Source organism: Camellia sinensis, chromosome 11 (genome assembly GCF_055761805.1).
Source record: "Camellia sinensis isolate YWXY chromosome 11, ASM5576180v1, whole genome shotgun sequence".
NCBI lineage: Eukaryota > Viridiplantae > Streptophyta > Magnoliopsida > Ericales > Theaceae > Camellia > Camellia sinensis.
The window spans coordinates 151,253,258-151,325,346 of NC_138971.1; positions in this window are offsets into that span (position 1 = coordinate 151,253,258).

Genomic DNA, 72,089 nt, shown 5'->3' on the forward strand with positions numbered 1-72,089 from the left:
CTTAGCTCATGTATCTTTATTTAAATTATATAATAAATATATTATTTATATGAATAATATATAATTATATATAAAAAATATTAAAAAAATTTATCGAGCCGAGTTCGAGTCTAATTTCTTATCGAGCCGAAGGCCAAACTCGAGCTTAATAAATAAACTCAATAAATAAACTAGCTAAGCTCGAAATCAGTAAAATTTCACTCAGCTCTATTCGTTTGTAATTCTAATTATGAGTTGTGACTGATAACGATTGATGATAGAAGGAGCTCTTGTCGTGGGAGCATAATTTGATGCATTGCGCATTCATGCATAAATATCAACATCAACAACACTTGCTGAAGAAAGATGCATAAGTTGTGAGACGAGTCATAAATTTTGAACACCTCCAGTTTAACTCCTATTGGGTTTTTTTCTTGGTTAAATTGATATTTATAATTTATAAGTAATTATAAGTGCCTAAAATTTTGGATCTAAAAAATATTTTCTCGGGGACGTAGTCATAAAAAAATGCATTATTTGACTCTGCGTACTCGTGCTGCTGCTTTTATATTTTTTTAAATGGCTTTTGGATTAGGTGTTTAGTTTTTTTACTGTCTTTTAGGGGTTATTTAGGATGATCTAAATAAGTATATTTTTTGTCTTTTTATAAAAAAATATATAAAAAAATAGAGAGGTGATATGATAAAAAAAAGATAAAAAAATAAAAAAATGAATTATTTTTAAGTTGCCAAACTTAACCTTAGTTTGATTTCGATACACAAAAACCACAACCATAGAAAAGTAGAAAGTCGATTTGAGTTCGAAAAAAAACCAAAAAAAAAAATCAATTCGTTTGTTTTAATTTTAGAATTATGGTTTGAATATAAAATTATATTTTAAGTTTTGAGTTTTTAAATCATAATTTGAAAAGAGAAAATTTATTTAATTATGAGTTTTAAAAATAGTTTTGAGATAATTTATAATTTTTTTGATTGATTGATGTATAGAGAATGAGAGAATGTGAGAGGAAAGATGAGAGAGAAAAAGTAATTGATGATTGATTAATAATAATATAAAAAGAAAAGAAAAGATGAGTTTTGAAAATAATTTTGAACTATATTTTAAAAATATGTTTGGTTAACATGTTGCATTCAAATCATGATTTAAAAATAGAGTTGAATTTTAAAAAGTAAACCAAACACTATCTAACCTTCGCTATAATTCACTTTTTTGTGGGAGGATCCAATTTATATGATTGTGGGCCCACTTTGAAAACGTTTTAATGATTTGAAATCAAATTTTTAGTTTGTAAAGTGTAGCTCGATTTTTTCGCGCCCCCTTTTCGGAAGTTTCAAATAAGCCCTACAGTTCGGACTCCTGCAGTTCTGAATCTAATCTCACAAGTGCAATGCGAAATTGATAAACACCAAAGAGTTCAAATTCATCAAATCTTTTGGAAAATCAATTTTGAATCAAATTGCCAAAAATGGATTGCTTTGCCAGATACAGAGTCACCACCTAAATATTTTTTGAAATTTTAGGAAACCCATGACTCATGCTAAAGGCCATGTGTTCGTCATCACCAAGATTGTCTCGGTTCTGGAACTTAGGTACAAGAGGGGAAGGTCATGAATATATTTGAGCACACCCGCTCGCCATCAAAGATCGGCCTCTACTAATCATGGTATGATTTTTATCAACATTATATGCTCTTGTTCCGATTATTAGGCTAACATTACTATGTGATAGACACACACACAAGTATAGACTAAATCACCAGAATTGGAACATCTCGAGTCATGTTTGATTTGAAAATTGTACCACTTGTGTAACAATTCAAAAATTTAAGTTGTCTCTTAAATTTTATACTAGTATTATGGTTGTATGTGATAATATATTATTAAATAAATAATAATAAATTCAGAATTTAATTTGGCATTGGATTATCAAATATGAGATTAATTAGGAATTATTATTTGGGGTCAAATTAACATAAATATGGAATTATAATACTACTTGGGCCAAATTAAAGTTAATGATAGTAAATAAATAAATCTAAAAGTAAGAGTAAATAAATAAATAATAATAATAATAATAATAATAATAATAATGGGTGTGGTAGTAAAATAAATAATTAATTTTCTATTAGTATACGATAGAGTGTAATTTAATTAGGGATTAATTTATTTATATAGTTATATTAGAAAATTGGGTCAAAGTATAATTATCTTAAATATTTATTAAAGATAAGTATAAATCCATGTAATTTATGATCAAATCTGGGAAGAGATTTGAGCTGCTACGTGTTGGACTCAGGAGGCTTTTACCTCTATAAATAGGGAGGAGGTGATCAACTATGTGAAAAGAAAAGGAAAAAAAAGAGAGGAGGAGAGACACGTAAGTTGCTGGTAGTAGGAACTTATAGTAGGAAGATTGTAATAGTGGAGTAAGGCTAAGGGTTAATATTAAGGTGAGTTATATTATATCTTGAGTTATCATAATATATTTTACGTATGTTTTGACTTATTATAATTTGTTTTATGCAAGTTGTATTTTATTAGTTATATTAATACAAGTTATGTTTTATAAATATTTCAGTTACGTGGATTAGTTTTTGAACTTTATTTGTTTAAAATGAAACCCATGGATATATTTATTTAAATTTTAAAGAATATTTGATTATAACCTTATAAACAATTATGTTTTGTAAGTACCACCACGGGAGTCTCACGTTTTGGGAGACTTAAATAACCATCGGCTTCTGTTTGGTCACTTTGTGGCCTTCTATTGTCATGGATCTATTGACCTCTGTTTTGTGTAGAGCAAAGTGTTGTGCGGAGATAAGTACTACACTATTGTGGGAGCCACCTCTATAATCTGTACGAGCCACCTATTGAATCTGTACCTCTGCTCTGTTTGTCACTCCTGTGACCTCTGTTCTGTTCTGTCTGGTACCATGGTTATGCTTATTTATTTACATAATCTCAATTTTGCTACTTAAATAATTATTTGTTTAGACTAAATTATCTTAAATATTTTAGTTACATAACTATCTATAGTTATTTTGTATCCCTTATACTCTTGACATAATATTTCTCATTCTGCCATGTGTTTATAGATGTTTACCAATTTTCAGAAAATAATGCAATTCAGAAATAGCTTTTGGAAAGTCGTAAACGCGGGTTGCGGAATTGACATACCCAGCAATTTTATAATATTTTTATATGTAAATATCGGTCTTTTTGGTCAATAAATTTTGTAATAAAAATAGAAATTTCGATGATTATTTTGGTACCCTCACTTAAATATTATTTCCGTTCGCGTTTATTTATTTGTTCAAGAATTGGCCGGAGGTAACTTCAGTTACTGGCTATCACGATACTTAACCCTTGGGTACGGGAAGCGGGTCGTGACAAATGGTATCAGAGCAATGGTTTATAAAATAATAAATAAATAAATCATCATTGGAGCATAGGACACACACACATTTAAGAAGTAGGATAGCGGGTAATTATTACCTGAATATTATATTTTGTTAGTCGATTTAATTATATTATAATTTTATATGATTTTAATTATATTAGTATAATTTTATATGATTATATATATATATATATATATATATTAATTTTTTTTGTGCCTAATTTGTGAAGGATATTAGATATAATTTATATTTGTTATAGTAAAAGAAGGAAAAAAAAAAAACAAAGGATGTCGAGATCAATCACCCACTAAAATTATAATATAATTAAATACATATAATTTCCAATCCAGTATTCAAAAAAAAAAAAAATTCATTTCGACTTTTTACAAGTGGGTTCAAATTATAAAGATACTAATTTTGAAACTATTTTTCATCAGTGAAAAGTTCACAGATAAAAGAAATAGGAGTTCATCTCAAACTCCTTCAACTTTTGCATGTGATTCTGTCATTTCATTTCCAATCGCTTGTTTAATTATGTTATCATTTTTTTTTTCAGAAATAAAACTAATGAAAAGTTTTTAAAGCCACTGCTTATTTCTCATTTTGGCTCAAAACAAATTTTGACAATTAGATAGTGAGTTATTTTTGGTAAATTTTTTTTGAGGTAATATTTTCTATCAAATTAATCATATAATATATTTTTATCAGAGTGCGCAGCGGTTAGTTTACACATATGACAAATTTCAAGGACGAAATTTTTAAAAGGAAGGAAGATTGTAATAACCCGAAAATTTAAGTTGTCTCTTAAATTTTATACTGGTATTATGTTTGTATGTGATAATATATTATTAAATAAATAATAATAAATATAGAATCTAATTTGGTATTGGATTATCAAATATGAGATTAATTAAGGATTATTATTTGGAGCCAAATTAACATAAATATGGAATTATAATAATAGTTGAGCCAAATTAAAGTTAAAGATAGTAAATAAATAAATATAAAAGTAAGCGTAAATAAATAATAATAATAATAATAATAATAATAATAATAATAATAATAATAATAATAATAATGTGTGTGGTAATAAAATAAATAATTAATTTTCTATTGATATACGATAGAGTGTAATTTAATTAGAGATTAATTTATTTATATAGTTATATTAGAAAACTGGGCCAAAGTGTAATTATCTTAAATATTTATTAAAGATAAGTGTAAATCTATATAATTTATGATCAAATCTGGGAAGGGATTTGAGTTGCCACGTGTTGGACTCGGGAGGCTTTTACCTTTATAGGGAGGAGGTGATCAACTATGCGGAAAGAAAAGGAAAAAAAAGAGAGGGGAGAGGCATTGGTAGTAGGAACTCATAGTAGGAAGGTTGTGATAGTGGAGTAAGGCTAAGGGTCAATATTAAGGTGAGTTATATTATACTTTGAGTTACCATAATATATTTTACGTATGTTTTGACTTACCATAATTTATTTTATACAAGTTGTATTTTATTAGTTATATTAATACAAGTTATGTTTTATAAATATTTCAGTTACGTAGATTAATTTCTGAACTTTATTTGTTTTAAATGAAACCCATGGATATGTTTGTTTAAATTTTAAAGAATATTTGACTATAACCTTATAAATAATTATGTTTTGTAAGTATCACCACCGGAGTCTCACGCCTTAGGGGACTTAAATAATTATCGGCTTTTGTTTGGTCACTTTGTGGCTCTCTATTGTCATGGATCTATTGACCTTTGTTCTGTGCGGAGATAAGTACTACACCATTGTGGGAGCCACCTCTATTATCTGTACGAGCCACCTATTGAATCCGTGCCTCTGTTTTGACTGTCACTCTTGTGACCTCTGTTCTGTTCTGTTCGGTACCGTGGTTATACTTATTTATTTACATAATCTCAGTTTTGCTACTTAAATGATTATTTGTTTAAACCTTAAATATTTTAGTTACATAACTATCCATGGTTATTTTGTGTCTCTTATACTCTTGGCATAATATTTCTCACTCTGCCATGTGCTTATATCTGTTTATCAATTTTCAGGAAACAATGCAATTCAGAAATAACTTTTAGAAAGTCTTAGACGCGGGGCTGCGGAATAGACACACACAGCATTTTTATGATACTTTTATATGTAAATATCGGCCTTTTTGATCAATAAATTTTGTAATAAAAATAGAAACTCCGATAATTATTTTGATACCCTCACTTAAATATTATTTCCGCTTGCATTTATTTATTTGTTCAAGAATTGGCCGGAGGTAACTTCAATTATTGGCCATCACGATACTTAACCCTTGGGTACGGGGAGCGGGTCGTGACAACTTGAAAAAGTGATCGCATATGAACATTACTCAAATTATTCAAATTCAAACAATAAGCTTTCATCCACAGGCATACAAGCAGTTTAGCATTTAAGCAATTAGCCTCATGTAAGCATGTGAAATATGGCAACAACCACACATGCGATATGCTAAAGCTAATAAAGGCTCACCTAGTACTCCAAGCCAAAAGAGAAATGAGTTAGAAAAATGCATGATTCTAACTATGCAGTTATGACTAATGCAACACATGCGATATGCAACTAAATAAGCTCGGCTACTAATATGGCATATGAAACAATTAAATAATATGCGGTCTAAGTATGTATTCAAAGAAGTATTGAAACTAACTAACAATGCAGTTAGAATGATGAACCGAGCCTTGGTGCATGCAATACAAATTGATGCAAACATGAGTTGTGCTAATCAAAATATGATGTCTCTAAACTAACCATTATAAGCAGTTAAATAACAGGGAGATAGACGTGGGTTGGAAGACATACACATTATTACATTGCGCTCTCACGAAGGAAAGTTCGAATAAACTAACTAATTAAAGCTAAGCTAATTAAGCTAATTATTACAAAACAAATGAGATTAACTAAACTACTTAACTAATTATTACAAATAAATATGAATTAACTAACTATTTCAGTTAACTAAATAATTACAAACGAAATTGAATAAGTAATTAACTAACTAATTAATTACAACACTTTACAAAATTAACTAGCTATAACTAATTAATTACAACAAGATTGATTTACAACTATGATAATTATAACACGAACGAAACAGTTAATTACATTTGACAAAATGCGTAAGTGAGGATGGATGAAGGTTGCATGCACAGTGCTTGAGAGCTACTCTGTCTGTCCAAGCCAACTCGGTTTCACCTTCAGGCACTGCCTCCGTTTTCCTACAAAACTGGACTACTGGCCACACACTGAGGGCTGGCCGTGCATCAATTTGGTGCAAAACTCTGTTTTTGTGTTTTGAGGTGAACCAGTGCAGACAGAGTATCATCAAGCTCTATTTGTTCCTTTTTCCCTTCTTTGTTATAGGAAAACCTAGAGAGAATGTTGAATTGGTTCCAAAGCCATCAATGAGCAAATTGATTGCTTGATGGTCTTGGATGCAATTTTGGACAAAAATCAATGAAATGCAAAGAATGAGACCACCATTCCCTCTTGTCATGGTATGAACTCAAAGAGGGAGATCATGACACGTCAAGAATCATCAAAATGTCATGAATTAGCATGTGACGACTCTTGACACAAGGAACTTGGCATAACGTTCAGCTAAGTTGGAGCAATTTTAAACCATTTTTTTTATATGGGTTGTTCCAAGTTTTAAGCCAATTTTTTGAAGCCTTGCCATTCTTTAATCCATTTGTCCATGGTGGTGTTATAGTCCTCTAAACAAGAAGTTATGTCAAACAGGAGGTTCTTCTAAAGCATGAGAGAGAGAGACCACACCGTTGGCAATGAATCTTCGAAAAGATTAAGCAATTAAGTAAGAGTCGCTCTTACATGTCTTGAACAACCTCAATCGGTTGAAATCATTCTCAAGAATGAAAGAGATGGATGGTGGATTGATTATTAAAATTAGACTTTTAAACATAGAAATAAGTAAAGAAATGCTTAGAACAACATGCAACAAGTATGTATGCCAACTTATGAGACAATAGCTAAACTAAACAAAGCATGAACCGATTTAAAAGTCTTGGACAACCCTAAAACAGCCCTTAACACATGAAAAACAGAGGCTAAAAACGTATGAAAAGAGCCTAAAAAGCCTAACAACAAAAAGATAAAACAAGGCTATGAAGCAAGAATAAGGAGAGGTGGCTAACCCCTCCACTTTTGAAACCTTAAAACATGATTTTTAGTCTTTCTAAAACTCTGAAAATCAATGTAGATATCAAAGAAAAATAGTGGAAAAGGAAGGGTTTGAGCTATAAGTAAAGGTGTAGAAAGAGCAAACTCTCTCTACCCTTTTGGTAGCCCTTCAAATCCAATCTTAAACACTTCAAATAGGCTCAAAACAACACAAAACAATAAGAATTATGTAGCAAATGAAAGAAATGAAGATAAGAGAGAAGATAACAAGCTTATATCTTTCAAGGGGTAAGCTTTTGGTTTGTGATCCAAACTTAGCCTCAACCCACTCTCAAGCTTGAATTATGCTTCTCCAAGATCAACCAAGGCTCTAAGGTAGTGCGACAAGGTTGTATATGGTGTATAGAGATGACACAAGGAAGCTAGGTTAGCTCAAAGGTTGCTTGCAATAGAAGAAGGAGGAAGGAGGAGCTCTCAAGGTGTATGTAGACTTTCTAAATTTTGTTCAACCCTCAAAACAATCACATAGCTTTGTTTTTATAGAATTTGAGCTTAAAAGGTGATAAATATCTTTAAAAATGGACAGCAGGTGGCCTCCCGTCCAAAACAGTGTTTTTGCGTCACCAAGGGCCGGCCAGCCATTCATAGCCATGGCCGGCCATCACTAATGCACGGTCGGGCTTTGATGCCCTCCCTTGTTTTTTTGGTTCAAACTCTGCTCAGGGTGGAAAAAAGTCTAAAAATGAAACTCACAGGTTCAAACAATGGAAATGTTGAAGATTTGATATTATTTTGAGAGCTTGATTGAATCTGAATCGCTGTGAACTCAAAGCACACAATTCAACTTTCATCGTCAAGTGTATCGAACCAAGCGCCTAAGTCTTGTAGGCGGTCAAAAATGGGGTGTCTACATAAAGTCGGCTGGAAAGATTATTCATACAAAAATTAATTTGATTGGATGTCAAAAAACTACTGAATAAGATCATATTTCTCTTTAAAAATAGATGTTAAGTATGATTTCAAAAGTGTTAGAATAGTAGAGAGAGAGAGAAAAAAAAAATAATACGTATTGTATTCAATGAATTAATCCTATACAATAAAAGGCATGTATATATAGACTGAGAAATAGTATCCTACAAGAAATCTAACTATGACAATACAAATATATATAGGAAATCAATACCTAATATATCTAGGAATATATACCATATATACATTAACATCTCTTTTCAAACTCAAGTAGGATAAAAATTTTGAGTGTGGAGAGAGAAACTAAAACATAGAATAAAACTAAACAATTTAAAAATAAAATAAAAGGCAAATAGATTGCAAAGTCTGAATGGAAGTGCAAGGGCGCTTGAGACAGATTAGAGACTTGAGCTAATGCCGGGAGATAGTTTATGATCGTGTTGGACCGTTGTAGGAACTGGTGGAACTAATGCCAGGACAGCTTAAAGTCGTGCCAGACCATTGTAGAAATTGCCCGGAACTAATGCTGGGATAGTTCAAGGTCATGCCGAACCGTTGTAGAAATTGGTTGTTGAACCAGCAAGTGTGGCACACACATAACTTATGACGTGGTGCTGAACGATGATGGCAATAGATGACTGAGTGCACTAGGAGCGGCTTGGATGATGCACCAGGGGGCGACTTTGGTGGTACTCCAAGGGGCAACGTGGGTTGTGCGCCAGATAGGGTGGCTTGGATTATGCGCCAGAGGAGACGACTTGGATGGTGTGCCAATGGGGTGGCGCGCCACAAGGGGTGGCTTGAGTTGTGCGCACGGGGTATAACCAAGTTTACCATGATATATGTATAATACCCCCCTCAAACTCAAATAGGTTTGAAGATAGAAACCTATTTGAGGTTGAAGCAGAGGGAAAGACAGAGTGGAGCAGAAATACAAAAGAAAAAAAAATGGATTGCGAGTATAAAAAAAAATAGAGATATTTGGGGTAGAAATAAACCAACAGATAAAAGAAGAGATCACCACGAAGTGATACTGACAAGAAAATATGACAATGGAATAGGTTGAGGTCTGGCGGGTGGCCAAGGCAAGGTTACCGCCCGCCGGTGAAGCGAAATTTCTAAGTACTTAATCTAGCTCTGATACCATGTTAGAATAGCAAAGAGAGAGAGAAAATAACATGTATTGTATTCAATAAATTAATCCTATATAATAGAAGGCCTGTATATAAAGACTGAGAAAAAGTATCCCACTAGAAACTTAACTATGAGAAAGAGTATCTTACAAAAAACTTAATTATGATAATACAAAAATATCTAGGAAATCAATACATAATATATCTAGGAATATATATCATACCATGATATATGTATAATAAAAAGTAATCTATTTTTTTTAGTACAAATATAAATCGATCATGTGATTACTATTATATGATCAGTTTAATTTTAATTAAAAAAATAATTATCTGACGAGTCTGATAAGTTCAACGATTTAATTCACCAAAATAAACTCAGAATGTGTCCACATCGAAGCAAATTGGACCATCCAATTTAAAAAGTGAACTATTGTTGAAAAAAATCATTATGCATACAGTGAACACAAAATAGAGTATTTTAGGAATAGACATACAAGACTTTAATCTTTGAAACTGTCAACACCCACTTGTGGTTGTCTTCACATTGCCTCACGTTTTTACTTCTGCTGAAAAAGAAGAAAGAAATCTCATCTAACCTTTTTTATTATATATATATATATATATTTATTTTTATCTTCTCCAACAAGGGAAACAAACACAAGTTAATGAACGATTTTGCAAAGAAAAAAAAGAAAAAGAAGAGAACCATAATAAAATAAAATTTTGATAGCATGTGTACGGGGGTGAAATATCCTCTGCTCTCTGTACTCCTTGAATTCGAGCTTTTCGTAAGGTCATTTAACCTGAAAACAAAAAGACGGTGAGCTGCCCGGCGGTGTGCTGTCGGATAAACCCTCTGATGATCAAGTCAGAACACTTCCAGAAGGAGAATGGGAATAGAGCACTTTAGAGGGAGAGAGAGTTGTCAATTCCTTTAGATTGCTTATCTCCAACGTTCCCTCATTCCTCCTTCTCTAGGCTGGACATACAGCCTCAGGGATTGTGGGCGCACTACCTCTGCTGTCCTTCCATGGGCAGGTGGATGTACTCCCCTCTACCTTCCTTACATATGTAGAGACCAAAACCTCCAAACAGTGTTTGCCGAATCGCCAAACGGTATTAACGCGTACCAGGAGTGGATTTCCCCTTCATCACATCGTTGGTCCAGGTGGCACACATAATTGGGCTAAAAGGACCGACCTATCAAATGGAAGAAACACCATAATAGCTGGGATGATCGAACTATACTGAATCAGTACATCTGAGTTGACTGGTCGTGAGACGCGCAGTTTGGTATCTCGGTCACGCCCTAGTATCTTTACACAATATCATGGTCCATATCCAATCTGAGCCGTCCGCAGCTCGGCCCAACGCATCATCACGGATTTAACTGAATAACGGGCCAAAAGGTAGCTTGGTTAAGCACCTGCTTGCCTCCGAATTCTGTAGATAATCGGCTCAGCCTAGCTCGGTCTGACATGGGGCCTGGCCCTCGCAAGGCCCAACGTCTTACCCGCGCTATCTTGGCTCGGCCCTACCACTCGGCGCAAATTTGCTTTTCAATTGCCCCTTAATCCTATCCGAGAAAAGCGTGACTGAGATTATTTGTTTTGACCGAGCTACATGATTTGGTCGATCGTTGAGGATTGCGCTAGTCGTCTTGTCATAAATCGTTCAGCCGTACTGATAAACCGTCTCTTCGATGCCACGTGGTTTCACCCCAATGGTTCCGTGCAGCCTCACAACTGTCTTCATCACGCACAAAATTCAAAAGGTTGCTGCCTCTTCGCTTCCCCCATTTTTTATTCACGCGTGGGAGGCCAAATATACCATCATTGTTCATCTTCCTTATCAAGCCAAACCCTTGCCTTCAAATTGCCAAGCTTTTGCCACCGTTAATCTTTGAGTCATTTTCAACCATCTTCGTCCTTACGAAGGCTTCAGACAAGGTCGTGGACGACTGGGTCTTCGCTTGGCATCCATGTCTGTAAGTATTCTCCATCGATGTTCTTTGAGTTCTTGTCTGGGACTGTTGGTATCTTACCAGTGCCCCTTCTTTGGGGTAGAACTGATGGGTGGGTATACATTAGGTAAAACTGGAATCAAGGAGGCAGCTAGGGCTTTCGTGCCCCTCGTTTCCCTTAGCTTCAATACATGTACTTCACCTTGTAGGATAAATAGTGTAGACCCTGGACAAGACCGAGAAAAGTCCAACTTTTAGATCCGAAAATAGGACTTAACCGAGCAAAAACTGGTTTGTGGTCCTTCATAGATAGCTGAACTGAGATAAGAAGACTGAACCGGTCAAACGCCCCAGGATCCGTTACCAAGCTAGAAACTTCCTCATAAGAGCCGTGCAATTTATGCCGTGCTAATACTTGGACTTATTTCTTAATAATGCAAAACAAACTAGGACAGACCAGGCCCACTCAGCATTACAATCGGTGAGACTCAAAGTCCGAGCAAACAATCACCAAATTTTGACCGAGATACAACCAAAATTACCCAACTAAATAAAACCGGGATAGATAGGGAATTACCAGTTCATGGGTAATTCTCCTGGGGTGCTGGCCGAGTTTCGTAGAGAGTACCATATTCCAGACGATGTCCACTTGGAGCTGGCCAAGAAAGGAGACACTCCCTGGGGCGAGCTGGACAAATGTCCCTTCACGGTGATATCCATTGTGGAAGGAGGTTTGTGCTTCCTGGTCCAACTCCTAATCTACGAGTTTTTAAGGCAGACTAGGCTGTGCCCGACCTAAGTCTCCAACAATACATACAAAATAATAAACGGTGTGGCCGCGCTGAATAGGATACTCGGTCTGAATCTCGGCCTCGTCGAGATATTTCATCAATACACACTTAACAAAAATAAAGGAGGGTTTTGCTGGTATCTCAAGGTCAGGAAAGGCCGAGAAAAACTCATCGAAGGTAACCCGGGTCTTTCTAATCGCCATATTATGCGAATCTTTTTTTTTTTTGCCTTGTGCGATTGTTAATTTCTTCGGTCTACCGAGCAAACTTGCCTTGTTTTGAAATATTTGTTGAATACAACACCAACATCTTAAGCATAAGACAATGTCAGCTCGGTGAGTGAGCAACATCAGTTTCGCCTTGGTGAGCAAGTAATAGCTTGGGTTATGACGAGCAAAATCTACATTTCACTCAACGAGCAAATACCAGCTCGGTCAATGATGAGCTAATCAGCGTCAAGATCCGAGCAAAATTGGCCCGCCTCAAGTACAACTCAGGCGGAACTGTCTGCGCGGCCGAGCAATATCAGCTCGGCCTGAGCTCCAGTTGGGCAAAATGCCAACTGTCTATACGGGCGAGCAATGTCAGCTCGGCACTAGAACAAGTTGGGCAATACACCAACTGTTCGTACTAGCGAGCGAAGTCAGCTCGGCCTCAGCTCCGGTTTGAAAAAACGCCAACCGTTTGTACGGGCTAGCAATGTCAGCTCGGCCCTAGAATAAGTTGGGTAAAACACCAACTGTTCGTACTGGCGAGCAAAGTCAGCTCGGCCTTAATGCAAGTTGGACAAAACGCCAAACTATTTGCACGGCCAAATTCAAACCGTTGTTGGCTTCTTGCCCCTGGTATTCATAGTAGCTCAATATCCTTGTAATGTCTTTGTACAGAAATGCATAGTATAAGAAAAAGGTGGGGCTATCTTTCGTTACATGTCAGTGATTTACATCAAATACCAAAAGGCCAAGGTTCAAAAAACAAAGGAATATAAAAGATTACATTTTAAAAATAAAATATATTGAGATTAGTTACATTCCACGGTCTGGAGATAGCCCTACCATCTAAGTCTTCCAGATGGTATGTCCTTTTGCTTACAAGGCCAGTTACCTTGTATGGCCCTTCCCAATTTGCTCCTAGTTTGCCTTCGCCAGGGATCACTATGTTGCCCATTACCTTCCTCAAGACCCAGCCTCCGATCTTGAATAGCCTAGGATGCACGGCCTTATTGTATTTTCTGGAGAGTTCTTGCTGGTAGGTCGCTATATAGATTAGAGCCCGTTCCCTTCTTTCTTCAGCTAGGTCAAGTTCCAGGGCCACAGCTTCATTGTTTAAGTCTGGCTGAAAACTTTCAGATCGGATGGTTGGTATGCCGATTTCCAATGGTATGACAACCTCCATGCCGTAGGCCAAGGCAAATGGAGTTTCCCCGGTCGAGCGTCTCGGCATAGTACGGTATGCCCAGAGCACACTGGGGAGTTCTTCAGCCCACTTCTCTTAGGCCATCTCCAGTCGTTTCTTCAGTCCGTCCAAGATGGTTTTGTTTGAAGCTTCTGCTTGACCATTTGACTGAGGGTAGGCCAGTGTTGAGTTGCAAAATTCAATCTTTAATTCTTCACAAAATTCGCGAAAAAGTTTTCCATCGAACTGAGTGCCATTGTCCGAAATGAGGGCCTTTGGGATACTGAAGCGAGTCATGATATTATGCCAAATGAACTTTTTTACATCTTTCTCCTTGATGGTTGCCAATGGCTTGACCTCAACCCACTTAGTGAAGTAGTCGATAGCAGCAATGAAAAACTTTCGGTTGCCCAGAGCTGTTGGAAGTGATCCCACAATGTCTAGCCCCCAAAGCGAGAATGGCCAAGGACTTGTAAGGGGCAGCAACTCTCTGGCCGGCTGGTGGATTTGGTGAGCAAATTTTTGACATTTTTCACACCTGCGAATGTATTTCTGTACGTCTGCCTGCATGCATGGCCACAAATAACCTTGAGAAATTGCTCGGTAAGCTAAAGACCTGCCCCCAATATGACTCCCGCAGATGCCTTCATTAATCTCGAAGAGGAAAGCTTTTACCTTGTTGGGGGTGGACGCACTTCAGGTATGGCCCAGTGAAAGACTTCTTGTACAAGGCGCCAGATGGAGAGAGCCAAAACCGCTCTGATTTGGCCCTGATCTTGTTGGCCTCCTTCTTTTCCGTGAGTAGAATTCCATCATTTAGGAAAACGACGATAGGGTCCATCTAGGACGGTCCTAAGTCGGCGCAGAGTACTTCGGGCACCTCTGGTTCCTCAATGCTTGGCCGGGGTAAGAATTCTATCATCAAAGGAGTGGGAAAAGTTGTTTGCAGGGATACAAGGCCGGCCAATTCATCAGCTATGTTGTTTCCTCGTGGTTAATTTGCTCCATTCTTATTGCGGTGAACTTTTTGATTTCTGCGCGTACCAGCGCCTGATATTTGGCCATCCTTTCATCCCTAGCCTCATACTCTCCAGAGACTTGATTAACCACTAGCATGGAGTCGTTGAATACCATAAGTTCCGACGCTTTCATTCTCAACGCACTTTTCAATCCGGCGAGGAGGGTGTAGACCACCCGAACTCGCTCCGTGCGCGAGGGCGTGAATTGGGTTCATAGCTTCTACAGTTCAGACTCTTGCCACAGTTCTGAATCTAATCTCGCAAAGTGCAATGTGAGACTGATAAATCACCAAAGAGTCCAAATCCGGCAATTGGTTTTGGAAAATCAATTTTAATCAAAAAGCGCCAAACATGGACTGCTCTACCAGATTTCAGAGTCGCCACCTAAATATTTTGTTTTTGAGAAATTTAGGAAACCCTGACTCGAGCCTAAGGCCACGTGTCCGTCATCACCAAAGTTACTTCGGCTCGGGAACTTGGGTACGTGAGGGAAAGGTCCTGAAATGAGCACCCTCGCTTGCCCGATCAAAGATCGGCCTCTACTAACATGATATATTGTTTTTGAAAACACATGTATTCTTGTTTGATTATTAGCTAGCTTACTATGTGATGCGCACAACACACAAGTATAGACTAAATTGCTCGATTTGGAACAAAACATCTCATGTTTGCTTTTTTCGAAAATGGTTTCAAGATGCTACTCGCAAGTAGGCTAAAGCGCGGATTTGCCACCAAATAAGGTGGGCTTAAAACGTGATGATTTGCTACTCCAAGTGGGCTTAAAACGCACATTTTGATGAATTGTTCCAATTCAAGTAATGAAGCCTTCATCCACAGGCATTCAGGCAGTTAAACACATAAGCAGATAGTCTCACGGCAAGCATGTTGTCATGGCAATCACTTACACGCATGTAAAGATGCCAAAGCATAAACACTCACAGTGTATTCCAAGCCAAAACAGAAGCTAGTTAGTAATCAATGCATGATCCTAGCTATTTCAACAATGCCTAATCCAACATATGCAAAATGCAACTAAGTAGGCTCTGCTATCTAAGATAGCATATGAATACAACACTCAATAACATGCTTTGAAACATGTATTCAAGTAAGTATTGAGATTTAATGCAGTTTGAATGATGCGAATAGCCCGGTGCATGCAAGACAAATGAATGATACAAACATGCAAAGCATAAGGTATGCTAATTGAAATATGCCCTAAACTAACCACCGAAAGCAGTTAAGTAAAAGGGAGAAAGACACAGAGTTGGAAGACATTCACACACATACGCACACTTATTATAACATTTGCCCTCTCGACGAAGGGTCCGAATAAAATGAAAGCTAACTAGCTACGCTAATTAAGCTAACTATTACAAACCAACTAATTAACTAACTATTCTAGCTAATTAATTATTACAAACCAAATTGAATAACTAGCTAATCTAAGCTAATTAGAATATTACAAAGCACTAAGCTAAATTAATTATAGCACAGGTAATTAACTACAACTAGCTAACAAAAGCGATAAATGGCCTCGCGGGTGAGAGAGATATGCATGCTCGGTTGTGTCCTCCCGGAAATCCACCGCCTTGCCTCAAGACGCCTCTGTTTGCACTCTTTTGAACCTTTGAAAATTACACTGATTTCCATATTGCTTCTTTCTGATCTCAAGAACACCTTGAGGGTTGAAATTCCTCATGTTGCTACAACAGAGCACAAACAGAGGCAAGACAGTGTATTTGTAAGGAAATGTATGCACTTCCACACTCCTTATCATATCTCAAGCTCAAAGGAGTATGGCACTTGACTCTCGAGCCAACAACCAAGCATTTTCAATGCATGGTGGCCAAAGGATCAAGCTTGCGCAAAACTCAATGAATGCACACATAAGACTCGAAAGGCCTTCACTCTATCATGCACAATCAAGGGCGTCGGCGATCGAGAAATGTGACACGTTTCATCACTATGAGTATGAATCGTCCCACATTTCTCGTGTTTGGATTAACGTCTGATCCAAACACATGCAATACAAACAACATGCTTATCTTGGCCATGGTTTACTTGATTCCTTTTGTTTACACATTTTAGATTACCAATTAGTCCCTTATTCGGTTAAGTCCAAAAGTGAGAGTCCTCTAGTTTTGAAAGAGTGAATTAGTGGGATGCAATGGCATATATTTCAGCACTGAAATGACATGCTAAAAATGCTAAATCATGCAAGACATGTTAAAGGCCAAAAACACTAAGGCCCCGTTTGTTTTGGGAGATAGAATGGAGGGGATTGATAGTGAGGAATTGTTAAATTATTTTTATATAAAATAATAAAAAAATAAAAAATTAAACATTATATTTTAAAAAAAATTCCCAATATATAAAAAATAAAAAAATTTCTAATCCCCTCACTATTTTCTAATACCATCTCTACCTCCTCCTTACCAATCCCCCTTCCAAGGGTATTAGTAATACCAAGGGATTAATAGTCCCAAGGTTATCTCTGCAAACAAACAAGGGCATTAGTAATACCTTGGTACTACTAGTCCCAATACCCTCCCTATAGCCTAAAACAAACGGGGCCTAAGGCTAGTGAAGAGCATCACACAAGAGACATGCAATATCAAGCACAAATGGTCAAACCAGCTATGGGCAGACCTAAAACATGCCAAAACAGAGGCCGAAACATGTTGAAATGATAGCCCAAAAGCTTAGACAAACATGTATGCAAGTTGGCTTACAAGCGAAGCATAAGGCCCAAACCTCAAACACAACAAAAGGGCGATAAATGCAGGAATATGGCAGAGGTATATGGTCTGAAATAACATGTCAAATGATGCTATGCCATGCAAAATGCTCAAATATAACATGCTAGAGGTCTCAAAGTGCAAGGCTAGCAAAGCCAAATACACTATACCTATGCAAAGCCAAGCATGCATGACCAAAACCACTCAAATCAGACGTAAAGCATGCTAAAACATAGCCAAAAATGTGCTGGAGTACAGCATACACATGCCAGATCAATAGGCTGGAACACCGAACACGCTAGGCTAGTGAACAAAATTGCACTACAAGTGTAAGGAGCATGCAAGAGGCAACCAAGCCAACCCAAAATAGAGTTATGACATAGAAAATAATGGCTAAAAACATGCTTGAACTAAGCAAATTCAAAGCATAAAGACATGCTACTTTGCAAGGCTACAAGTAGGATTACACTACAAGTACAAGAAGCATGCAAGAGGTGACCAAGACAGCCAAAAATAGAGTTATGGAAGGTCTAAAAAGTCACAAAAAAGAGCCTAAACAAAGCCATTAAGAAGTAGAAACACATGTTCTTTTGATGGGCCATCAACACATGCAAACAAGAGAAGAGGAGAGGGGACCACCCCCACCCATTTGGGACCTCAAAACTACCTTTCCACAACTGAAATTCCTCTAAGTTTCAGTGGTAAGAAGGCCAAAAAGAGATAGCCCCAAAAGCTTTTAAAAGATAGCAAGAAGCTAAGCAAATAAGGCACAAAAGAGTGAGAGACATCCCTAACTCAAACAAAGCCTCAAACAACCTTTTTAAACACTTTAAAACAAAGGTTTTTTGTAGTTGAAAGCAAGGCCTAAAATAGCATGCAAAGGTGACCAAATATGCAACCAAAACAAAGCTTTAAATAGGACTCACCCTTGAAGCACAGCAAAAACAGTAACTTTCTTGAGCTAAAACCAACTTTCAAAGCTCAAATATGACCTCCAAGAACCTTAGCTCAATGATGGTGGTGTTTGGCTAGGAGTCTCTTTGCAAAAGTGTGAAGAAAGCTCACTTTCAAGCACTAAAAGAGAAGAGAGAGAGAATTCTAGAGAGAGAGAGAGATGGAGAAATTGTTCCTCAAAATTCTGAACCCTTGAAAAGGGGAGAGAGCTCCCCTTATATAGAATATGCAAGCCAAAGGGAGGATGCATTCTGTGCCCAACAGCTGGCACAACTGGCACCAAAAATATCTGTAGAAAGTGAAAAATGGCCGCCGACCACTCAAGGTGGTCGACCTAGTCGACCGACCACCTCAGGTGGTCGACAGGGGAAACATCTGGTCGACAGGGCAAAAAGGGGGTCTCCCAAGAGATGAGAAGGTGGTGGCATGCTGCAGACCACTTGAGGTGGTCGACCGACCACCCACCCTAGCCAACCGACCACCTAAAGTGGCTGACAAGAGAGAAAATTGGTCGACATGGGAGAAAAGTGGTCTACACCACTGTTTCTCCCTCCAGGCAAAAGGGGGGGGGGACCAAGAGTTGGCTTAAAAGAAGCACAAAACCAAGAGAGTTCAGAGACTTAGAGGTAAGGCGCGCAGACGAAAACCTCGGGGACTCCAAACGAGCGCGAACATGCACAATCGTCGAGCACTCAAACGATGACGTCCAAGTCTTTAGGACCGTCAAAAATGGGTTGTCTACAGAGGGCTTCATATTCCACCTCATTGTTGGATGTCGGAAATCGAGTGTGATCGCGTGCTCGATGGTCACCTCATCTGGGGAAGTCAGCACGATCTTCAGCCCAGCACCATGTCTATTGGAGGCCCCATCGACGAAGAGCTTCCACATCTCGCCAATGAATAACTTCCAGCAGTCGGAGAGATTTTGGGAGCTCCTTAACTCTGAGGTACTAATTGGTTCATTCTTGTCTCTTTCTATGTCTCTGTCGAGCTTGTATTTTGGTAGGTTGTCCGGCTTCTCCATTTCTTGCTCGGCTTTCTCTTGCCCTTCTACCACTTGTTGTCCACCATTTGTTTCTGCTATTTGAGCCGCGGGCTATGCCAAATCCGTGCTAGCCAAATCGACAGGGCAAATAGGGTGTGTCCTAGGGGTAAATTCTACCACGAAGTCGGCAAGAGCTTGAGCTTTGATGGCGGTGCGTGGTTGGAACTTGATATCGTATTGCCTCAATTCCACGGCCCACTTCAAAATTCTACCAGTAAAATTTGCTTTGTCAAAGAGCACCTTAAGTGAAAATTTGGTTAGCACAGCTATTGTGTGGGCATGAAAATAGTGCGCTAGCTTTCTAGAAGCCATCATCAGGGCCAAAACCAATTTTTCTAGTGGCAGATACCTTGATTCAACCAGGAGCAGGGTCTTGCTTACGTAGAAGATGGGCAGGTACTAGATACCTTCAGCACGGATGAGGATGGCATTCACCGCGTGTTGAGAGACTGCCAAGTACAGATACAGTTCTTCACCCGGTTTTGGTGTGACCAGGATTAGAGCTGAGGAAAAGTACATTTTTAGATCCGCCAATGCACGATCGTATTCGTCATCCCAGAAGAACTTGGCTTTCAAAGTTTTGAAGAAGGGCCTACAACGATCTGAAGACCAGCTGATAAATCAGTTCAGCGCAGCTGCCATCCCGGCGAGATGTTACACGTCCTTCGTGGAGTTTGGACGCTCTAGTTCTTGTATCACCTTGATCTGGGAAGGGTCAGCTTCAATTCCTCAGTTCGTGACCAAAAAACCTAGAAATTTTTCGATGCCAACTCCGAAGGCACACTTGGAGGCATTCAAACGCAGCTTGTGATGTTTAAGTATGGCGAACATCTCTGCTAGGTCGGCGAGGTGTTGAGACTTTTCCTTGCTCTTTACCACCATATCATCGATATAAGCCTCCATAGTGCGGCCAAGAAGGGAAGCAAACATCTTGGTTACCATCCTTTGAAAAGTTACCTCGACATTTTTTAGTTCGAATGGCATGACCTTGTAGCAGTACTGGCTTCTTGGAGTGGTGAACGAAGTGATCTCTCGGTCGAGTTCGTACATGGCTATCTAGTGGTAGCCACGATATGCATCCAGGAAGCTAAACCTCTGATGGCCAGCAGTTAGATCTACCAGCTGGTCGATTCTTGGGAGGGTGAAGCTATCCTTTGGGCATGCACGGTTGACCATCTTATAATCGACGCACACCCGCCATTTACCATTCTTCTTCGGTACTACCACCGTGTTAGAGATCCATCTAGGGTACTGCACTTCTTCTATTGTCCCGCTTCTAGCAAGTTCTTGACCTCTTCCGCCACTATCTCGACATGGTGCAAGGTCGAGCGCTGCGTCCTCTAGATGACCGGCTGTGCATTCGGAAAGACATTCAACTGGTGGCAAATAAAGCTAGGGTCGACGCCAGGCATATCATAAGGCGTCCATGCAAAGGCCCTCATGTTGGAAATCAAAAAGTCAACATAATCGAGTCGCTCGGCGCGGGACAAAGATGATCCCAAAGGAAAGAACTTATTTGGATCATTCTCGTCGACGCGCACCTCTACCAAATCTTCGATTGATTTTTCCTCGGCCTTTCTTCCCACGTCTTCCAGGACTTCCTTTCCTTCCGGACCCTCTATTATTTGAACGAAGCCTTTGGTGGCTCGACTGCCATTTACCGTGACAAAACACTGTTTTGCCATCACTTGGTCTCCCCAAACCTCTTCTACCAGTTCAGTCAACGCTGGAAAGGGCAGGACTTGATGGTAGGTTAACGCTATAGCTTGCATACGTGTAACCAGCCCCTGTCCAAAATTAAGTTGTAGGTTGATGGGACCTTAAGCACCCAAAATTTCACTTGCTTCGTGACCGATCCCGCTTTGACCGACAGTATGATCTTTCCGATCGGCCATTCTGGTTGAGAGTTGAAGCCAACCAAAGGAGATGTTGCTGGAGCCAAGTCCTTGTCCTCCAACTTCATTTGTTTGAATGCGTCATAATACATAATCTCGACCGAACTCCCCTGGTCAATCAGAATTCTTTTGATGTCAAAGTCTTTGATGCGGAGGGTCACCATTAAGGCATCGTTATGAGGCACCTAAATTCTCTCCAAGTCTTTGCTTGAAAAGGTCAAGATGTCTTTTACCTCGATCTTTCCTTTCTTCACGGCGGGCTGAACGGAGAGCACCTCCCTCATGTGCTCGGCTTTCTTGATCATCCCTCTCAGCTCGCAGACCCGTGCTGGCTCGATGATGCCATGGATGACATTGATTACACCTTGTGGCACTGCATCCAGGACGGTGAGGCCATTTGGCTCGGCCTGTCCTTGGGGAGCAACTCTCATACCACCGTCTATGTACTGGTCCAGATGCCCTACCACCACCAGCTCCTTTAAATGTTGTTTGAGTGGCACACAGTCCTCCGTTCGGTGCCCCCGTTCTTCATAGAAGGTGCAGCGATACCTCGAGTTGAAGCCTCTCTATGTGTTTCCTAACTTGGCCGGCCAACGGACGCAAGGTTCTCCTCGAATTTTGCTCAGGATGTAGTAAATAGGGATTTTAAAGACAGTGGTGATGCCGGTTCACGCTTTCAACTTTCTCTTGGCATTTTCCTATTCATCACGAGCGTTAGCTTGGTCCTTTTTGCGACTTTTGTTCCTATCATCGCGGTTTGAGCCGCGATGTTGATTTTTAGCTCGGTTATTTGGGCGGTTGTCCTCCTGTCCCACCGAGTGAACCTATTCTGCCACTCTTCTGTCTGTCGCGAGCGGATTCGCTTTCTCGGTTGCGGTGGCGGATCATCCTCTACTCGGATGTGTTTGTTGATCCACTGCATCAAGGATTCCATGGCTGTGGGCTAGTGCATCGTAAGCGAATCTCACAGCCTATGTTCGACTGAGACACCCCGTTTGTATTGTGTGATCACTAGGTTGGTAGGGCAGTCGAGGATCTGATTGTAGGTTTCCCAGCACTTGGCATTGTATGCCTTCAAAGAGCCTCCAGATTCCATCTTGACGCTCAGGAGATGGTCGACCTCTTTCAGTGTTCGAGTGTTGGCTTTGAATCTGGTGACGAAGGCCTTCACTAGTTGTTGCCATCCCTTAATTCTCCCCTCCGAAAGCCTTTTTAACCATTTCAGGTCCAGTTCTCCCAAGCTTGCTGGGAATATGAGGCACATCAAGGCATCATTGCCCCGGTGGCCAGCCATTACTTGCTGGTAATGACTCATATGCATGTACGGATCCGTCTTGCCATCGTACAACGTGAACTTAGGTTGGTGGAACCCGGCAGAGAGTGACGTGCTCTCAATTTCTTGGGACAGCGGGGTAGCGATAAGCCTCGCTAGCTCTCTGTCCAGCGGCGCTGGCGCCATCACCCTAGGTGTTGGCATTGCCACTTCCTCACTACAACAGATTTAGGGACTCACCCTTTGCAACGCCGGTAATCTTTGGGTCTCTCTATGGTGGGCTCGCTCCTTCAACACATCCCTCAGGTCTCTCAAACGGGCGGAGTAAGAGTATCTCAACGTCGTCGAGGGACGTAAGGGACGGTAGCTACTGTCGCGAGTGTAAGATCTCCCCATCTGTGCGTCAGAGTCCCCAACCCCATAGCTTCTGGTGATAGAGAGTGAGGGCGTCCTATTTTGGCGGTGACTGCTAGAGTGAGGAGGCGAGGTACGCTCACTGTGGTTGCCCTCTCCAACAACACCCTTCTCCTTGATCTAGCGCTTCAGCGCCTTCATTTTAGCTACCATCTTTCGAATAAGGGCGCCTTGGTCTCTGAGTTTGTGCTCCAGGTGCTGAGTATGCGACTCTCCCCGTCGTTGGCGGCCCTCTGGACTCTTCAAGTGATCAGTACTCCTTACGCGTTTGTCTCGCGCACCTTTAGAAGAGGTCTCTAGGCTCGCTATAGTTGGAACAACAGGAGGGCCATCTCTCCGTCGGACAGACTTTAGTGTGATACCATCGACAACGGATAACAGACAATGGAGTTTCGTCATTATTAGCCATCGAAATGGTCGAAAAAGCTTGAAGAGCAAGGTTTGTCTGTAAAAGTTTTCCCACAAACAGCGCCAATTGTACGGGGGTGAAATATCCTCCGTTCTCTGTACTCCGTACTCCTTGAACTCGAGCTTTTCGTAACGTCGCCTGACCTGAAAACAGAAAGACGGTGAGCTGCCCAGCGGTGTGCTACCGGATAAACCCTCCGACGATCAAGTCAAAACACTTCTAGAAGGAGAATGGGAATAGAGCACTTTAGAGGGAGAGAGAGTTGTCAATTCCTTCAGATTGCATACCTCCAACGTTTCCTCATTTCTCCTTTTCTAGGCTGGCCATGCAGCCTCAGGGATTGTGGGCACACTACCTCTGTTGTCCTTCTCTGGACTGGCGGCTGTACTCCCATCTACCTTCCTTACACGTGTAGAGACCAAAACCTTCAAATAGTGTTTGTCGAACCGCCAAACGGTATTGACATGTACCAGGAGTGGATTTCCCCTTCATCACATCGTTGGTCCAGGTGGCATACACAACCGGGCTAAAATGACCGACCTATCAAATGGAAGAAACACCATAGTAGCTGGGACGACTGAACTATACTGAATCGGTACATCTGAGTTAACCAGTCGTGAGACGTGCAGTTTGGTATCTCGGTCACGCCCTGGTATTTTTACACAATATTGCGGCCCATATCTAATCTGAGCCGTCTGCAGCTCGGCCCAACGCATCATCGCGGATCTAACTGAATAACGGGCCGAACGGCAGCTCAGTCAAGCACTTGCTTGCCTTCGAATTTCGTAGACAATCTGCTCGGCCTAATGTGGTGGGCCGGAGGATTGTGTTGGCCTAGCTCGGTTTGACACGGGGCCTGGCCCTCGCAAGGCCCAACGTCGTACCCACGCTATCCTGGCTCGGCCTACTGCTCGGCGCAAATCTCCTTCTCAGCATGTATTTGGTTTCGTTCCATTCAAGTGCCGCTCATCTATTTTAGGAAAGTTTCCATCCTTAGTTTTGTCAACGTATGCTTTTAGAGCATAGATTAAGAATGTTTAAAAAAATTATACATTTTTTTTATTACATATATTTTTATGCAAAATATACATTTAAAATTTTTTTTTTCTAAATATCTATAGCACATCTTAATATACGTTAGCCATAATTTCTTGTACCTCAAAAGTTGGAGCCATAATTTGGCTCAAAATCCACCTAGACAAACACTTCACCAAACCAAAGCCACCTTAGTAATCCCTATCACCAATAACTTCTATTAGATTATAAATTGACCCCAAATGACTTGAAAAAAATTACAAAAAAGTATAAATAGTAAATAAAAATTACATTTTCATATAAATTTAGAATTAGTAATTATATGTGTTTAATTACAACATTTAAAGCTAAAATAAAAGATAGTTTGGATTATATTTCTGAATTAGAAAGTGAGTTAAATAGATTAAATTCTTTTTTTGCTATTGCCTCAGAACAATCTATAATAAATTATAGCCAAAGAATTGCCAGTATTAAAAATAAAAGATCCTTAGAAAAAACCAATGTAGAATATTAAATTAGATCTACAAATCCGCAATTGAATTGGTATCAGAGTCTGATTTCTCGGCCTTGCCAATAACTCTTGCATGAGTATTAAATATAGTGAAGAAATAGAATCTAATAATTTAAGTATTAATACTTCTTTACAAATAATAATAGAACAAAATAATACCTTAATTAGGCTATTAAAAGAAATCAACGAAAAATTTAGAACTAATCAAGTAGAAGTAATAAACGAAATTAGACATTTTGTAGAATATCCAGAAAAACAAGTAGCCTTTTTTGAAGGGAAAAAAAAAAAAGATCTATGTCTCTATCCATATAGAGGAAATAATCCGGAGGATCCCTTTGAGTCAATTTCACCTGCAAAACAAAAAGATAATGGAGTTAAGTAACTATAGTTTAAGACAGTTAGAAGCAATGGTTGAAAAAGAAAATGATAATGAAATAAAATATAAGATAATATTACAAATAACTGAACAATTAGATATGGTAGATAAATAAATAAATAATGAGAGAATAGAATTAGAAGAAGATATCTATAAAGAATTAGGATTAATCAACTTGGGAGAAATGAAACACATTCTCCTTGAAGATTTAGAACAAATAATGGGAAATGATGACGCAGAAAAAGAAAAAGAAAAAGAAAATAATGTACTAGAAAACTTCGAAGACATAGAAAAAGAAAAATATAATGCTTTAGAAGAATAAATTAATAACGTTAATGACATTGATATGACAATAATAAAACAAGAATGAAGTAGCTTATTTGCCCACCTAATTCAAATCATCCAGATTTTAAAAATTTTACCAGACAAAAACTGGAAAATGATACCAGAAATTATGGATATAAAAGAAGAACGGGACACTATAGTTATCTAAATAGAGAATCTTTTGCTAGAGGAATATCTAATTATGCAGATTTTATCCCTAAGAAGGAAGTATTCTTAAGGGAGATACCCTTAAAACCAATAAGTAATACAGGGTATTTATTAGATATTGATTGTGCTACAAATACAAGTGAGGTAATAAAACAATGGAAGAGAGGCATGAACCATGTCTTCAATATCCTTAGTAGCAGTTGGAGCATGCAAAGTTTTCTAAATTATACTGAACATAGCTTTACGGATATAATAGCAAGCTGGTATGACAACTTGAGAGAAAGTGACAAAGAAAAAAAATAGTAGAAAATACCCCAGAAAATATGTTACACCTATTTGTAAAATATATTGAAGGAGAATTTGTAGAAAAAAAAGTGGGATGAGGATTTTTTTTTTTAAAAAAAAAAAAGAAAAAAGAAGAGAGAATGGGTCAGGAAATTAAGTAACATAAAAATATGCAATATGAAATATATAGAAAACTATATATGCGAATACTCCTATTACTATTACCAAATAGGTAGAAATAAGATTCATTTAACCATTTTTTTCCATAAATTACCATATCCTATAAATGTTAATATAGAAGAAAAATATGAAAAATGGTTAAAAGAATTAGAAAATGCCACAAGTGACACCTTGGGTCATAAAATTAAATATCTAAGAGAATGTATAGAGTAAGAAAGCATGAAAATGAAATAAAGAAGAAAAATAAAAGAAATAATATTTACATTGCTAACAAACATCTAAATCATGGAGATGTGAGCCTTCAAGAAGAAAAACATATAATATGAAAAAGAAAATATTTTATAAAGAACAATTTTTAATAAACAAAGAGGAGAAAAATATAAACGAAAATATTATAAAAAACCTTATAATTTCAACAAAAGAAAAAGGTTTTTTAGAAAAAATAATTATTGTTCAGAAGGAAAAAAGACTTGTAAATGTTGGGCATGTGGAGAAACAAGCCACTTTGCCAATCAATGCAGAAATAAAAAGAATAATAAAATAATAAAAATCTTAGGAAGTTTGGATTATGTGGAATTAGAGGAAGAAGAAGCTTTAGAATTGGCTTTAGAAAATAATAAAGGAATAATAGAATTAATTGAAGAAGGAATAGAAATAGAAAACGAAGATTATAGCAACACCGAAGAAGAGTTAAATTTTATAATGACAGAAGAAATAAGTATAAAAAATTTAAGTGGAGAACAATTTGTGAAAGAATATTACCAATAATACGAAAAGATGAAATATATCAAAAATCAATATTTAAATTAAAAGGTAAATATATATGTGAAAGAATAGAAGGAGATATTAAGTATTGTGAATATGATGTAGGAGAAATAAATTTAATAAATTATGAAAATATATTAAATAATAATAAAGATAATAAGTATAAATATATGCATATAGGGAGTGTACAAATACAAATTACACCGTTATTTGATAAATGACAAAATATATATATATATATATATGTATATATATATATATATATTACTGATTATGGACCTTCTAAAATTTCGTTGTCTAATATCATACATATATATATATATATATATTAGCTTAAAAGATGGATTCATAAATATATTTTTAACTTAAAAAATAAAAACTATAGGAATCGATATGCATGAAACTACCTATCCATTAAGGATATTTTGAAAAATAATATATAAGTTAGATAATACCATAAATCCTAAAATGCAACATAAAATTATAGAAGCATATAAATTTGAACCTACCAATGGAATACTATGTCACGACCCAAACCCGCCCCTATAAGTTTAGTGTCATGACCGGCCAGTAATCCTTGGATTACCCAACATCTCTTAACAGAATGACATATAATAAGGGGCTGCGGAAGCAAATATAGAAAATATACAATATCCATAGAGCTGTGTTAACGTATATGAGACAGAAATCTTCAAAACAAACTTATATATATATATATATATATGTGTGTGTGTGTGTGTGTGTGTGTGTGTGACGTTATGAATACATTAGTCTTACGTCACCCATTTACACAGATAAAGCCAAAAGGGAACTTATCCCAATGTGTAGATAAGCAAAACAAAACAAAAACATCTGTAGCAAGGTTAAAAACTAGACATCTCAAAAGGGAATCTCCCCGGGAGACACAGTGGTTGGCTGACCCAAAACTCCAAGCAGCAACTTAGGCCTGGTCACGTGCCTATTCACCTACATACATAATATAAATAGTGAGCGGAAGCCCAGTGAATAATAACAGAGTAAAGGGCTTAAATGAATGATGCCCATAATAGAATCAAAAATCATAGTTCATATTAGAAACAAATTTATATCTTGTTCAAACTACATACAGAGATCAGAGTTCATGCTTCATCATACATGGTACAACCAATAACGTTATCGTGCTTGTCAGTTCCCTAAGGAACCTCTGGTACCGGGAACTTGTAATATATTTGAGCCACAATATTATTACCCCTGGGCAAGGGCCATGAGACCACGGTATTGTTACCTTCGGGCAAGGGCCTTGTGCTTGTAGACCACGGTATTATTACCCCCAGGCAAGGGCCGTGTGCTAAGGATGCCACGAATACTTATCAAAAGTTGGACATTCATTCATTGATACATAACATAGCATTTTAGAAAGCAGATCATTTCTTGTCATATCATATAGGAAAATACTTAAACGTGAACATAGCTTTACAAAGTTATTACTCACAGATGGCTCCACTTACAGAACAGACAAATCAGATAACTTGTGGCGCGTAACCTATACATACATAGCAAAAACACATATGAAACACACACTCGGTTGGTTCTTAACTTCTTTCATTTCATTCTTAGTGTGTTTCTAGGTCTTAACCTCTTATTGAGTCTTAATCATGGCCTATGATGCAATGTGGATGCCAAATTGCACTTTGGAACTCTTAACAAAACTTGTTGAAAATAGGGGTCCCGCTCGTGCGCAATTTCCTTCGCTCGAGTGAACATGCAAAGATGTTATCTCCCTCGAGTGGTCTGTAAACTCTGAGAAAGTACTGGTTGCGTGAAATTTCCGCTTGACGACCGTTCGACGGTTGCTCGAGTGTGTGACTAATGTCTTTGCTCAAGTGTAACACTTATCGCTCGAGCGGTCTGTAAAACATGTAAACTTTTGGGAGCTTACATTTTACGCTCGAGCGGGCTTATGGTCACTCGAGCGGAAGTGTAAGATCACAGAGTGGTCGCTTGAGCGTAAGTTTTGTCGCTCCAGCAGAAGTGTAGAATCTGGAATTTCCAGATTGCACTCCCTAGCTCCAAACTCGAATCACACACTTTAAAACTCATCTTTTTGGGCCAAAACTCCAGAAAACATTTAGAAACTTGTAAAATACCATGGTTTGAAGATCATTTCACTAAATCAACACCCCAAAGCATGCAAATTGATCAAAACTCCAACTTGAAATTTATGAATATGCCATGAATATGACATGCATGAATTACTTTGAACTTAGGCTTTCCAAAACATGATCAATTAAGGTCACATGGTAAGAAATGTGATGAATTCTCAAAACCAAGTCAAGATAGACACATGCATCTGAGAATTCTTTAGAAATCTACTCAAAATGCCATGATATATGCGTGTATGCATGATATGGTTCAATTCTCTTCATTTTTAACTCAATTCTTATATCATCCAACCTAATTCTCTAGAGTTCATGTCCTACACATCATAATTGTTCAATCTAAAGGTTGCATTCTCACCTAGGCTTGTCAATGAGAGAGCTAGAAGCTTGATCCTTGTGCTTCTAAGTCCAATTCCTTCAATTTCTAGTAAATTCTTTGGTTGAGCTCAATCTTTTCTTTCTCTCCCTCTCTCACGTTTGTTTGCGTGTGCTAGTGTAAAGATGTGTTGAAATGAAGGAAAAGAATGAGTGGAGGTATAATAGGTGCCTTGTATAGGCTTGGATTAAGGAATTCATTAATTAGGCATAATTGAGCATTAATTATTCTAATTAAATTGTTCCGAATCAGATTCTAATTAAACCTACCATAATGTTCCAAAAATCCTAAATAGCACATAAATCAAGTCAATTTCGTAATCAGATGCCGATAAGGACTTCAATTCGCAAAACGAAACAGAGATGCAAATAGGTATTCCTACGATAGATAGATATAATTACAAATAAGGAGACGCACATGCAATTAATTCAGAATTTCACCTTAATTATTGATCAGGCTTATTTAATCATGAATTAAAGTTAATAAAAGGTCGGGGTTATTACATACTAATAGATAGAATTACACCTAAAAAAATAAATCCTATTGAGATCAAGATAATTGATGGATAGCAAGTTTCAATAATCCTAAAAATGTTACAAAAAGAAAAAAAATATAATTAAAATCGATAATACAAGAAATATTAAAATAGAAACTCCCAGCATAATAGAAAATATTGATGAAGTGGACAACGTAAGCATATCATCAGGACGATACTCTATAGATAATTCTAGTATACAATCTGAAAGGAGTTCAGTTAACAAAAAAATAATAAGATAAAGAACTACAAGTGTGCTAGTATATGAAGATGAGGAGAATTTTATGGCATGGACAAAAGATGATGAAGAAGAGGTACAAAAGGAATACGATATATTTGTAAAACGGTATAACAAAAAGAATGAGGAAAATAAAATGTTATTATCATATACTAATGTTAATAGTATATATATACCCATAAGAATACACATAGAAGGATTTAATACTTATGAACTATGTGCTTACTTAGATGGTAAATGCTCAGTATGTTGTGGAAAAAAAGGAAACTCTTTCCATAATATATGTGAAAAAAGTAAAATCCACCATTAATAGTTCGAAAGAAATTAGAAATTCAAAAAGAGCAACAAGAAAGATGCAAAAATTTATATAGTGAAGATCCGTTAAAATTTTGGCATAAAGATAAAAGTATAGCTAAATTAGACCTAATCAACCCTAATAAAATAATTAGAGTAAAACAAATAGTATATACTTATAATGATATAGAAGAATTTAGAAAATAGATATAACATCTCAAACAAAAAGGATTGATTAGAGATAGTAAAAGTCCACATGGTAGTTGAGAGGGTAATTTTTGGGAAAATTGGGCCGAGCTTCGAGTTGGGTTTTGAGGCCCAAAACGCAGAGGACTAGGTAAAAAGGCCGTACTGAATACTCCGGCCTAGAGGGCAAGGTTACTCCGGCCTTGGGGAGACAAAGTTACTTCGGCCCAAGGAGGTGAGTTTATTCCGGCTCAAGAAGAGATAGTTGCTTCGGCCCAAGGAAGAGTAAGGCTACTCCGGTCCAGAGACAACTCGGAGTAGGGCCGGTCTTAGAGTTAGTTCGGTCCCAGTATGTTCTGGGAAGACCGGTTTCAGAATTAGTCCGGTCGTGACACAATCTGGTTAGGTCGGTCAGAACTTGTTACTTGGAAGTTTGAACTAAGCACATCAAGGTTGAACAGGGCAGCCGAAGTAAAGAGTTGGAGGAGAAGACCGAGCTAAGGATAGTTCGGCCCTCTGTGGCTCGGTATAGCCAATTTTACTTCGGTCAAATGGAAGTTCGGCCATAAAGAAAACCATCCCACTTGGTTTAAGCAGTGGGGGAGGGTGTAAAAGGATAAGCATTATCCTTAGGAGAATGAATCCTAGGAGGACTCTACATGGAGAAATACAAGTCCTACTAGGATTGTGCCATATGAAACTTATAAAAGCTCACAAGCATCACCTTGGAGGAGGTAATTGAACATAATCTTTCTGAAAACCTAGAGCTTTGTCTATTTGTCAAGTTTTCTGACTTAGGCATCGGAGAGGTTTCCGGCACACACCCGCCGGCTAGCTCACGTTTGTGTTTTCAGGTGACAAAGCGACGTCGTACGGAGGAGCGTGGACTTGGTCAACAGGATTATACGAGGAGAATTATTTCCTCCCCGTACAATTGGCGCCGTCTGTGGGAAGAACAGACAAGAACAAAAACCTCTTGACTAAGCTTCTCCTTTTCTCATTCAATGGCACACATTGAAGACTTGCCGCAGTCCGCCGTCGACGGACTAACCCCAGAGGGGGGCGCAAGGCGCGAAGGATTGCCCTCTGTCCCTCCTATGGCGGATCTGGAGCCCCAACAACATAATTCCAGGAGGAGTGGCAGGGGAAGGTGGAATGGCAGCCCTCGTCACTCTCAAAGTCCCGACAGGCAAAGGAGGAGGATTGATCCTCAAGCCCTGGAAGATCGCGTAAAGGAACAGGATGAACTAATTCGGAGGATGGCGGCGGACATGGAGGCCTTGAAACGCCAGATGAAGACCAAAGATGTGGCGACAGGAGAGGGGCGCAAGCACAAGACGCCCCCTCGCCACTCAGAGAATCGTAGTAGGAATACTACGCCCTCCCAAGGAGAGAGCAGAAGCCTCAGGACAGGCGACACTCACTCCTTATCTTCAAGGACTCGTCACTCCAGGTCTGAGAGGACGAGATCCGAAAGATCATACACTGAAGGAAGCACGTATTGGCCTTCACATTCACACCAAACCAGATCCAGACAAACCGAGCTACCCAGGTCATCCGACTTACGAACCGTGCTAGAAGAAAAAGCACGATGCAAGGAAGATGCCAGGGCAAGGGATCCACACCGAGTTTCGGCCTTACAACGGTTGGCTCCTCGGACGCATGGAAGCGTCGAGGTTGGAATGCCAATACCGCGACCGGCCTACGAACCAACGGACAAGGCATTAGCAAGACTACAGACTTCGCCGTTTGTCCCAGCAATCGAAAACGCTCCCCTACCATCAGGCTTCCTTCAGCCGAAGTTCAATACATATGAAGGGAAGACGGATCCGTATTCTCACCTGAGCCACTTTCGCCAAGTCATGGCTGTGTACAGGCGAAACGAGGCCCTAATGTGCATACTCTTCCCATCAAGTCTGGGCGACTTAGGCCTGACTTGGTTCGAAAAACTCCCAGAGGGCAGCATAGCCTCCTGGGCCCAATTGGCAGAAGCGTTCGTAACAAGGTTTCGGACAAATACTAAAACACCAGTGGAGATAGACCAGTTACTCTCCATCGACATGGGTGAGAAAGAGACCCTCAGATCTTACAACAGTCGCTACTGGGAGACATTCAACCAGATTGGAGACTGCCCCACCAATCTAGCCATTGCACAGTATAAAAGAGGCCTACCAGTAGGGAATCGACTAAGGGACTCGATCACCATGACGCCACCCCTCACCATGGAGGCCCTGATGGAAAGAGTGCATCAGCACATCAGGGTAGAAGAGGATGGCGCGCGTGCTAAAGCAAAATCAAGTACGACCGCAGCACCAGAAAAGAAAACCCTTGCCAAGGTCAACACGGTTGACCGAAATAACAAGAACGGACGTGGCAGACGAGATAACGGAGAAGACCCAAATAAAAAATGGTTGAGAATCCGCACCGCCATAACAACGGTGTTCAAGAAACCAATATATCGGATCCTGAGCGAAATAAGAGATGAGCCTTTCGTCAAGTGGCCAGCCAAGCTAGGAGAAGCCCAGAAAGACTACGACGACAGATCACGGTGCACCTTCCACCAAGAAAAGGGGCACCGAACTGAGAATTGCACGCCACTGAGACAGCACTTGGAGGAATTGGTGGCAGCAGGACACTTGGATAAGTACATTGAAGGAGGGACGCAGCCAGCCCCCCAGGACCATAATAACCACCCCAATGGAATGCCAATAGACGCCCCGCCTCAAGGCGTCATCAATGTCATACATGGAGTCTTTGAACCTGAGCGTATATGCGAGCTCAGGGGATCGATCAAAAAGGCAGAACACTCTAGAGAAGTACTAAGTGCCCAACCAGCCATCAAGAAGGGGAAGACGGAGGCAACAAACGTCATGACTTTTTCCGACAAAGACTTGGAACGAATTTACTGCCCCCACAATGATGCCCTGGTCGTCACTCTCCGAGTCAAGGATTTTGACGTCAAGCGGATTCTAATTGACCAGGGTAGTTCATGTGAAATCATGTACTACGAGACATTCAAGCAATTGAAGCTGCAAGACAAAGACTTGGCACCTGCCGTATCTCCCCTAATTGGATTCAACTCCATGCCAGAATGGCCCGTCGGCAAAATCATTCTTCCAGTCAGAGCAGGAACCGTGACAAAACAAGTGGAGTTCTGGGTATTGAAGGTCCCCTCCACTTACAACATCATCTTGGGCAGAACATGGCTGCATGCCATGCGATCAGTGGCGTCATCCTACCACCAAGTAATGCGGTTCCCCAACAACACCGGCATAATTGAAGAAGTCTATGGAGATCAGATCATGTCAAAGCAATGCTTCGTCACGGCGAATGGCAGCCGCGCTGCCAAAGGATATGTTCATTCGGTGGAAGAACCGGAGAGTAATGAGCTATTCACAGATGTCGGCAAAGCGGCGGACCGGAAAGCAGTGGAGGACCAGGAGATGGCAAGTTAAGGCCAAACTGGGAAGGTCCTCACAAAGTGGTTTGGTTAACAGACAAAGGGGCATACCGCCAAGACAAGGACGGCAAAGCAATCCCTAGGCCATGGAACACGGCCAACCTCAAGTTATTTTACTTTTAGTTTTTTTCTTTCTAGCACGTGTAATTTTTTCTTTCTTCAATAAAACAAGCGATTCTTTTCAGCATGAGTTGTTCTCTGTAAAAGTTAGCTTTAGTGAAGATTAGGTACATAGCAAGCATTTTACTCTAAGTTAGCTGGAAAAACTAACTTAAAAGTTGGCTGGAATAAACCAACACCCCTCCTAAGCCCAGGATAAAGGATCCAGGCTGCAGGACGTTTGGTCGGAATAACCAAACTTTATTCTAAGTTAGCTGGAAAAACTAACTTAAAAGTTGGCTGGAATAAACCAACACCCCTCCTAAGCCCAGGATAAAGGATCCAGGCTGCAGGACGTTTGGTCGGAATAACCAAACTTTATTCTAAGTTAGCTGGAAAAACTAACTTAGAGGTTGGCTGGAATAAACCAACACCCCTCCTAAGCCCAGGATAAGGATTCAGGTTGCAGGACGTTTGGTCGGAATAACCAAACTTTATTCTAAGTTAGCTGGAAAAACTAACTTAGAGGTTGGCTGGATTAAACCAACACCCTTCCTAAGCCCAGGATAAGGATCCAGGCTGCAGGACATTTGGTCGGAATAACCAAATACTAGAAGTTAGCTGGAAAAACTAACTTCAATAGTTGGCTGGAATAAACCAACACTTGTTACTCTTCAGCCGAAGTAAGGGTATGGCTGAAGAGTGGTTGGCTGGAATAAACCAACTCTTGTTACTCTTCAGCCGAAGTAAGTGCAAGGCTGAAGAGTGGTTGGCTGGAATAAACCAACTCTTGATACTCTTCAGCCGAAGTAAGTGCAAGGCTGAAGAGTGGTTGGCTGGAATAAACCAACTCTGGTTACTCTTCAGCCGAAGTAAGTGCAAGGCTGAAGAGTGGTTGGCTGGAATAAACCAACTCTTGTTACTCTTCAGCCGAAGTTAGTGTATGGCTGAAGAATGGTAGGCTGGAATAAACCAACTCTTGTACTCCTCAGCCGAAGTAAGCGTATCGGCTAAGGAGTGGTTGGCTGGTAAGCGTAGTTTAAAAGCCAAAACCGAAGTAGAAATTAGTAGAAGACATTCCAAATGCAAGCATACACACAAAGACCGGAGTAAGAGTTGCGCCAAATTTCCATTCATTAAAAAGGTAAGTACAAGAGGGGCATAGCCCGGTTACAAAGACGAAATAACAAAAGAGAAGTCATTACAAGGGGGCTTAGTTCGGTTACAAAGAAAAAAGTAAAAAATCAAGAGAAAAGTTCATCAATTTCAGCGTCGAAAACCGCATCGGCATCAACTTGAAGACCGGTCTCTGGAGGGAGCTCATTCACACTAGGGTGAGCCACTTCGGCTACGGTTCCACTGGGAGGATCAATAGTTAGGTCTTCAGCAGTGGGCACCGACCGAACTGGCTGGTCCACATTTTCGACCGGAGTATCTTCATCAGAGGCAGCATCAGAGTCAGAGTCTTCCAAAAACTGTTGTTGCAGAGCAGCCGCGTACTCCGCCAGGGACTTCGGTATAAAATAATCTGGAGGGTTGAAGACCTCGGTCTGTTGATCTTGACCGAGCTTCTCCACTGCCGCCCTCCAGCCGCATTTGAAGAACAGCTCCTTTGCAGCGTCACATTGTTGGGCGTAAGCATCCTCTGCCCTCTTGAAACCTTGTTTCTCAGCCTCCTTCGCCTTCTCCTTCATTTCGGCATCTTTCTTTCTTTCAAGCTTTACCAGCTCACGCAAGTACTTGTCCTTCAGCACAATGGCAGTCTTTTGTTTCTCGGCCTCGGCCGAACTAATCATTCCGGTCAAACGACCGACCTCACCTCGTAGTTCGGCCATTTCCTTTCTGGCTTCTTCGAGTTCGGCCGATTTCGCCTCTGCCTCGGCCGCTGCTTGCCTAGTCACTTTCCTCAGCTCCAGTACCTTCCTGTGGGTGATTTGGTTTTTCTGAATAGCCTGCCAAAGCAAACAACTTCCCTTTAACCGAAGAAAGAGTTAAAAAGAAAAAAGAAACATAAACAGAAAAGCAACCGAAGTCACTAACCAGGATCATGGATTTAGTAGCAGACCGGATGGACTTCAGCTCGGTGGTTAACTGTTTTTGGTGATGTTCCATGTCTTTGGGCAGACACACGCTCTTGGCCAGGTTGATGGCCAACAGGTGGTCTTTCTCAGCAACGACCGAGTCTGTGTCTAGAATGTCTCGGTCGTCGAAGGTTAATTTCGGTGCCCAGCAGCCGATGGTTCGGTCGGAAGACTCCGGTTGGGGGCTCGGTGGTAAGCTCGGATGAATAGGAGTTTCTTCATCAATCAAAACTCGTTCGGGTTCGGAAGTTCGGGCACGTTTGGTTCGGCGGGAAGAGGATGGCTGTTGGGAAGGAAGGGCGACAACAGCAGGCTGCGGTTGGCTGGGAGGCGCCACTTCGGGCCTAGCTGTTTCGGTGAGAAGGGCCCTGACTCTGCTCCTTTTCGCCATCTCTTCTTCTGCGGTTAGAGGGACAAGTCTTATCTCGGGCAAAGTTGGGTCCGGCTCCGGTGCCTCTTCAAGAAGGAAGTCAGTCACCCTTGCTTTTCGGCGACCGCTGTAGCGATAGGTCGGCTCAAAATTTAAAAGCTTGGCCCAATCTCTTTCTTTAATCCGAAATGCGGCTCGCAAGACTCCGAGGTTGGGATAGCTATACAAGGAATGGAGATGGGCGAAATCTACACAAAAGAGAGAAGTGTTAGTTCGGCTAATAGACTAAACAACCGAGATAACACACAAAGCAGAAGACCGAAGTAAAATTACCAGGCTCTCCCATTTTCCAATTTATAGGTCGGCCAGGAATTTGAGCTTGAAAATCCTCAAAGTTCCCAGAGACCCAAAAGAAATCATCATCATTAAGATCTTTATCCGGAGTGTGTTTGATTATCTTCTCTCGACGGCGGCGAATTCTAAGGTAGTAGACCCACCCAGCATTCTTTGAGCCAATAGAGTATTGATGAAAGATCTCGGCCAGACCAAGATTTAGTCCGGTTTGGTGGTTTAATGCGGCTATCCCCATTATAATACGATATGTATTGGTGGATAGTTGGGTGGGGCATAACCTAGTCTGTCTAAGAAATTCGCAGATTAGCGGTTGGACAGGAAACCGTAGTCCGGTTTCTATTATGGATTGAAGGGTAAAGGGGACGAAGCCTTCATTGTTCCAGGGGGTAGCATCTTTTTCGGCCAACGTCAGATGGACATCATTAGGAATCTGGTAATCTTGCCTAAATTCGGCCATGCCACCAGGGGTTTCGACTAAATATCTATACTTACCCATTTGTTGTATAATTTATGAATAAATTATTTCGGTACAAAAACTAGGCTCAGTAGCTCGGTTGAGCACACGCAGGAGTGCCTGGGCAACCTAAGTCTGCAAAGTAGAAAACAAAGGGGTTAAGCACAGATCGTTGGACCGCGCTACAAATTACAAGCAAGATATACAAATCCTACTTCGGCTTAGTAGGCTGGTTCTACCTCGGCTCATCAGAAGGTTTCTTATCTCGGTTTTGAGCAGTTTAGACCGGTTTAACGTCTAGGGGCAGCTTTCTGAGTTCGGTCTAAAAAAATAAGAAAGCTGGTTTAGTCCCAAGGCCTAAATCGGTTGCGATGTGAGGAAAGTTACTCCGGTTGAGCCCCTAGGGGCGGCTTTCCGAGTTCGGTTTAAGAACTAAGAAAGCCGGCTTGGCCCCAAGGTCTTAGCTCGATTGGAGACCGAAGTACCTAGTTCGGTAAGTGCAAGCTTGTTCGGTGAACTTATCTTGGCTCGAGTGGGTCAGAAGAAACTACTGACATTCCTACAAGTTATAGTTCGGTCATTCTCTGAATCTATCTACATACATAACACAAACAGTATCCTAGTCCGGTTGCTAGGTGATTCTGGATCTAAGACTATTTTCCTACAAAATAGTTCATACATGCATGGAGTTCTACTGGTTTCTTCATAAAAAGTACAAAAGCAAAGCAGATAAATGGAGAAAGATGTTTGCAAAAAACATACAAGGCATGGAAAGTAAAATACGAAAACATAGAGAGCAAGATGATTGGATTTTCTTACCAGAAAAGAGAGAAAGGAGACTGGAGTCGGAAACGGTGGCAGCAAGAACACAAGCTTGAGTATGGAAGTAGAGGCACAGAAAGAAGATGAAGACAGAGAGAGAAGGTAGATGCAGGTAAATGATTCAGAAGAGTAAAAAGGTTGTTTTGTGAAAGAAGGGAGAGAAAAAGGCGGCAAAAAGAAGCGGGAACAGTACAAAAATTCTGAAGGGCGGCATGACAGTTGGTCACAGCTTATCAGAGTTTGCCACGTGTCACTGGAATGGGAAGCGTTACAGTCGCTATGATTGAAGAGACGTTTTGACCGGACATAGTGATACCCGAGGTAAACTTAGTTCGGCTGGAAAGGCTAAAAGGATTTTTTAGCTCGGCTGAAAAAGCGTAACAAACTCTAGCTCGGACAGAAGGCTGGTAATCCCAATCATGTTGCACAGATGGAATTAAGGGGCAATTGAGAGGGTAATTTTTGGGAAAATTGGGCCGAGCTTCGAGTTGGGTTTTGAGGCCCAAAACGCAGAGGACTAGGTAAAAAGGCCGTACTGAATACTCCGGCCTAGAGGGCAAGGTTACTCCGGCCTTGGGGAGACAAAGTTACTTCGGCCCAAGGAGGTGAGTTTATTCCGGCTCAAGAAGAGATAGTTGCTTCGGCCCAAGGAAGAGTAAGGCTACTCCGATCCAGAGACAACTCGGAGTAGGGCCGGTCTTAGAGTTAGTTCGGTCGCAGTATGTTCTGGGAAGACCGGTTTCAGAATTAGTCCGGTCGTGACACAATCTGGTTAGGTCGGTCAGAACTTGTTACTTGGAAGTTTGAACTAAGCACATCAAGGTTGAACAGGGCAGCCGAAGTAAAGAGTTGGAGGAGAAGACCGAGCTAAGGATAGTTCGGCCCTCTGTGGCTCGGTATAGCCAATTTTACTTCGGTCAAATGGAAGTTCGGCCATAAAGAAAACCATCCCACTTGGTTTAAGCAGTGGGGGAGGGTGTAAAAGGATAAGCATTATCCTTAGGAGAATGAATCCTAGGAGGACTCTACATGGAGAAATACAAGTCCTACTAGGATTGTGCCATATGAAACTTATAAAAGCTCACAAGCATCACCTTGGAGGAGGTAATTGAACATAATCTTTCTGAAAACCTAGAGCTTTGTCTATTTGTCAAGTTTTCTGACTTAGGCATCGGAGAGGTTTCCGGCACACACCCGCCGGCTAGCTCACGTTTGTGTTTTCAGGTGACAAAGCGACGTCGTACGGAGGAGCGTGGACTTGGTCAACAGGATTATACGAGGAGAATTATTTCCTCCCCGTACAGTAGTCCAATATTTATGGTTAGAAATTATGCTAAGATTAAAAGAGAAAAGGCTAGAATGGTAATAAATTATAAAAAATTAAATGATAATACTAAAAGAGATGGTTATTTTATTCTAAATAAGCAAGTCATTTTTAACAGAATACATGGTGCCTCTTGGTTCTCCAAAATGAACTGTAAAAGTGGATACTGACAAATAGAAATGGATAAAGATAGTATCCCACTAATTGCCTTCAGTGTACCACAAGGACATTATGAATGGTTTGTAATGCCATTTGGGTTAAATAATGCACCTCAAATATTTTAAAGAAGAATGGATAACATCTTTATAGAATTGAATAATATTTGTCTTGTATATATAGATGATATTTTAATTTTTTCTAGATTCATAGAACAACATAAAATATATATCAAAATAATAACAGAAAAATGTGAAGAACATGGAATATTGTTACGTGAAAAGAAATGCGTATATGCACAAAAGGAAATAGAGTTTTTAGTAGTTAAAATCAAGGTAGGATCAATAAAAATGCAAAGTCATGTTCTTAAAAAAATTTAAAATTTTCCTGATAAAATCACAGATGAAAAACAATTAGAAATATTTTTAGGATCTTTAACTTATGCATTAGATTTTATAAAAGACCTAGTCAAAATAAGAAAACCTTTATAAAAGAAACTAAAAAAGGATGAGAGTTGGACTTGGAACTCAGCCGACTCCACTTTAGTAAAATTCTTGAAAGAAAAATGTAAAGATTTATCTACTCTAACTCTTCCTTGAAAAATCTTGAAATTCCCTAGATATTTATTTGTGATTATGTATCAATTTCAAGTAGTAAATATCAATTCTAATCAAACAATCAAGACAAATTGACACAACGACTTTAATGTGGAAAAATCATAATTGGAGCACCTCCAAATGTGATAAAAACCACGGGCCAAAGCCACAAAACAATCCACTAAGAAGACAAAATGAATTACACAAGTGTACTCTCAATTACCTTGCGAATCCACGTTTGAATTGAACCGACCCCTATATGCCTTTTCCACCACGGTCTTCACCTTCGAATTGTCTTGCCCAATGTTGAATCCACAACGTCCTTTCGAATCCACGACGATGAGCTACTTTAGAATCCACCAAAGCTTCAGGCTCAAATTCCACGAAATCTACCGAAGAACAACACTCTCTTTTGTATTGAACAAAACAAATAATCCTTTGATGTATACTTTTTAAACTAGATTTAAACTCAAACAAACATCAAAGAAACTGACAAAGAAGTTCTAGATATAAACCTTAATATCCAAGAACAAGATCTGGAAGCCGTACCCTAAAATCTGACTAAAACACATATTTATAGCAAATAGGGCCGCGTTCTCCGCTCGAGCGCAGGAAAGGCCGCTCGACCGGACCTCGCTCGAGTGCAAGAAAGTTCACTCGAGCGTAAAATCCCAACTTCCAGTACTTTTACAGACAGGTTAAACTTCTGAAACCAAACATTATCTGCTTGAGCGGACAAATGGCCGCTTGAGCGGACAAGCAATTTCGAATGCATTTTTGCAATTTCGAATGCATTTTTGCATTTTGCTCAATCTCCGACATAGTCAGTGAAGTGGAAAACAAGAAAGAATTAACTTCTAAAACATCTTTGCAAGGCACAATTCAGATTGAATTAGCATCTAAAAATTCATAGCTTTACTGAAATAAAAGTTGAACAAAATTACAACTGAAAGGAGTTTTGTCAAACGGGATTGCCAAGAATAAAAACCTAACATTCCTAATGAAAATAATAAGTTAGTACTAGAAACTGATGCAAGTAACAATCACCGGAGTGCAATACGTAGGTGAGATAATTACATTCAACTTGAAAATAATAAGTTAGTACTAGAAACTGATGCAAGTAACAATCACTGGAGTGCAATACGTATTGTAGTGGAAGTTTTAATCAAGTTGAATGTAATTATCTCACCATAGAAAGAGAATTATTAGCCATTAGGAGTGTTCACGGCTCGAGTTGGCTCAGGTTTGTCATAGACCTATCATCCGAACTGACTCTATCGGGCTAGAGATTTCTTCATCCATTTTCGACCGCACTGTTGTTCGAAACCACACACTTCGAAACCGATTTTAGCGGTCGGATTTCGGTCGGGCAAACGAGTTGAACAGATCTGGTGACATTACCCTTTTCTCTTTCAAACTGTAATCTATACATACATACGCATAGACATTTAGATCTGAAAGAAAGAGTGAAGAAACAAAAAAAAAAAAAAAAAAATTAAAGAGAGATTTATAGCAGCCTTGCACGAGCGCATATATATATATATATATATATATATATCCATCTGTAGGTTTAGATTATTGATTTCTAACCAAAGCTGCTTCTTCAATGTCCTCTGCTTTCAAAATCACCGTTATAAGAACTCTTTCGTTTGTATGAGAGGGTGAGTGTGAGTGGGTGACGAGGGGTTTCCAGAGTGAAGGTGATGAGGATTAAAAATTTATAAAATTAGAGAGTTTGAAAGAAAAAAAAAGAAGAAAAAATAGATCAAACCGAGAGAGAGACTATGAGAGTGAGAGAGAATAAACAGTCTCATAATGAGAGAGGTGTTATGAATGAGTTGAATAAAGAGTCTTATATTAAAAAAAAAGAAAAGAAAAAGTAATTATGACATTAGGCTTTGGGATAGACACCTAGACTAGCAGTTCACTCTTCTAGAATGTAATTATGATGACTGCTCTTCTTTCTAAAAATTTCAGAACATATTGGATAGTGTAGAGATCAACTTTTGAGACTATATAAATATAAAATTAATAAAAGATAAAGATGTAATTTGTCTAGCAAATAAAACTATAACACGTATGGAATATGTTATATTTAATTAGGTCGATCGATTCAGGTTTTATGATTTTTTGGCTTAGGAAACCGTGACTCGACCGATATTCTGGAAAAATTTTGAATTTCTCAACCTCGACTGATATTCTGGAAAAATTTTGAATTTCTCAACCGCAGCGGACCGTTTGTTCTCACGAAACCATCCGTTGAGTGATTTTTTGAGTCGGGCGAGTCGGTTTCATCGGGTGACTCGGTTTCTTGAACACCCCTATTAGCTATAATAAAAGGTATAGAATTTTTTTAAAAATATTTTTGGCTCCAAAACCGTTTTTAATAAGAACTGATTGCAAAGGCCTATTGGGCTTTGTAAATAAGAATTTATCTAACATACAGGCGCAAGGAAGGTTTTTACGATGGCAATTCTGGTTAAAAATATTTACCTTTGATATATAACATATTAATGGTAATAAAAATAGTTTAGCAAATACTCTAACTTGAGAACTTGCAGATGGCATCCACATCTACATCCACTAGATTTACATTGGTAGAGAAGGAAATACTCTTGGCAGAAACTCAAGAAGTGTTGACACAAGGCAACACTGAAATTATCAAAAAAATACAAGTAGCAAGAAAGAGCTGTTCTGTGAACGGGCTTATTAGGATAACCCATTTAGTACCCAAAACCTTTTTATGATTAGAAGGATTATATTTATTTCTTTAACTCCCCTATGACATCCAAGATAAAATAGGATGTATGTTTATTAAGTTATTTTTGAGATAGTATGAAGAATGTGTCACCTATCTGGGAACTCAATGGTGTTACTTCAACGGACGGACAACCTTGTATAGTTATAGAATGTTAAAAGTTTCATTCGATCTAGACAAGGTCATCAGCCCAAAAGATCCTTTGGTTCAAATGTGGAAATTGGAAATAATTAATACATTCAACGTTCCACCTCACCCATAGAGTACTATGTTTTCTCAGCTCATCAAATTCCAACAATTCATGTTTCAAGAGAATTTATGAAGTTTATAAAGAATGAACGCCTAAATACAGCTCATTATCTGATAAAAGTCAAAGACAAGAACGATGTGATTCCTTACAAATGTGATTGGTTCAAAGATTGGAACGAACCTGTTATATTAGATCCAATTGAAGCAAGGGCAAAAGGTTTTTTCATAATATCTCATGAAACTACAAGATTAGCAAGAGTTGAATTCAAATTAGTTCATTATGGAAGGACTACGTTTGTAATAACACCATCCTTGGTAGAAAAGTTAATTGTTCTAGGACTGCCTTATGAATCAGTATATGATTATTTGGAACATGTAAATTCGGGGACATATTTATCTGAAAGAGGATGTAAATTTTTGGAGAAATATCTGATGGAATAAGATCTAGAAAGATTGGATGAGATGTTTGAAGAATATGATGAAAATTATGATCTTAGTGATATCATAAGTGATGAGGGGGTATGAAATTTAGGCAATGCAATGGATTGACAAAACCATGGGTTGAAGATTACATTTCCATGTGACTACACCACTTAGTGTCTCTTGTTAACAAATAAATCAGCATGTGGCCACACTACCTGCTTGCTTGTCTCTTGTTTGTCTTCAAGTAACAAAAAAAATTTAATGTATAAAAGATTTTTTGTTTATAGAATATGTTGAAATCGATACTTTGAAGTCCACAAGGTGCCTATATAAAGGCCTTGAGGTAGAGTAAAAGGGGAGAGATTACTTAGAGTATACTTAAAACTAATAAAGAAAGTCTGGTTCTCATGCTCTCTTAAAGTAAACAATACTATAGAAATTCCTTGTAAATCTTTGTTCAATAAATAAAAAAGTTTTCATTTTCAGAAAAGAGTGTGTTACTACTGTATGTCAAGTTATTGATCTTAGGTCTCCTGCGTAACCAAAGACACAGTTTCTGAAGTTACGGTTTGAGGTAGGAAACAAAATAGACCTGTGCTGAGCTTGATCTAAGGAAGGAAAGGTTGAGGTTAGCCACATCTGTAAACTAGAAGTTTGCTAAAGCCAAAGCCATATGCCAATTACGTTCAGGTAACGGTCAAAATCCTTAGATATTGTTATTATTTTGGAAGCATAGTGGGCCTAAAATTAAACATCTTAGAATTATAAATAAGTTTTTCTTTTTTATGAGTTTATATCATTATTTCTATATCCAAGATCTGTTGCTAGATTGTAATCAAGTACTAATATTAGTCGCAAACTATCACCAATGTCATGAATTTTTACAAAATATTGGTGCTACTAAAGATATAGAATTTACAAGAAAAATAGTTGATAAAAGATGGGAAAATTACCAATAGATCCTACTTGTGAGACTTATTACCTATTAAATCCTATTGATAAATTTATCAAGTGATAAATTTATTAGTCTCTTATTTTTGTGAATAAATTTATAGTAATAAATTTATCAGTCTCTTTGTTTTTATGAATAAATTTATAGTGATAAATTTATCAGTCTCTTGTTTTTATAGTGATAAATTTATCAATTAGGACCTATAGATAAATAAATCTAGTTAATAGGACTAATTGGTAAGTGCCTCATAAAATATCTAAAGAAATTATATATTATCAAGAACAACTACGTTTAGTATCCTAAAAAAATAAAAATAAAAATAAATAAATTAATTATTATTTTTCACATCATCTCCACATCATTAAGCCACATCATTTGAACTAATTTGAGCCACAAAAGTTTCGAACTACCAAGCAACACCCTGTATGTTAGCAAGTAGTGCTCATATATTATTATTACTAGTGGGTGGCACACACGATGTGTGTGCAATTTAAATAAGTAGGAATAAAAAAAAATAATAATAAAATTAATATTATAATGTGTACTTAGCTTAAGTGGTATGAGTCATCGTACTTAAACCCATGGTCATGGGTTCAAGCCTTACCCATCTCTTTGTTTAACTTTTTTTTAAAAAATAGGACACCAAAATTCTTGTTCACTTTATAATAGTACTAGTGGGTGGCACACACGATGTGTGTGCAATTTAAATAATTAGGAATAAAAAAAATAATAATGAAATTAATATTGTAATGTGTACTTAGCTTAAGTGGTATGAGTTCTCGTACTTAAACCCATGGTCATGGGTTCAAGCCTTGCCCATCTCTTTGTTTAACTTTTTTTTAAAAAATAAAAAATACTGCCACATGGCATGAGGAGAGTAAAGCTTCAGGACACCAAAGTTCCTGTTCACTTTATAATAGTATAGATAGATAGATAGATGAGATGGGTTTCTCTCCGGTTCACAAGTGAACTAGTTTGTACGGTTGGGTTTGTGAGATTTACTACGGGTTCTGTTTCGATAATTCAAACTGTTCAATATGTAGAGCTCATCGAGTACTTCATCCTTACATAAAATCAAGTTGATTGGATATCGATAACCCATTGATCGGAACACATTTTTGTTAAAAATTTATTTTTAAAATTATATTTACTATTGACAAAAATATATTCTTATCAAGGGCTATCAATATTCGATCAACATAATTTTTTTTGCAGGGATAAAGTATTTGATGAGCTCTATATATTGAATAATTCAAATTATCGTAACAAGACCCGTAGTAAACTTCACAGGTCGAATAATACAATCCAGTCTACTTTATAAACCGGAGAGAAGCTCATCTTTATTATTATATAATAAATTCAAGATTATATTCTTATGTTGCATATTTGTTCTGGATAACTCCAAGTGTACTTTAATATATAAAAATTTAGGATATGGCTTCTCTTTAATGTACGTAGTAGACTAGAGCGTATTATTGGGCCTATGAAGCTCATCACGAGTTCTATTTCGATGACTCAAACCGTTTAATATGTAGAGTTTGTTGAATATTTAATATTTGAAAAAAATCACATTAATCGGATATTGGTAGCCCCTTGATCGGAACACATTTTTATCAACAATTTATTTTTAAAATCATATTTATCATGTGTTTCGATCAAAGAGCTATCTATATCCGATCAATGTAATTTCTTGCAGGCATAAAGTACTTGATGAGCAATATATATTGAATAGTTTGAATTATCGAAACGAAATTCGTGATAAACCTCACAAGCTCAACAGTATACTCCACTCTATTATATGAACCAGAGAGAAATCTTCCCCCAAAATCTAAGTACATACATACATCTATAATGGAGAGGGGAAAAATATGAATTGCAATTTGGTCAAATCAGATGATGTTGTTCATACACTTTGATTTGATCTACTAGTAATGTCATGGATTTAAAAAATAGTTAAAATTTAAAATATTTTAACAAAAGTTATTGAAAATTAAAAATTAATCAAATTTATTTTTTTAATTGTGACTCATACCTTATCAAATTTAAATTTATATCATAAATTTAAATTTTAAACACATTTTATTTCTTTTATTTTATAATAATAAGCGCATAATATTTAAATTGAGCGTAGAATGGAATTCAAGAAGATTGTTATGAATTAATCTATCCAATCCATGAAACTTTTCTGAACTTTAAAACTCAGCTTTTACATAATGAGTGGAAAAAGAAAATATGGATTACTTTTTATCCATTTCACATCCATTTTTTAATACTATATATTTTGTATATTTAATTCATTGGAGTTTGACACCACTATGTTGTTAAAATATTGAGGATAATCTAATCCACATAATATTTTTATATCCTTCATAAAAAGCTCCACTTGGATGATTTTTCTAATTAATCTCACTTCTTCTCATAATCAAAAGTTTAATAACCTTCTCCTAGAGCCACACAACATGGTCATTTTATATTCCCATGATTGACTCAATTGTTTAATAAAAATTGATTAAATATGAGGTCAACACCATGGTTGATCTGTTTCTTGGAAATTAGTACAAAACTCACTTTCCTATATTTACTAGTTTATATTATATTTTACACTTCCTAAGAGATTAATTAAAATATGAGAGACCATTTTAGGTTGATGCAACGATGTTGTATTCTTTAAGGATGACTAGTTGTTAACACTGACCTGCGTGATTTCTTCTTGCGAAACTACAGGCTAGTTGTTGGAAATGGTAGAAGGTTGCATTTCTGGACTGACAGGTGGTGCCAGAACCAAAACCTGAGTGTGTCTTTTCCCAGACTATTTACACTTTCAGTTGACAAAGATGGAAAGCTGTTTGATTTTTTTCACCGAAGAGTGGCAGACCCCGACTGGAATCTGGTTTTCAGAAGACCACTTTTAGCATGGGAAGAGGAGGAAGTGCAAAAACTCAATGATCTTCTGCAGAGTGCGCCTAGGCTCAATGAAGGGGTGGTAGATTCTTGTGCTTGGCTAGGCCATCCGTCTGAAGAGTTCACTGTGGCATCAATTTGGAAGTGGATGGAAGCAAGTCAAGGGGTGGACTGCACAGTCACTAGGTGCATTTGGAATAATATAGCCCCACCCAAAGTTCAATTCTTGAGTTGGCTAGCGTGGAAAGGAAGGATAAAATGCTCTGAATTCTTGCAAAGAATAGGAGTGTTGAGCCCAAACGCCTCGGCTGTCTGTCTGTTTTGCAGATCTGGGGTGGAGTCCGTAAATCATGTTTTTCTGCACTGTCCTGTCATTTGGAAAGTGTGGGCCATGTTAGTGAACTGGTGGAATTATAAGTGGGTTATCCCTGGATCAGTGGAGGGACTACTCCTGTCGTGGCCAGGCATAAAAGTGAAGAAGAAGTTGCAAGCTGTTTGGAAGATTATACCTCTAACAGTCATGTGGTCTGTGTGGAAAAGCAGAAACGATTGTTTATTTAATAAGACACAACCGGATTGGAAGGCATTGGTAGAACTGATAAAGGCTAGAGTCGCGTTGTGGGTTTCTACATCATTAAAGGGGTTTAACTATTCGGTGCAAGATGTTATCTTCAACCTGAGTCAAGTGTGTCACTGTGTGTAATTAAGGGCTGATTTGCTTCTGGTTTTTGTGGTTGGTTAGTTGGTCTGCTCTGAAGTCTGTGTTGAGTTTGTCATAATTTGGTTCAGTAGGCTTAATGCTGTGCGATTCAGTTGTCAAGCCAGTGGAGTGTCCATCTGCATCTCTGCTCTTACTCGTCTGGTTTGTTTGTTTGGGCTGTTGCTAGGCAATGTAGCTTAAGGCAAATCTGCTCCATCTGTATGCTCCAGCAGTGGTGACTTCTGCAGTTCTGTTGCAAGGATAGGTGCATGGTTTGTTTGTTTGTGCGATTTACTTCAGTCCCTCAGGTCTGCCATGACTTTAGGCTGCAGGTGGTAGCTCTTCAGCTTAGGTGCTGCAGCTCTGTTGGCTCAGTCAGAATTAAACTGCAGGTTGCAGGTTGCTGTTTGGTTCTGGTTTGGACTGTTTTTAGACTGATTACCTCTGCCTTCTCTGGGCTGTTTGCATATCTGTGGGGTATGGTGGTAGTCTCTGATCTGAGGGCCTCCTGGAGACTTCATCCAGCTTTGCATCTGTGCTGAGTTTTGGTGATAATGTTGGTGCAAATTTGAAGCTTATCTGCAGTAGATTCAGAAGTGTAGTGCCCCAAATTGTGTAGTCTGCTAGCTCTGGGGACTGATCTCTAGCTGAGTTTTGTTTAGCTGTATATGCTGATCAGTCAGCTGTGGTTGTCCAAATTGTGTAGTCTGCTAGCTCTGCCTAGTTTTGGTCTTAGATTTGCTTTGTTCTGTTTTTCCATCTGTAGTTTAGTGTTGTCCAAATTGTTCTGCTTTGTTCTTGTTTGTTGGTTTCTCACCAACTGGCGCTTGGAGCTTCTGTTAGCTTCAAGCTCCTCTTTATTGATGTTCTGTATCTTTCTTGGTTACTTTCATCAATAAAGATTTTCTTTGCCGATCAAAAAAAAAAAAAAAGGATGACTAGTCGTTTATGAAATTAAGGTGAGAATAGTATCGTATTAGTTTGATCATATTATTTCAAAATATCTTAACATTAAACTGACATGTTTAACCAATTGTGCTAAGTATTCTGACACTAATTTTACTTGCTTATAAACTTGTAAATCGGCTTAATATAACATAGATGACACAATTAACAAACACTATTGATGTTTAATGAAAAACAAAGTTTCAATCAAAATCTTAATTAAACTAAGAATAAGAAAATCAATTTTAAAAGTTGATTAAATGTTTTGTCATGTTAAAGTAGAATAAGTATTATTGGATAGAGTAAGGTTGCTATGTATATATCAATTAGATTGAATAGGTTAGTCATGTTAAATTTGTATTACACAAGTTTTATATTATCAAAGTCGTGTCACCTTTTAGTTTGTATCAACAAAAATTAATCCTAACTCATTAACTTTGTGTCGGATTTGTGTTGTAAAAAATTTCCAACCCCATATAAAATGAATGTATAGCATTTTGTTTGTAGGTACTTTACATATATGTAGTGATAAAATTGGTACACTATATTCTAGTGCATGTGGGTGAGGGGTCATATGTGTGGGTCGTGTTTGAGAATATAAATAATAAAATTATTTATTTCTAATCTTAAGATTTTAAATAAAAAGTAAATTATATTGATTTCTCTTAGGTTGTTTGGCTCATAGATTTGAGTAAAAATTTGAAAAATGAAAAAGAAAATATGTGTGAAATATAATTATATTTCATTCATAGTTCACCAATTTTTTTCTTTTTCAAATTCCTAACCAAATGCATGAACTAAACACAATATTAAGGTTTAGACAAAATATAACAAGTTTCACAGTTTTAACATAAATACACCGAATTCCTTTTTAGTAAGGTTAAAGGGATTAAAATTAATGCAGATATAATGAAGATACAAGGATGAATAAGATAAAATATTTATTTCAATGTAAGAGAGATGACGAAATTATTTTTTCATTCATATAACTAACATATTACTAATGAAAGGGGGTATATGAATTAAAATTTTAAGAAAACTCAAAATAATTATGTCAAACTTGCAGGATTTACTGTATTATTTTTCTCTAAATCCTAGAAGAAGTCAGTGTAATCTATTCTAAATAAAATATTGATAAGTTAAACAAATAGTAATTGATAGTTTAATGCTTCGCAAACATCTATATGAAGCAAATTGGGGTGCACCCATGATCATGGAAAGGCTGCTTTTGCTAGAGCTTGACTCTTCTTGAAAGATTTCTTGTTCCTTTATTTACTCAAATGCCTTGTTTTTGTTCCACTCCAATGATACCGAGAGCGGCAATCTGAAATTTTTCAAGAATTTTAGATTGATGGTGTAGATTTGATCTTTTTACTATAGGCCCACTCTATGAATGAATCTTAACCTCAGATTTATATTCTGGATAGTTTTGTTTTTGTTTGTTTTTCTGATTTGTCGACCCGCTGTACCAAGGAATAGCTAGCTAGGGTAGGTGATAGCTAGGTTGGATTTTGTTGTTTATCTTCCAAGAAATGGGTGATAGCTAGGTTGGATTTTGTTGTTTGTCTTCCAAGAAATGTATTTGGTGCCTTTATTTTCAGTCTTTTCCTCTTCTCTTCAAGCAAAAAGGGATCTTTCTTGCTTACATTGCATTTTCATTATTTATGTTCCTAAAATAAAATTGGTTGGTTGGGATAATATACAAATTAGGAGAATAGACTGAATATCAATCATTTGTTATGTGATTAGTTATTATTTTATTGTATGATTCAAAATATTAGTTTTCATCTATGAAATATGAATAATATAAGTGAGTGATTTAAAAAGCACACTTCTTTTACACTGGATTTTATTTTTGTCTCTATCGTCTCTTATCTTACATCTCAATTTATCTTTTTATTAAAAGAATAAATAGTCTAATCATGTGGTAGAGTGACGATTTGAAGTAAGAAAGACAAGAAAATGATATAATATGTCCAACTTTTTTTACATGTAAGGTGGGGTTTGTAAATTATTTGGGTTATAAGTTTTTATTTTTTTGATGGAGTAGCTTTGTCTTATGTTCATAGAATGACCTTAAATAATTTCATATTTATAATTAAACTTAAAATAACATTAGTTTCAAGTATTCTTGGGGGAGGCTGTTGGGGATTAACAAGATTCCTATGCTTGAATCATATGAGTCTTCTTCAACTTCATATATATATATATATATATATATATTGTTTTTGTCCCTATTTGTGAAACTTTGATAACTTATTGTGCTCTTATAAATGAAGTTCAACCCCTTCCAAAGGAAAAAAAAAAAAAAAAAAATCTTTTTTTACTTGGTTTTAGTCTTTTAGTGAAATCATTACAAATCAATTCTAAACCCTAAAGCAACTATTTTAATCCTAAAATCCTATACATTTACTCATAAAAATAAAAAAAAAATGGAGAAAGAAACCAAACAACTCAATCACGGCTACTTTATTAATACATTATTAAAAGAGGAATAAGACAAAAACCCAATTAGCTAAGGTAGGGCAAACTCCAATTATCCCACGTGTATGACATATTTGGCTGCACAAAGAATTGTTTCCCTTAAATGCAACTTCTTATTATATTTTTGAAATAGAATACTCATGTTTTGTTTTGTATTAGCTGTGATTTTTTTCTTTATTCCAAAGAAAAATAATATTATTCTTAAACATATTATAGTTTTGTCCATGATTAGGGCGAAGATTGGGGCTGGCTAGCAGGAGCTTTGGCTTTCCAACTTTTTTTTTAAAAAAAATTCCCAAATTATATGAGAATTTCATTGGCATTTTATGTAATATTAAAGTTTTTCCATATATGCCCTTCCAATTTTATTTTTTTTTGGTCCCTAATTTGAGAATTCTAACTCTAGTGTCTACAATACTTTCTATTGATGTGAATTCTCTCTATTACATGAATAGAATAGAAATGTTTATTTTATGATAAATGATTATGAAAGAGATATATCAACATATCTTTATTTTAAATTCAACCAAATCTTGTGTTCAATAAATCAAAATAGACTACATGAATTCTTTTTTGATATTTTATCTTTTATTTTATTTATTTTATATTTTTGGGAAAAACTTACAATTACATGTGCATGATTTGACTGCTGAGTGTTTTGATTTTTGTTTTTTTTTTAAGGATAATTTAAGTGAACTTTTAAATAGTGGTTGTACAAAACAGACATGTTTTTCATATGAAGTGAGAGCCAACCAAGATTCTAAAAATGCTTGTGGGAACACAACCCCACCACTAAAAAGCACAAAAGCTCCTCAGGTTGCCTCCAACCAATCACCCCACCCCACTCAATTTAGAGCATGCATATTGGCACCACAATTTTCAAAAGATAGGCACAGTGTGATTGGTTGATTGATAGTAAAGTCTCCATATATCTGAACTTAAACAATATATATTTTTATTTCCTTGTAATAATTAGTGTTCCATATCTATAATTATATATATATATATATATGAATTGTAAATTTTTTTATAAAAAAAATAAATATAACAAATGCAACATATCTTTAATCAATTATTTTATATTTACTTTTATTTAAAATTTAAAAATAATATATGGGCAAAATTTATAAATTAAGAAAAAATTTATTCCTAACGACATTTTTTTTTATTTCTATATAAATACTTAAAAAAATAAACCTAAAAAGAGTAGTCAATATAAATATTATACATTAAGTAAAAAAATGTGGTTGGCATTATACTTACATAAATTTACTATAGTTTAAATTTCAAATTATAAAAAATAATATTTTAAAAGCATTTTATTTAGCTAGTACCAAATAAAATTTTCTTAACAAAAAGGAAAGTTATAAAATTTTGTTGTAAATTTTCAATTGCCTATTGTTAAACATTCTACTTACTTGTTTATTTGTTTGCTTGTTTTGGGAGTTTTGATCTTTAATCTTTGTTCCACATTCATTGTATTGTTTTATTTATTTATTTTCTTCTTACTTGGTTTTCGTATGATGCTTCTTTTATAATGCATTTTTGAGTGTATTAGTGAAAATATTATACACTTAGAATGTACAAAATTACAATATATAAAAAAAAGAGAGTAAGTAATTACCCAAAACTAAAGCTACTCTAAGAAAAAATAAAAAATAAAAATAAAATTGTATGAAATAGAAAATGATTTATTTATTTATTAATTAATTTTGAAAAATAAACTTAAAAAAACTATATAAAAAAAAAGTACATAACCAAATATAAAATATAATACAAAAAATAAATGAATTATAAGATTTTCAAGAAGTGAGACTCATAAATAAATTTTGTAAAATCTTGTCTATTCATATACTTTTTGTGTATGTTTTTTGTACTTCTAATCCCGAGAATGACAATAAAATAGTTTGCACTTCTTGTATTAGGTTCATCTAATAACTTTACCAAACAGAGATATAATAAATTTCATAATACAAAACACAAGCAATTGTGAGACAAAGTATCTAAAAGAAAATGAAAGTAATGTTCAATGATAGAAGCACACTTGGCGTTTTAATTGGTAGTATAATCAGATAAATCGTCATAAAAAAGGAAGACAATCTTTATTTTTCATCACAACAATTACATAACTTAATATATAATTTTAATGTCTCTCACTCTTCCACACGTCCAATTCCCTATCAACATTAGAATGAATGCATGAACAAAAAAAAAAAATGGAACATTTGAAAAGTCAAAGAAATGTGGTTTGAGACATTTCAATTGTTAAATTCTATTAATTAATAGTTATTAGGTCTTAATGGTCGGGTTTTTAATATTTGTTAGCTATTAAAGCTGAGTTATTTTGTTTCATTTATATTCACTTGATAATTTGAGAGTGAATACGTGTTAAGCTTTTACACAAATACTTGGTACATTTTTTTAGCATTATTAATGAAATGCACGGTGTAATTTTTTTTTCCACAATTGCAGCCTATAATTTTTTAATAAGAATTTATATTTATTTTAGATATTTTTTTAATATACAAATTGTTTTTTACAGTGTAATTTTTTTTTTCGGGCAATTGCAACCTATTATTTTTAATAAGAATTTATATTTGTTATATATATTTTTTTAATGTAGAAACTATTTTTTTTTAGATTTTAATGAAATGCACAGTGTAATTTTTTTTCCTCTTTTTTTCCCCCACAATTGCAACCTGTTATTTTTTTAATAAGAATTTATATTTGTTTTAGATACTTTTTTAATATACAAATTATTTTTTTTTAGATTTTAATGTAATGCATGGTGTAATTTTTTTTCACAATTGCAACCTGTTATTTTTTTAATAAGAATTTATATTTGTTTTAGATATTTTTTTAATACATAAATTATTTTTTAAAATTTTAATGAAATGCACAGTGTAATTTTTCTCTCTCCTCTCTCTCTCTTTTTTTTTGGCAATTGCAACCTGTTATTTTTTAATAAAATTTTTTTTAGGTATTTTTTTAATATACAAATTATTTTTTACAGTGTAATTTTTTTCTCTTTTTTTTCGCAATTGTAACCTGTTATTTTTTAATAAGAATTTATATTTGTTTTAGATATTTTTTTAATATACAAATTATTTTTTTTTAGATTTTTTATAAAAATAATTTAACAATCTTATCACTAACCATAGTGTATGAGAGAAGTTGAAAATGAGCGGCAATAGATATGGGAGAAGCGAAAAAGGCTTAGGGATTGAGAGAAGTCAATAAATGCTGAAGTTTTTTTTTTAAATCAAAAAATTAGATAATTAAGATTGAGATATTGGAACCCCCACAAGGATTGTGGGTTAGAACCATTTTCCTTATATAATATATATTACTGTTTTGTTTACAGATTTTTTTATTATTTGCTAAAATATTGTGTTAGTGATAATTTTGATGTTAAAAATCATCTTATGAATTTTTTGTTTTGAAATAGTAGCAGATTCATAATAGAATAATGTTAGAAATCCAAAAAATTCTATAAAATGTTTCATATGGGTGTGAAACCCATATAATATGGGTCCCATATGAATCGCACACCTATGTAAAATATTTAGTAAAATTTTTAATAAAAATTTTAAAATATCTAGTATATTTGTTCATAATACGCCACATCATCCTTCATATATTTTTTATCCACAACTTTTATTCATATTTACTATCAAAATTTCGAAGCATATTTGGACCTCGCATTAGGTTAGAATCATTCTATTTTGTTTTACACAACATGTCAAGGTACCAAATAAGTGGCTAAAACTTTAAATCATTCTATTTTGTTTTACATAACATTTCAAGGTATGAAGCATGTTCTAGACTACAGAATAGAGCCACCAAGTGAACAAATTCTACATAATTTGAGGTAATATTCTGTTTGTATTGCACCATTCGTAGTTATGATGTTTTTTGTGATGGAGAATTCAAAAACCCTTTTGACTCTAGCACAACCTTTCGAATATATTTTGCATTAGGTACATCATCAAGAGTATTATTTTTTTTGGCACTTGTTTATAAGTTGCTTTATTTAACTTTTTTAATTCAATAAATAGTCTCTCTCTCTCTCTCACACACACACACACACAAAAAAAAGAAAAAAAAAAGGGGTGTGAAAATTTCAAGCTTGCAAAGATCAAAGATATTAAATGACACATTTACTAGAGTTTAGTAACCTTTTGGCTAATTTCAATTTTTAGTGTGTCCCCATTGTTGATCATGTGATGAAAGTATATTTTGCACATCTAAACCTATGCTTATGGTAGCTTGCAAGTTGTGAATTTAAAATAAATGTTATTGCAACTTCACCATCCATTAATTAATTGCTTGGTTTGTTTCTCAAAAAAAAAAAAAAAAAAAAAAATTCAGATTTTTTTTTTGAAAAAATGAAACTAATTTGATAAAAATTAATATAAAAAAGATATTTTTAAAATTTTTTCAAGCCTCCCAAAAGATAAAATTATATAAAAATAATAAGCATTTTTAAATTTTAATTTTTTTTCTCCAAATTAATTTTTAACCTTTTAGAAAAAAAATTTGAAACAAGTTTTCTAAACCCCAAATCAAACATGGTCAAAATGTTTTCCTTCAATTTGTAACCACTAAAATGCTATGTACCTAGAATTTGAATGTGCAATATAGATTTAAAATAGATGTAATGTAAATTTGCTCCACACATTTGAAATTTTGAACACTTTAATTTTTTATTTTTTAATATATAGCATTATTGTTTGACACTCGTGTTAGCTTCACCACCATGACCTTTATGTTGCACCCTTTCCCACCTAAACGTTTATTGCGTCATCTTATAGGTTATGTTTGAATCAAGGCAGTCATGCTTGGTTAGGTGGACTAAATTAGGTTGGATTTGCATTCTTATAATTAATAGTTTTAGGACTATGAATCCATTTTATCTTGTGTTTAGATTGAATTAGGATTATAAAGAGGGACTAATAATTCAGACTTTGGCTTAGTTTTTAAATTTATATCTCCCCTCCCTCTGTGCGATTGAATAGTCCATCATATGTGGGATACTATATTCGGATGGATTGTTAGTCAGTCCTTTAATTGTTTAACCAAATATCGAATTAATAATTTTATTAGATTATTAGTCCAATCCTAAACTCATGTCCACTCAAACAAACATGACTTTAGTATTTAACTAGTTTTGTTGTGCTTTTCTTTTTATATTTCCCGTTTTTATGAAAGAAATAAAATAATTTAATGTCTTTTATTTCATTTTATTTCATTCTATAATTTCAAAATTGAAACATAATTAAATTTATGAAAATAGATTTTCATCTAATTGATCTTTTCTTGTAATTGTAGACAAAAGTAGAAGCTACACAAATTATGAAAAGTGAGTAGTATATCAATACCCATATATGAAAAAAGTGATATGCTTAACTTTAGTTGATAATGTAAGCACAAAAATATTCTTGGATGTTTTGAAGAAAGTCATGCTAATACACTATTATGATTCAAGTTGATATTTATTATGAATTATTGTGATGTTTGTTTACATGTCATTTAGTGGTGAAATTAATAAATTGTTAAATAAAAAATAATTACAACTTATTTTGGTGCAACAGTCTTCTATTATCCTTCAACGCGGTAATTATTATTGGTGATTCAAATTTATTTAGTTAAATCAAGCGTCTGAAAATAATAAAGTACTTTGATTATGACTAATCTTTGATTAGCCTTTGAAGAATATAATTATTCTCTAGAATCTTGATTTTCTATTTAATATTGTACAAATAGTGTAACTAAATAACACAAATAGATTCATGATTAATAATTTTTATTTCAAAATTAATAAACATACTGGAAATTGTAAAGATACACAAGATAAGAGTACAAACCGAAGTCTGCACTAAACAGTGTCCTTCAAACAGATTCGTCACCTCACCGGTTGGTGTTAGAGGTTCTTCGATGTCTATCTCTTAGGATACGATGGTTAAACCAGCTACAGCCAAGTACCTTCGGGTGTAACTTCGACGGACAAAACTCATGCATCACTCTCTCACTCAGAAGAATATAAAAATGGGAGGGAAAATTTTGGAATACAAAGAGAGCAAACTTTCTGGTATGGAAGAATAAAGGAGAAGGGTCTCTTTTTATAAACATCGAGAAAGAAAGGAAAAAGCTTTTGCAACAAATGCATTGTTAGAAATGGGCGCCCATGTGGCATGACCATTTCAATACTTTGAATTTATAACTGTAACTCCTGCATTAATGGGGTTTGTAACTCCTGCCTTTATTGTAGAGGTTAATGGTGCATTAATGACCAGCCATAAAGGCTGGAGGCTTTTCCTCTCTCCTTATACATGTATAAATTGAGACCCTCTTGTCAAGTTTAAAACACTCAGAAATTTCCCATATTCTGACTCTCTCCCAAAAACAACGATCAAAGCTGTTTGCATTGTGATTTGTGTGGGTGATATTCACTGTTGTAATATCACTCCACTACTGGGTTGACTGATCAGATTCAGGAAGCACCTGATTTACTCACGAGATCTTTTCTATTCAGACTCTGCAGGAAATGTATGACCATAATTTTTATTCCGCTGCGTTATACTGCTGATTTACATTGGTATCAGAGCCTAGTTGGGTATTTTTGTGTTTTCTTAATCATGTATATATATGTACACATTATATAGCATGAATTGTTTGTAAATTTACGTGAAGATGCTATTGTATGGAATTTATCATGCTTTTTGACATGCCATAGTCCATGGGAGGTTGTTCGGTTGAGAGAAATCTTTGTAGAGTTACTCCCGAAAACCAATATTTTGTGCATAAATTAAATTGAATTTTGGATAATTGTCACCTGTGGCGCAAGTGATGATTACGAGCATAGCAGATTTTCGATCTTACGACTTGTGTAATATTGTCACTATTTAATTTAGACTTTTTGCGGCAAAATTATATTATGCTAATCAAATTAATCCCAATGCGAATTTCTCTCTAAATTGAATTAGCTTATGGAAGTTAATTGGTTGACCTAGACTTAGTAAAGATGTTCAAATGTGAACAATGTAATCCCATTCTTTAGATGAGCAAAAGTCTTGGAGACTTTAGGTCAAGTCTTAATTGAGCCAAAGTAAGGAAACATGACTCAAAGTCGCCGTGGTTTTGTTGCCTTGTTTGGCATAATAAAAACTAATGTTTGCGCTATGGTTAGCGGCATGCTACGTAGTTTTTGGTTGGCGAGTTTTGGAGTTATGAAATTAGTAAGTCCTTAATAGATCTGTATATGATCTTGACTATTGAGCTGCGCGGATTGACTTTGTAATTTGACTTGTAAATAATGTTACATCATTGGATGAAGTAACATTCAAGAGTCACGTCATCCAAGAAATGCGAGCTTAAATAAATTAGTCATTAAGTGTAAGACGAGTAGGCAGTATGAGTAGTGTTTTGCTCTCTACCCAATTATTGGGAGTGGATGGAGCAAAATTTCATGCACTATAATAGTGTGCGTTGAAATATCAAATGAAGTTAAAAGATTAGCACTTAGAAGCTGCAAAATCTATTAACACTAAGTGAAAAGATTAGCGCTTAGTGGCTGCAAAATCTATTAACACTACGTGAAAAGATTAGCGCTTAGAAGCTGCAAAATCTATTAGCATTGCCAACTTGTCTAAGTCTGGACACTTACTGTTTCCACACTTGAGTGTGAGACATAAGGAGGGGCTTCTTTGTATGATTCCTTAGCTAGGCTAACGTTCTTTTTGAATAACGTTTAGCACTAAGCGCAAACGTTGCGGCATAGTGATGAAAAGGTCAAGGCCTACAAGGTTGTTATGACTCTAAGAATTTGACGCATCGCTTGTGAGAGCATTGTGTTGAATTAGACTCTTTAGCCTAATTCGCGCTTAAGTTACTTTGGAGCTGTCATAGTTGATAGCTTATTCTCTCTTTCTTGTGGATAGTAGAATTAATTGCAAGTAACTATGAAGCGAGAAATAGATATGGTAAGAGGAGTATCGTCATGTTTCAACTAGATGCAGTAAAGTGTATGGAGAATAAAATTGACTTAAAGGTGCAGGGGATTAGCACTTACTAGTTAAATTTGTGACTTAGGCGTACTTGATATCTCAATGACATCCTTTTATGATCTAGTGAATATGAATTAGTCGTGAGTCATTACCTAGTTGGGCCTAAACCTTTAAAACTTGTCTTCGAGAACTCACACATTAAGATGATTGGAATTAGTTTATGACATTGGTCATGAACCAGTGGCTTATTATACTTAATCACATTAATGAGATGATGACACGATGGTTTGAGTAGGCCTTCTCGGGCCCACTCGCTTATGACATCCTGCTCTCATGTGAATGTGTAACTTTGTTGGCAATGGGTTAGCATAAGTAAGTAGGAAAGCCGTAGAAGGTCATTTGTTTTGGCGCATTTAGTCCACTACGATATTTGTGACTAGATATGTGTAAGGGTATGATAGCTAAGCCTCCATCTCGACACATTTATAGATTACGATACACATCTGAGTCAAGACTATTTGATCTCCCATAAGTCAAAAGTTTTGAGATGATTTTTGACATTGCACATATGAGGTTGAGATCAATTAGATAACAGCTTTCGCGCTTCTAGTTTTGACCAAGGTGGCGAGTATCTATTTGGGTACTTTTTAGAAAACTCTGTAAAGAGAGATGGATGCTTAGAAAATTGATTATTCCTAGTACTCAACAACACAATGGTGTAGTAGAGATAAGGAATTAAATATTGTTAATGTTAGGTGGATAATGGCGCAAGATGTTTCCCAATTGGAAATTGCACTAGTTTGTTGCCTATATCCCTACCTAAGAGCCCTCCATATCAGATTTTACACTCTAATTTTGAGTAATAGGTTAGCGGAGAGCCATCTATGGGCGATCTGTAACCATTAAGTAGCTTATCTTTATTTTACTTCTCATAAGATTGTGAAGTTAAGACCTAGGGTTCTATAGCGCATTATCGTTTGCTGTCTTGTAAACACAAAGGGTCGTGTGGCGCATTATTGTATGCGGTCATGCAAACTCTCCGGGTTATGTGCATATAGGTAGGCAGCTTTGTGGTAGTGTAACTAAGTCACATAAAGTTTTATTAGTAAAGGTGACGTGAATAGAGTTTTTGAAACTCTATAAGATAGAGAATTCTAAGCATAGCGCTCTATGTAGCCTAGTTGAGAATGGAAAGAAATTTCCAATATCCTAGGGACAGTGGGAGTGATGTGCCTACTAATGGATTACTCCATTAGAGAAGAATACTCTACATTCTTAGTTGCGTGGTAGCAAATGTGAAAATTTTCTACGTCATCACTGGGTGATTGAGATGGAAACATTCATGATTGCTCCGCAAGATGATAAAGAGCCTAGGATAATGCCAAATGCTCTAGTCCCCTGTTTTTAGAAAGTGGATCAATATTGCGCAGTTTAAGACAAAGTCTTTGAGGATTAACCATTTCTATAATTTGGTTGACTTTCCATTATGACGCAAAACTGTTCTAAATTTATGCGTAATTTGGATAGTCAATGTTGAGGCATAAGGCTTGCTAGATACCGAAAAGTCGCACCATTGAGAAAAGTGTAGACCGTGAGAAGACTTCCTCCTGGAGAGTGAGGTTATTTCGACTTAGGCTATGATTGACATCAATTCGGAACATTGATTTGTGGACATTGTGACCGATTTCTCGTTAGAGAATTGGATAAGTAGATTCGTAGGGATTTACCTTCTGCTTTTATGGTGAAAAGTTAGGAGCGCAAAAAGGTTGCTAGTTCCAATAAATCTTTTACAACCTAAAGCAGGTATCCAAACAGTGGTTCTTAGATTTCGTCAAGCTATGATAGGCCAACAATGATCGATGAAGACCACGGAGGCAGGATCAATGGTCCAAAAGAAGTTTTTTCCTTACTTAGTCATTATGAGCCAGGAATTTATAAGGTTGTCACCACCTAGGGTGGTGTAGCACGCGCCCGCGAGGGGCCCTCGCTACACGCTACAGTTCGGACTCGATTTTGTTTGCGGTTCTAAATCTGAACCAAAGAGTCCAAATCCGGCAAATCGTTTTGAGAAAACAGATTTTTGAAAAGAAGTGCCAAACATGGACTGCTTTGCCAGATACAGAGTCGCCACCTAAATATTTTATTGGGGGAATTTAGGAAACCCTGACTCGGTGCCAAAGGCCACGTGTCCATCATCACCAAAGTTGCCTTGGCTTGGGAACTTGGGTACGATCGGGGAAGGTCAGCTATGAGCACCCCTTCTCGCCCGATCCGAAGATCGGCCTCTACTAACCATGATATCCGTTTTTGAAAACGTTATGTGTTCTTATTCCAGTTATTAGCCTAGAATTACTATGTTATGCACACAGCAAACAAGTATAGACTAGATTGTCTAATTTGGAAATAAGCATTGCATATCCGTTTGTCTTGAAAAACACTTTGGAATTTGCTACTCGTAAGTAGGCTAAAATACGAATTTCAACGAGTTTTTCCAACTCAGACAATCCAACCTTCACCCACAGGCATTCAAACAGTTTATCATATAAGCATCTAGCCACATGGTAAGCATGCTGTCATGATAGCATTCACACGCATGCGATATGCTAAAGCATGAAAATACTTACATCGTACTCCGTGCCAAAACAATAAACTAGTTAGCCAACATGCATGGTCCTAGTTCATGTCAAATTGACTAATGCAACACATACAGGATGTAATTAGAGTAGGCTCGGCTAACCTAAACATGGCATGTGAAATGCAATCAATTGATGCACGTATTCAATTTGGAATTGAAGTACAAATGCAGTTAGCATGATGTACAGAGCCCGGTGCATGCAAGACAAATGTATGGATGCACGCATGTATAGCATAAGGTATGCTAATTTAAACATGCCCTAATCTACCTTCATAAGCAGGTAAATAAAAGGGAAGAAAGAAGTGGGGATTGGAAGACACGCACACACACGCACCCACACTTATTACAGATTCGCCCTCGCCCGGAGGGACCAAATAAATATTACCGATAATTAACCTACAAGCTAATTAAATATTACAGGCCATCTAATTAGCTAAGCAAATTAACTAATCTAGGGAAAACAAATAAACCGCCTCGGGAAGAGAGCCCAATGCAATGCATGCTCGGTCCTGCTTGGAAGTACACTGCCATGCGCGAGCTGCCTCTGTTTTCCTTACTGTACTCCTCTGAAGACTGCCAAAGTCTCAGGATGTGCTTACTGGATGTTGAGGAGTGCCACCGGCTGGAGGGAATCATCACCGACTGTGATTTGGTGTCCATCGGCACACAATGAATCCATCGGCCACCGGTTTATTGCCGGTCGGCACTATATGCAGTCGATCGGCAAGAAGTTCCTGCAGAACCTGTTTGACAGCAGCAGAGGACAGAACTTTGCATGGCAATGCAATTCAAGCCATATGTGCACCAATCATGTCCCTTATCATGTGAGTGAGTCAAAGGGACATGCTCCTTGGTTCTCAGACCATCAATCGCGCATTTCTATGCGTGATGGCCCAAGGGACCAAGTGTGCACATTTTGATGTCAAATGCAATGCAAACCAACAAACCAAAGCCCAATTCTTATCACTAGATCAAGGAACAAGACATGCATGCTAGATGCAATGCAACCTAGGCATGCAAGCTAAGGATGCAATATGGGAATGCAAGATGTACATGCAAGCATGCAAACAAACATGCAAGGTAAGCATGCAAGTAAGCAAAGGATGGACTTAAGCATGATTTAGGCAGCTCTAATTAGGCCCAAAACAGTGGCCATAAGTGCTATGAAATAAGGACTAAACACACATACACACATGCACATGTTAAAGGGCTAACACTCAAACACAAAAGGGCAACTCTCAAGCACACTTGAAAGAGGCATAACATGGACTAATGGCATGCAAGGTAAGCATTGAAAATCATGTTACAAAAGGTGCTAAGCCAATTAAACAAGATAAACAAGGCATGCAAACAAAGCCAAAAACCCAAGACAAGCCAAGAGGCTTAAACCAAGACTAAGTCAACCAAGCCTCACAAGGCTAAGAGGACTTAAAATAGGTCTAAAGCGAACCTAAACAATACCCAAGGGACACCTAGATGGCATCTAAGTAGCTCAAATTCAAAAGCATGCACAATGACCAAAACATGGAGCATGCAAGACAAGCTTTCAAAGCTTCAAAGAGGCATCCAAGGCAAGCATACAAGCATGTTAAAGGGACTGAAATAACATGGCAAATGGTCCCAACCAACTAAATTAAGGCAAGGATGCATGCTATACATTTACACACTTAAGGCCAACAAACCAAAAATGCAAAGGGGCTATACTAAGCATGCCAAAGTCGACCCAAACAACTATGGACAGACCTTAAACATGGCAAAACAAGCATGAAAGCTTCACAAGGCTAAGCCTAAAACATGCTAGAATAATGGTTTACAACCTAAGGCATGTCAAGGCAACAAAGTGGCATTACAAGGCATGTATGCTAAGCAAGCATGGTGTACCAAAACCAACTAAAAACAGAGGCATATTATGACATAATAAGCACAAAAATAAGCTAAGGCATGGTCAACAAGAGCCTAAGCTAGGTGCTCCCTCAAGAGGCCAAAAATGGTCCTTTTCAAGGACAACAAGGAAAGGGGGTGGCCCTCTCCTTCTTGGGACCTCAAGGCACCATCCTCACCTCTGAAATCCCTCAAGATTTTAGTGGTGAGGAGGCCCAAACACCAAGGTCTCGGAGCTCACACAAAATGGCACAAAATGGAGCCTTACAAGGCTTAAGAGGGGTCAAACAACCTCAAACCACAAAACACTCTAAACAAACTATTTAGAGGGCCTAGAAACAGAACTTTTATGTGTTATATGCAAAGCTGAAAAATAGTTGCAAGGTAGGTAAAAATACAATGCAAAAATGAAAAATAAAGGGACAAACTTCTTACCCTTGAAGTTTTTCTTCACAAATGGTGGACCAGCTGCTTCCTTGAGCTTAAACTAGCCCCAAAACTCCAAGAACAGACCTCTGGTCCTTCAGAACCAAGAAAAGGTGTAACACTATGTGTTTGTGTGCAATAGTGAGCCTAAACACACACACTAAACACAAGAGGAAGAGAGATATAGAGCTAGGATATAGACAAACCCTAACCCTAGAACTCAAACCCTAAAATGGCTGTCTAAAATGTCTAACCTCTTTCAACAAGAGAGAAGACCTCTCTTTATAGAGCTTTTTGTCTTGTAAAGCTTACAAGACAAGCTTCTAAAGAGAGAGATCCCTCCATACACGTGTATGGAGGGGAGCCAAATGCAAGACAGTTGTGTTAAAATATCTACAAAAGCAGATGAATAGTAGTCGGCTGCTCAAAATTGTCATTTTGACAAAATGGACTGCCGACCGGCAACAAAGAATGCCGACCGACAATATACATTGCCGATGGCAACAAAACACCAACCGGTGGCCTCTGGCCATGGCCAGTGATGTGTGGGGATGCCTCACAAGGTATTCCCTGCCCCTCCAAGGCAAAACACAAGTGTTTGGTGTAAAACCAGACACTAAACAGTCGAGTTCGGAGATCCTGAGGCAAGGCGCGTAGCCGAGACCTCCGGGAACTCCAAACGAACACAAACATGGATGATCACCGGGTGTTCAAACGGTGACGTCCAAGTCTTGAGGACGGTCAAAAATGGGGTGTCTACAGTTGCCCCTCTTTGACAGAACTCGAAAGTCATAACAATGACGGGAGTGAATGTCAAAGCCCAGAGATGACCCATTTTTGACAAGGCCGAAGACTTAGACAAACATGCAAGACAAACAAGGTATGCGCTCGAAGGCAGGGGCAAAATGCAAGACAATGCACGAAGCCGAGCATAACTTATGATCATGCAAAGAAAACCTGTAACGAAGCACACATGCAACAGTTTTAAGCTAGCGTACACTAAACGACACTGCAATACAGAAAGGGTGTAAGAGAATTATGCAATTCTCAAGACGTCTCATGCGGAGGAGACAATACCTGTCCGGTTCGTCTGGTCCCACCAGCTGCAAATGAACCGTACATACAATATCGTGTCTGTAAAGAAAACAACTCAACAGGTACGATGTTATTAGCAACATGCATGACAATGCAAAAAAATGGATGCAAAATGATATGCAATATATACAAAATAATTACAAACAATGCAAATGAAGATGCAATGTAATTGAAACAATGCAAGCTATATGCAAAGCAATTGAATCATGATCCAATCATGAGCGGTTCGAAACCACACCTATGTCAAATAGATTGATGGAGGTAACAAGTCTGTCTACCATAGAACGGTCAACTGAACTATGAGTAATGTAGACGGACACAAGAACAAGTATTGGGGGGGATGACATAAGTGGGGAAACGACCCGCTGGGGAAAGGACTACGATCCTAATGCTGGATGCAACAATTACACTACAATGTAATATATACAATGAAAATGCTGGGGAAATGGCAATGGATATGGCACGCGGGCCAAACCAAATCTTGCCTAGGCAAAGCATGTACGCATACAAGCCACGTCTAACATAGAACGGTCCACTGAATTATGCTTCGACACGAGAAGTATGGGCACATACCGGACCAAGCTCAACATGGAAAGGCGCAAGCCATAAATGGAAGGTGATGCAATGAATGCATGCAAATTACAATGCAATATCTACAAATATGCAATGGAATGGAAATGCAATATAATGGATATGGCCTGCGGGCTAAACCAAATCTTGCCTAGGAAAGGCATGTACACATACAAGCCGTGTCTAACATAGAACGGTCTACTGAACTATGTTTCGACGTGAAAAGTATGGGCACATACCAGACCAAGCTCAATCATGGAAAGGCGCGAGCCATAGATGGAAGGTGATGCAGTGAATGCATGCAAACTACAATGCAATATCTACAAATATGCAATGGAAATGCAATATAATGGATATGGCCTGCGGGCCAAACCAAATCTTGCCTAGGAAAGGCATGTACACATACAAGCCGCGTCTAACATAGAACGGTCCACTGAACTATGCTTCGACACGAGAAGTATGGGCGCATACCGGACCAAGCTCAATCATGGAAAGGCGCGAGCCATAGGCGGAAACGACACAGTGAATGCATGCAAACTACAATGCAATATCTACAAATATGCAATGATGCATGACAATGCAATTATATTTTTTGTTTTTGTTTTTGTTTTTGAAATGCAAATGCATGATGATGCATGATTTCGAAGTGCGCGACAACGCGCGGCTTTTAAGATACACGACAATGTAAATGGACTGTGCATATCAATGCACTAAAGGTCTTGCACCTTCCGAGGATTTAAGGTCTCCTAGACCGTCAAAGGTCTCGATATGGCTCACTCGGAGTATATCATACCTATCCGGTTTGTCTGGTTGCACCAACCTTAAACGAACCGTGCATACAATATCGTGCCTGCAAAGAAAACAAACTTAACAGGTACAATGTGATTAACAACATGCACATTAATGTACTTAGAAATGCGTGACAACGCAAAGCAAGTGGGAAGCATAACGATGCTGTGAAGGCACAGACATGTAAGTGGAGCACGCGGTCTACGCAGGCAACGAAATTGATCATAAGCATGCGGTCTATGCAAGCAATGAAATTCATTATAAGCATGCGGTCTATGCAAGCAGAACATGCGGTCTACGCAAGCAAAACATGCGGTCTACGCAAGTAATGAATTTGAACAAACATGCAGTCTACGCAAGCAAAACATGCGATCTACGCAAGTAATGTAATTTGAACAAACATGCGGTCTACGCAAGCAAAACATGCGGTCTACGCAAGTAATGAATTTGAACAAACATGCAGTCTACGAAAGCAAAACATGAGGTCTACACAAGTAATGAATTTGAACAAACATGCGGTCTACGCAAGCAAAATATGCGGTCTACGCAAGTAATGAATTTGAACAAACATGCGGTCTACGCAAGCAAAATATGCGGTCTACGCAAGTAATGAATTTGAACAAACATGTGGTCTACGCAGGCAAAACATGCGGTCTACGCAAGCAATGAAATTGATTGCAAACATACGGTCTACGCAAGCAAAACATGCGGTCTACGTAAGTAATGAATTTGAACAAACATGCGGTCTACGCAAGCAAAACATGCGGTCTACGCAAGTAATGAATTTGAACAAACATGCGGTCTACGCAAGCAAAACATGCGGTCTACGCAAGTAATGAAATTGATTGCAAACATGCGGTCTACGTAAGCAAAACATGCGGTCTACGCAAGTAATGAAATTGATTATAAACATGCGGTCTACGCAAGCAAAACATGCGGTCTACGCAAGTAATGAATTTGAACAAACATGCGGTCTACGCAAGCAAAACATGCGGTCTACGCAAGTAATGAAATTGATTGCAAACATGCAAAATGCAATGAGATGCGCAAAACCGCACGATGCGTTTTAGACAACGCGAGCGTACAAGACAGTGCGATTGATATGCGATACGCATGGGGCAACTTTCAGGTTTCGTGAGAGACAAAAGGATACATGAAGGATACACCTTGCACAAATCCGAGTGCCACGTACAGAGGACACGGTTCGAGGTCAAAACGGAGGCCGGTTGAGTGTCGGAGATGCACTTTCTTGTACTTCTTTGAGCTATGAAGACCCAAAACTACAGATCTGACCCAAACAAGGATGCAGGAGGCTCACCGGCAGGAAGAAGAGGCCACCGGCTGTCCATCGACTATCAATACATTCCACCGGCCAAATATTTGGCCGACCGGCCAAAAATGTAGCCGATCGGCCAAAAATGCCAGAATCGAGGCAAACTTGACTTTTCACCTCGGGTTTTTTAAAATAGGGTTCCAAACCCTATTTTACACATCCTCCTCAGCCGAAAATCCATTTCCTCTCTCTCTAGAGCATTTTTCTCTCTTCTTTTCTCCATTTCTTTGTGTTTCACGTCCGTTTCGTCGTTCGATTCGCGTATATCTTCGCGTTTCGAACATTTTCATCTGAATATTTCTTCATTTCGGTGCTTCCTTTGCCATTTCCACCTTTTGGGGTTTATTCCCCTCGAGTTTCTCTCGACTTGCGTGCCTTTTTCACTTCCCGACTTCTCGGCCCACTTTTCACCCTCTCGGGTTGACTTTCCGGTTGACTTTCCACATTTTCGCCCGGTTTGCCCTTTTCCGGCTATTTTCTCACCATTTTTGACATGGCCGACGATATTCCACAGGGCGGGACTCCCCCGGATCACGAGATGGATCCCGGGGTTGAGCTCCTCCCGTTGAGCGTCCGCCCGTTCGACCCGGCGGCCTACCGGCCGGCGATTCATGTGCTACCTCCTGACGGACTTCGCCAGTTTCGGAGTTTCTACAGAGCGATGCCACCAGAGCTCCTCCTGCGTGAGCCTACATCTCACTTATCCTTCGGCGCTTCCGAGGTAACATTCCTTTCTCTGTTTTATTTTCCGCAATGTAGAATATAAAAACTGCCATAGCTGATTACATTCTTTAACTACTTGACTCAGATACACTGACACACTGTGCACTGTAGTTGATCGCAACCATACTAGCAACTGATATCTGTTTGAGGCTGACAGGTGCACACACACTGCGTTGGCCCTGAATCACTCAAACACACCAACACAGTATACACAGCACACACTGTAGTTTATTGCAATTACACCGATACTCGATATCTGTTTGAATCTGAAAAGCTTGCACACGTGCTATATTTGTACTGAACCACGCCAACACGCTGACACGTCACACGTTGTAGTTCACTATAAGCACACTGGCACCCGATGTTTGTTTGATTTTGAAAACATGCACACATGCTGTATACCTGTATGCTTCTTAAAACTACATTTTGAATATTGCCTCGCAATTATTTGTTTGAAAATAGGGAGATTCCCATACCGTCCGCGGGTATGGGAACATTGCCGCTCGGGACTGGTATGCTGAGCTTCCCAACGCGGTTCGCCACATTGTGGACCAGGCGGGTTTCGGCGCTTTTTGCAAGGGATTATCCAGACTCACCGCGAGCAAGCCTCTCCTTGCTGCTCTAGCAGAGAGGTGGTGGGACACCACCGACTCGTTCCATCTATCTGCGACGGGAGACATGACGATGACTTCCTATGATTTCTCGATGCTCACAGGCATCGGGGTAGGGGGTGATCCGATCCCCTTCGACACTGATATGGACGAGTGGACTGTCGCTCAGATCAATCTGCTTGGCGAGGTGCCACCTCTCGCCTGTCCAGGCTTTGTTTGTTACTCCTGGTTCGAGGTGCAGTTCAGGGTCCAGCCCGCGTTGGTGGAGCAGGCTCCGATGACTCAGGAGGCCGTGGAGAGATATGCGCGCGGCTTTCTCATGTTCCTGCTGGGGACGACCATTTTCGCCGACCGGGCGAACACCGTGCCCCTCTGCCTGCTTAGTGCACTGGTGGATGCCAGGCAGATCTTGCACTATGATTGGGGTGGCGCCGCTCTAGCCACACTCTACGGGTATATGAGCTCGGCTTCCCGTGGCAGCGGACAGTTGCTCGGGGGCTACTGGCGTGCTTCGGAGGTACGTTTCTTTCCCGCTTTTCATTTCTGCTTTTCTATCTTCTGTACTCTGTATCTGTACTGTATTCTGTATCGCACACACTGTAGTCTGCTTTTCACTAACTATATACTGTACACACGGCACACACATACACTCTTCTTTACACTGACTGTACACTGCTCACACTGTACACTGTACACAATACACTGTCTGCGCAACACACTGCACAATATGTGGCCCTGTTATTCTTGTTTTATTTTGCATTCCGCTCTTATCTGATAATCATATTGATGTTTTCTCTGCAGTTATGGGTCTATGCCTACTTTCCCAGGCTTGCACCTGTGCCAGACACGGAGACCCCCCTCGTCGTCCCGTTCTCGCGACGCTTCGACGGGAGATGCGTGCGGAGGCCACGAGAGACATTTAGCTTCTTTCGCCGCTACTTCGACACAATCACCCCTGTCGAGGTATGTTTTATTTCAGAATTTATCTAAGCTTTGCTTTTCACTGCATATTTTAATAACGATAGATAACAAACTGTATGTCACTTTCAGATCACTTGGCAGCCTTGGGCTCCGTTGCCGGCGACGATTCGGGACCGATTTGCCGGTGCTGAGGAGACCTCGCGTTTCTGGATCTTACTGGAGGGCCCGGTCTGTCGGGCTTGGTTGGTGAGCGTTTCCTACACCAGACCCTGGGTTTACCGGAGCAGATAGTTCCGGTTCACCCTCCTGAGGACATGAGGGAGACCGAGAGACTCACTACCGAGCAGATGGCCGATTATACTATCGGCTGGGAGGCGACCCGCTTCAGAGGCGTCGGCGACTACAGAGAGTACGTGTAGACGTACATTATGCGGTCTCTGAGCGGCGGCCGTCGAGTTGAGGGAGCCAGGCCCGTGATGCCAGCAGCTAGGGCAGGAGCGGGAGCTGGAGCAGGAGCATCGAGGAGGGCTCGAGTCTGTGGCAGGGGCAGAGTTCAGGGAGGACGGGCTTGCTCTGCCCACTTCACTGACATACAGAGGACAGGGTGGGGCGACCTACCAGATCCCCTTTGCCCCTTCCCTGGCTGACCACGAGTTGGTTGGTGTCCCCGACTTACCTCCAGTATGTACTATTGTATTTCGCATCTTGCATTGTCATTTCATTTCATTTCATTTCTTTGATACTCTGCAGAATACTGATGCATCCAATACCTTTGCAGGCTTCCTCCGAGTACACCCGGCAGTCCTTGGAGCTGAATGCTTCCATGATGGGGATGTTACAGCGGACTTTCGACCTCCTGGCCCTCTACAGCATTCCGGTATGTTCTTCTGACCACTGTCTCAAACCATTCATACACTGCTTCACATAATCTGATGCACTACGCCACTTCTGATAAACTGCCCACAGCATTCA